This window comes from Aotus nancymaae, unplaced genomic scaffold (assembly GCF_030222135.1).
Source record: "Aotus nancymaae isolate 86718 unplaced genomic scaffold, 86718_ANA_hifiasm-v0.15.2.pri h1tg000067l, whole genome shotgun sequence".
NCBI classification, from domain to species: Eukaryota; Metazoa; Chordata; class Mammalia; order Primates; family Aotidae; genus Aotus; species Aotus nancymaae.
In genome coordinates, this window is record NW_026988482.1 from 23,727,085 (window position 1) to 23,779,827 (window position 52,743).

Genomic DNA, 52,743 nt, shown 5'->3' on the forward strand with positions numbered 1-52,743 from the left:
CCTCCCAAAGTGCTGGGATTACAGGTATAAAACACTGCACCTGGCTTCATTCTTTTAATTTTTTAAAAATTAAAAATTTTGCATAGAGACAGAGTCTTACTATGTTGCCCAGGCTGGTCTTGAACTCCTGGACTCAAGTGATCCTCCTTCCTTGACTTCCCAAAGTGTTGGGATTACAAGTGTGGCATGATCCACTGCGCCCAGCTTTTCTTTTCTTTTTTTTTTTTTTAACAGTTCAAAACTAGAGACAGAGAGATGGTTCTAAAGCCAAAGTCCAAGGGTCTCTGTGCAGCTGCAGTGAGACAGGAAGTGCCAGTGGAACTGTAACTGTGACCACCAAATGGGACAATGTCAGAAAAGCCCAGCTCCAGTAGCTTCAGCAAGCTCTCCTCAACCAGAAAGTAACAGCCTAGCTTATGACTCTCCAACTCCCTCACCTTTTCTGGACACAACTGGATATCATCATTTACCTGATTAGTAAAGTCAAGCTAGCTACCTCAGGTCACACAGCAACTCATGAAAACCCAGGATTGCTTTTGTCCTTTTAGAACAATTGACTCAAAAAAAAAAAAAGAAAGAAAGAAAGAAAAAGAAAAGAAAGACCAACCTGGCCATCATGGTGAAACCCTATCTTTATTAAAAAAATTAATAATAATTAAAAAAAAAGAAAAAGAAAAGAAAATAGAACAATTGACTCTCCATCTGTTAGCTCAGACACCCATGGAGCTCAGGGCAGAGAGGGGAATAAATGAGCAGGTTGGACCTTGGTGGGGCCTGCATGCCAGGCTTGCACTGAGGCCTGTGTGAACAATTACCAATCAAGTCACACCACCCCACCCATCCTCCCTAGAGTAGCTGGAGCTGGGGCAGCCAGAGAAGGCAGAGCCAGCCAAAACTTCCTCCTCCTCCACCTCTTCCTGTTGGATCCCCAGCCTAAGGCTCCCAGGGAAGGATACTGGATCCTTGAAAGCCTCCACCAAGGCCACAGTCTGCCTACTAAACTGTCCTAGAATCAAAAGAAGAAAATATAACACAATGCAAAAATTAGAAACAACATTTATTGTTTCTCATTAAAATAGGGAGCGCTCATGAGAAAAGAGTGTACAAAAAGAGCCTTCCTACACACCGCGCTTTCTCACTTATCCCAGCAGACTGGGACTCTCCTCACTGTGTAGGAGGGAAGTTCTCCACCTGCTCCCAGAAAATTACACTACTCTAGTTTTACTTTTGATTACTTGCATGCGTTAAAAAAAAAATCAAAATCCAACAGTTAACAGTCTATCTCCTCCTAGCCATATATGCCCAGTCCACTTGGACACAGATGTGGGCCTCAAGTCCATATCCACACGTGTAGCCCAGGATTAGATGGCACCCTGGAAATCAAGTGAGTGTTCCTGGCTAGGGACTGAAGATCTCAGCTGGTGAGCTGGTTGAAAACATGCACAGTGCCTCCAGTGAGAACCTGAGATTATCTCTTTAATGAGGAATACTTTGAGTATGGTAGGACCAGCAGAAAACTGGTAACCACCATTCTTGCCACAGGTAGTATCTGGTCCAGAAACTACTTGTTCCATCTCCAAACCCTCTTAAGATCCCTTAAATTGACAAGAATAAATTCAAGTTTCAAAATGGCACACTAAGTTATACAAAGTACAGGACGTCATTAAGGCAACGGTCTCACCAAGTCCAAGCACAGGGCTCTGATCCCACCGTCCCCCTCCCCTTGCCCTCCAAGACTGGTTAGTTCTGCCCACTACTCCTCCTCCTCAGCGACAGCTTCCAGCATTCAGAAGCCTTGAGCAGCCTTCAGTTTCACAAGTTGGGGATGGCCCAATTAAGGAACTTCATAGCAACTTCAAAGCCAAGGAAACAGGCCTGAGAAAGGGTTGGGAGGAAGAAAAAAGCCAGCAGGAATGACTATTCATAGGCTATTCAAAGCACTATGCTTTGCTGGCCCTGTCAGGACCAGAGCCCCTCCCTAACCCCACATCCATGCCACGTCAAGGATGCAAGCTCTGCTCTCTCATTCCTAAGAGGAGAACAAAATGTATATCCCACAACTCCCCACTTCTTTTTTTTTCTTCTTCTTTTTTTGAGACAGAGTTTTGCTCTTGTCACCAAGGTTGGAGTGCAATGGCACAATCTCGGCTCACTGCAACCTCCACCTCCTGGGTTCAAGCAATTCTCCTGCCTCAGCCTCCTGAGCAGCTGGAATTACAGGAGCCCACCACCATGCCCAGCTAATTTTTGTATTTTTAGTAGAGACAGGGTTTCCCCGTGTTGGCCAGGCTGGTGTCGAACTCCTGACCTCAGGTGATCCACCCATCTCAGTCTCCTGAAGTGCTGGGATTACAGGCGTGAGCCACCGAGCCTGGCCTCACAACTGCCCACTTCTAATGGCCAGGTCAGGAAATCAAAGCCCCACCTCAGAGATCCCCAAAGGCAAATCCTCCTGACAGCTTCAGGAAAGGGAGTAAATAAGGAATGCTCTGGCTAAAGATAGGGCTTTGGGAAAACTGAGTCCCTAGTCCTATCCCAGGAACAAGCAAAAGTCAGCCCACATGCACCCTGCTCTGAGACCCCAAGGGAAAGCACAGCCCTGACAGCTACTCACCGCATTGGCTGGGAAGGCTCGGATCATCACTGCATTGAACCCTTTGTACAAGGATGTGACTCCTTCATCCCGGATCAGCTCCCGCAGCACATCTCTGAAACCATTAGGATATTTCCCAGGAGGTGCTGTGGGGCAGAACCCAATTTCCAAGTCTTCAGGAAGTTTTCTGATTTGACTATGACAATCCACATGAGGAGAAACTAGTAGTTAAGTCTTCCTGAAGGGTCAGGACTAGCACAGGGGAAAGCACACCTTGCAGGTCATCTGGGACCCGTCCATAGACAATAGTTCACCTTGGGACAAATGCACAAGTGCCTGAATTACTTCTGCCAAAGGAGTAGAAAAGAGGGAAGAAGAATGAAACAACCCTCCTGTTCATGTTGGGGAGGGAGAGTGGACTTCACATCTTACCACACTTACCTTGTGTTTAGGCTGTCATGAAAATTAGTCTAGGGCTCCTAGAATGCAAATAACTGTGAGGTGGAATGTTGGTCAGGCAGGTGCTGGGTACTGCCATGGAGAGTGAGTTTCCTAGGGCCTTATGAACTTTGTACCCCAGGATTAGCCAGTGCTGGGACCCACTCTGCCCCCATCCACCCCACTACCTTCCACTCACCAGTCTGGAATCGAGACTTGAGCACATCTGGGGGGATTGCCACAGCCCAATTGAAGATCCCTGCAATGCCCCCAGCCACCAAGATCCGAGGAGCACTGAGCTCACTGACCCTGTATAACACCAACCACAGCCCTAGTTAGACAAAGGCTGTGAGAGTGGCACTCAGACTATCCTTCCTGTGGCAGACAGGGCAGTTACAGAGAGGCAGAAACTGGATGACGGAGAAGAGGTACGAGGCCAGTGCTGCTGGCACTCCTTGGAGGAGGTTTCATGCACCTGTTTCAAATATTTGCTCCACTGGCTGAGGCACAGAGTAAGAAGAGCTAGCTGGACCTCAGCAGCCACAAGAGGAAAGCAGACATGAAGCCAAGAACATGTCCTACTTCTGCTTTCAGACTCACCCACGGGAGAGGGCAACACATCCATGACTGGGGAAAGTGGCTTCCAAGTTCTGTTCTCCTCACCTCTTTCCCTCTGGAGTGAAGATATTTTTCAGCCATTCATATGTCATGAAATACATTCCACTAGCTGGGACATCTGTTAGTGGCAAGAAAGAAGTGAATTAAAGTACATAAACTCTTCGCCAGGCATGGTGGCTGACACTGGTAATCTCAGCACTTTAGGAGGCTGAGGCAGGAGGACTGCTTAAGGCCAGGAGGTCCATGGCCAGCCTGAATTATTAGTAAAATTGTTTTTTAATTGGGTGACCATATTTGGCTCAATTTATTTGCTTTTTAAACATTAGCCTATGGTAGTAATTTATGTGACTAAAAAAGTATCAGAAAGAAAAACAATGCCAGACGTGGTGGCTCATGCCTGTAATTCCAACACTTTGGGAGGCTGAGGCAGGTAGATCACCTGAGGCCAGGAATTTGAGACCAGCCTGGCCAATATGGCAAAAGCAACATCTCTACTAAAAATACAAAAATTAGCCAGGCCTGGTGGCACATGCCTGTAATCCCAGCTACTCAGGATGCTGAAGCACAGGAATCGCTTGAACCCATCACTGTGGAGGTTGCAGTGAGCCAAGATTGCACCACTGCACTCTTGCCTGGGCAACAAAGCAAGACTCTGTCTCAAAAAAAAGAAAAAAGGAAAAAAATCCCTGCAGATGTTTTTTCTTTTAAAAATAGGATTATTCTTATTTTAATAGAGACAGGGTATCACTATTTTGCCCAGGCTGGTCTCAAACTCCTGGGCTTAAGTGATCCTCTCACCTCAGCCTCCCAAAGTGCTGGGATTACAAGTATGAGCCACCACACCTGGCCCCCACAGATTTCTTGAATGCAGAAAAGTGAAGCTTGGCACTAGACCCTTCAGGGATTCCTGAGAAGTTCCTCAGCAGCCACATCCTATTTGCAATAATCACTTTGCAGCTATGAGATGCTGCTTTGGGCCAAGCACTGGTGTGAGTATAAACACACATGATTTGTTCTCTATGCAGTAAAAAGAAAAAAAAAACACACACACATGATATAATTTCATTAACGTTCTCTTGGCTGGGCTTGGTGGCTCATGCCTGTAATCCCAACACTTTGGGAGGCCAAGGCAGGTGGATCACCTGAGGTCAGAAGTTTGAGAACAGCCTGGCCAACATGGTGAAACCTCATCTCTACTAAAAGCACAAAAATTAGGCAGGCATGGTGGTATGCACCTGTAACCCCAGCTATTCAAGAGGCTGAGGCAGGAGAGTCACTTGAACACAGGAAGTGGAGGTTGCAGTGAGCCAAGATTGTGCCACTGCACTCCAGCCTGGGTGACAGAGCAAGATTGTCTCAAATAATAATAATAATAATGAGGCTGGGCATGGTGGCTCACACATGTAATTCCAGCACTTTGGGAGGTTGAGGTGGGTGGATCACCTAAGGTCAGGAGTTTGAGACCACCCTGGCCAATATGGTGAAACCCTGTCTCTACCAAAAATACAAAAATTAGCTGGGCATGGTGGTATGTGCCTGTAATCCCAGCTACTTGGGAGGCTGACACAGAAGAATTGCTTGAAACTGGCAGGCAGAGGTTGCATTGAGCAAAAATCACACCATTGCACTCCAGCCTGGGCAACAAGAGTGAAACTTTGTCTCAAAAAATAAAATAGGCCAGGCGTGGTGGCTCACGCCTATTATCCCAGCACTTTGGGAGGCCAAGGCGTACGGATCACCTGAGGTCAGGAGTTCGAGACCAGCCTGGTCAATATGGTAAAACCTCGTCTCTACTAAAAATATAAAAAATTAGCTGGGTGTGGTGGCACACGCCTGTAGTCCCAGCTACTTGGGAAGCTGAGGCAGAAGAATTGCTTGAACCTGGGAGGCAGAGGTTGCAGTAAGCCGAGATCACACCACTGCACTCCAGCCTGGGTGACAGTGAGACTCTGTCTCAAAAAAAAAAAAAAAAATAGACAGGCATAGTGGTGCACGCCTGTAGTCCCAGCTACTCGGGAGGCTGAGGCAGAAGAATTGCTTGAAACCAGGAGGCAGAGGCTGTAGTGAGCTGAGATTTTGCCACTGACTCTAGCCTGGGTGACAGAGGGAGACTCCATCTCAAAAAATAAAATAAAAATAAGTAAATAAATAAATAAGGTTCTCTCTCACAGTTATAACCACAGTTAGTATATCTGGCCTTCCTCTAACCTGCCATCTCAGGACAAGAGGGAGACTGTCTCTGCCTTTCCTACTGCCACTAAAACAGGACATATCCCTCAAAACCAGAGAGATCCCCACTGTCTCCAAGTCACTCTTTCTTCCCACTCCTCCCTCCAGCGATGATTTCTATCTACCTGCCACTCCCCTCCAACCGTAAGTGCCATCACTTCTACCCCTGCAGACACTTGGGAAGGTTGGAAGGTCCACTCATCCTAATCTCTGTCCATGCTGACCAGAGTGAGACTGCCTAAAACCAGGATGCTCACTGCCAGTATTGTCAGAGAAGTGACATGCACGGTACCGAGGCTAATCTGGCAATCTGGGCAAGACCCTCTGTAGCAGACCCACCTCAGGTAACCTCCCCAGGTAACCTCAAGTGGAGGCCTCAAAGGTTACCTCGCATAAGGGTAAGCACAGTCCCTTTGTAGATGCCTCGAATCCCAAACTCCTGGTACAGCTTCTTTGCACAGTCCAAGGTACCAGTGTACTTGGTTTCCCCTGAAGAAGCCTGAATCTGGGAGGGAGGAGAGGATCATCAAGTCAGAAGAAACATCAGAGTCACAGACCCAGCAGGTTACAGGAGACTACAAAGTACCTGTGGCCATTACGTGTTAGAGCAATGAAAAACTTCACTGTCAAATTGATAAATATCTGGAATGTGTGATCTTGGGGCAGGCACTATGAAATAAGGGTAGGTGAAAATATCAGAAAATATTCACATGTTGACTAGAAATAAAACCAACAGAAAACTTGAAAAATAAGTTGAGGAGGCCAGGTGTGGCAGCTTATGCCTGTAATCCCAGCACTTTGGGAGGCCCAGGCAGGTGGATCACCTGAGGTCAGGAGTTCAAAACCAGCCTGGCTAACATGGTGAAAACCCTTCTCTACTAAAAACACAAAATTTATCTCAGCATGGTGGTGGGCACCTGTAGTCCCAGCTGCTCAGGAGGCTGAGGCAGGAGAATCGCCTGAACTTGGGAGGCAGAGGTTGCAGTTAGCCAACATTGTACCACTGCACTCCGGCCTAAGCAACAGAGTGAGACTCTGTCTCAAAATTAAAAATAAAATAAAATAAAATAAAAAATAAGTTGAGGAAATCTGTCAAACACAATAAAGCTATTTGGTAGGGGTAAAAGGGAAGTGAAAAATACTTTAGTCATTCATTTATTCCTTCAACAAATATCCCTTAAAGACCAACTGCATCCCAGGCCTACCTGGTCATGAGGCTTGGTTAAGAAAAGGTGAATAGAAAAGTTCACTCAGAGCTCTAAGTGCCCAAACAGGGGTCCCGTACAGACAGGGATCCTATGCAAAGCTGGAGGAGGGCCAAGGAGAGGATCCTACTCTGCCCCTGAGAGCCAAGAGTCTGAGGGTAGGCAGGGGTGATCCCAGGAAAGATCTGAAATAGCTCCATGCAGGATCCATACAGGAATCCCGCTTGTTCAGGGCCAAGAGGAGTCAGAACACACAAGAGCATCAACCAAACAATAATTAAAGCTGGAAGGAGAGTTCAGCTTTAACAATTCCAAAGAGAAACACTTACAAAGTAAATACATGAGCCAAACACCTTTCTTACATACCAGGATTAATTAGTTAAAAAATAATGGAAAAGGCCAGGCGCGGTGGCGCACGCCTGTAATCCCAGCACTTTGAGAGGCTGAGGCGGGTGGATCACAAGGTCAGGAATTCAAGACCAGCCTGACCAACATGGTAAAACCCTGTCTCTATTCAAAATATAAAAATTAGCTGGGTGTGGTGGCATGTGCCTATAATCCCAGCTACCCAGGAAGCTAAGGCAAAAGAATCACTTGAACCCAGGAGGCGGAGGTTGCAATGAGTCGAGATTGTGCCACTGCACTCCAGCTGGGCAAGAGACTCCATCTCAATAAATAAATAAATAAACAAATGAAAAGGATCCCATTCAAAATAGCAATAAGGGCCAGGCACAGTGGCTCACGCCTGTAATCCCAGAAATTTGGGAGGCAAAGGCAGGCGGATCACCTGAGGCCAGGACTTTGAGACCAGCCTGGCTAATATGGTGAGACCCCTGTCTCTACTAAAAATACAAAATTTAGTGCGGCCGGGCGCGGTGGCTCAAGCCTGTAATCCCAGCACTTTGGGAGGCCGAGGCGGGTGGATCACGAGGTCGAGAGATCGAGACCATCCTGGTCAACATTGTGAAACCCCGTCTCTACTAATACAAAAAAATTAGCTGGGCATGGTGGTGCGTGCCTGTAATCCCAGCTACTCAGGAGGCTGAGGCAGGAGAATTGCCTGAACCCAGGAGGCGGAGGTTGCGGTGAGCCGAGATCGCGCCATTGCACTCCAGCCTGGGTAACAAGAGCGAGACTCTGTCTCAAAAAAAAAAAAAAAAAAAAAAAAAAAAAAAATACAAAATTTAGCCGGGTGTGGTGGCAGGCACCTGTAATCCCAGCTACTCGGGAGGCTGAGGCAGGAAAATCACCTGAACCTGGAAGGCGGAGGCTGTAGTGAGCTGAGATCGTACCATTGTACTCCAGTCTGGGTAACAGAGTCAGACTCTATCTCAAAAAAAAAACAAAAAAAAAAACAGTAAAATATATGTGAATTAAGCAATAGACCTTGCATAAATAAAACTCTAAAATATCTAAGGATCATAAAGGAAGAAGTCAATAAAGAGTCCTAGCCGGGCGCGGTGGCTCACGCCTGTAATCCCAGCACTTTGGGAGGCCGAGGCGGATGGATCACGAGGTCAAGAGATCGAGACCATCCTGGTCAACATGGTAAAACCCCATCTCTACTAAAAAAAAATACAAAAAATTAGCTGGGCATGGTGGCGCGTGCCTGTAATCCCAGCTACTCAGGAGGCTGAGGCAGGAGAATTGCCTGAACCCGGGAGGCTGAGGCAGGAGAATTGCCTGAACCCAGGAGGCAGAGGTTGCGGTGAGCTGAGATCGCGCCATTGCACTCCAGCCTGGGTAACAAGAGCGAAACTCTGTCTCAGAAAAAAAAAAAAAAAGAAAGAGTCCTAATTCTAGTTGGGAAAAGTTTTCAATCAGAAAGATGTCCATTTTTCTAAAAATAACAAATTTAAGATAATGTCAATTGAGTATCAGTGGATTTTTTGGTATAACTTCCCCAAAGGATCTGGGCATGTGTGAACCTGGTATGTCTCAGAAACAGAAGGAAGGTCATGTGATCAGAGAATGCTAGAGCTGATTCACAGTGACCTGGGGGGCCTTGGAGGATTGAGTGTGGGAATAACATATTTACAGAATCCTATCATTGTTATATATATACAGACTGCAAAAAGGGAAACAAGTAAGGAGGCCCTCACAGTCATCCAGGACAGTGATGAAGGTGACCTAAAGCAGTATGACCGCAATGGAGATGGTGAGAAGCGGTGGATTTGGGATAATGTTGAAAGTCAGCATAACTGCTCAACAGATGGCATCTAAACACTGGGAAAAAAAAGAGGAATTTAGGAGGACTCCTGGGCTTTAAGCCTGAATAACTAGAAGGATACTACTGTCACCAACTGAGCCGGAAAATGCTGAGAGGTGGAAAATGCTGAGAGGAGGTACTAGGGAAGGAGTTCAGTTTTGTACATTGAGGCACCTATTAGCATCCACATAGAAACATTGCATAAACTAATGTAAAGTTTAGAAAAAGTCTGAGTTGAAGATATAAATTTTTTTGAGACAGAGTCTTGCTCTGTCACCAGACTGGAGTGCAGTAGCACAATCTCAGCTCACTGCAACCTCCACCTCCCAGATTCAAGCAATTCTCCTGCCTCCGCCTCCCAAGTAGCTGGGACTATAGGCACACGCCACCATGCCCAGCTAATTTTTATATTTTTAGTAGTGACGGGGTTTCACTATGTTGGCCAGGATGGTCTTGATCTCTGGACCTTGTGGTCCGCCTGCCTCGGCCTCCCAAAGTGCTGGGATTACAGGTGTGAACCACTGCACCCAGCCTGAGAAATAAATTTGAGTCATCAGCATATAAATGGTGTTTAAAAGTCATGAGACAAGGCTGGGTACAGTGGCTTACTCCCGTAATCTCAGCATTTTAGGAGGCTGAAGTGGGCAGATCACTTGATGCCAGAAGTTCCAGACCAGCCTGGTCAACTTGGCAAAACTCTGTTTCTAAAACAAAAAACAAAAAACAAACAAATTAGCTGGGTGTGGTGGTGTGTGCCTGTAGTCCCAGCTACTTGGGAGTCTGAGACACAAAAATCGCTTGAACCCAGGAGGCCTGGGTTACAGTGAGCTGAGATCGTGCCACTGCACTCCAGGCTGGGAGACAAAGCGAAACTCTGTCTCAAAAAAAAAAAAAAAGAAAAGAAAAAAAGAAAGAAAGAAAGAAAAGAAAGGTAACTATTAAGAACTGACCACTGAAGTATAAAAGTCACTAGTGACCTTGATAAAGCCACTTTCTTTGCAGTTGTGAGGCAAAAGCCAGATTGAAGCAGGTTTAACAATTAGAGAAAAGGAACTGGAAATGATGAGTAGTAAAAAACAGAAAACAGGCTGGATGTGGTGGCTCATGCCTGTAATCCCAGAATTTTGGGAGGCCAAGCTGGGTGGATCACCTAAGGTCAGGAGTTCAAGAACAGCCTGGCCAACAAGGCGAAACCTCATCTTTACTAAAAGTACAAATATTAACATGGCATGGTGACGCACACCTGTGTTCCCAGCTACTCGGGAGGCTGAGGCAGGAGAATCACTGGAACTCAGGAAGCAGAGGCTGCAGTGAGCCGAGATCATGCCACTGCATTCCAGCCTCAGTGACAGAGCAAGATTCCATCTCAAAAAAAAAAAAAGAAAAAGAAACAACTTTTTCAAAGAGTTATCATGTAAGAGGGAGGAAAGTCATGAAGCATAGAAATGTGTGTGGAAAAGACTAACATTTGTTTGATACAGGGTCCCACTCTGTTGCTCAGGCTGGAGTACAGTGGCATGATCTCTGTTCACTGCAGCATCCACCTCCCGTGGTCAAGCAATCCTCCCACCTCAGACTCCTGAGTAGCTGGGACTACAGGTGCACACCACCACACCTGGCTGGTTTTGTTTTTTTGAGACGGAGTTTCACTCTTTATGCCCAGGCTGGAGTGCAATAGCACAATCTCGACTCACCGCAACCTCCGCCTCCCGGGTTCAAGTGATTCTCCTGCCTCAGACTCCCAAGTAGCTCAGATTACAGGTGCCCGCCACTACACCCAGCTAATTTTTTGTATTTTTAGTAGAGATGGAGTTTCACCATGTTGGCCAGGCTGGTCTTAAATGCCTGACCTTAGATCATCCACCTGCTTCTGCCTCCCAAAGTTCTGGGATTACAGGTGTAATCCCACCACACCCGGCCCATATCTGGCTGTTTGTATTTTTTTGTAGAGATGGGGGTTTCACCATGCTGCCCAGGCTGGTCTCGAACTCCTGGACTCAGGTGATCTGTACACTTCAGCTTCTAAAAGTGCTGAGATGATAGGCGTGAGCCATCAGACGAAGTCTGTATTTTTAAGATGAAAAATGCAAGCATGTTTATGCCTTTATTCCCAACAAGAATGATCGAGTAGAGGGCAAAAAACTGATGTAGCCATGTCTGTGGCTAGGCAAGAGGGGATGGGATCCAGTGCATAAAGAGGCCTGGGGTCAAGCAGAAGCATGGGCCATTCTTGGTAGAAGCAAGCAGGATGCCTACGGATGCAGCAGCAGGTAGGTATGTGGAGGCAGCAGAAGGCATCTGGTGAAGTCCTCTTCTGATGGTTTCTGTTTTCTCAGTGAAGTCAGAAACCAGATCATCTACTGAGAAGGTGGGGGTTTGAGAAGAGGTGAGGTATGAAGTAGTTACACAGCAGAGTAGGGGGGTGCAAGAGAAGAGCAGGGATAGGCAAATGTCTGATGTAGGAGTAGAAAAGGACTTCAGACAAAATGGAAGAAGTCATAAGGGAAAAGAGTGATGGACAAAGCTATTGAACACAAACATTTCCTAGGTCGAAATCAATAGACAGACTTCTACTTCTGGGAATATGGAGTAGATGTACTTTTCCTTATTTCTGCAGCTAAGTACAACAACAACAACAAAAAAAACTTAAGATGTTATACTTAGAATAAACATATGAAGAGTCCGAAAATTTGGACAGAAGGCAGCAGAGAAACCTTGGAACTTGAGGAGTGAGATAGTGATGAGTTCCTTGGGTTTTCCTTTTACCCAGTATATGTCAGCTGAAGAAGCTGACAATCCAAAAATATCAAACAGTACAAACCAAAAAGAAGGCCCAACAAAAGCATGCATTCTCTACAAAATGGACCAGGAAAGGGACAGCCATAGAAAGAAAACTTTTAGACACTAAACACTCTACTCCAGCCAAACACCACTTAAAAAGCTGCGACCCACCCACACCAGCAAAGACCAAGTAGGAAGCCTAGACTTTCATCTTCATGGGATTGTAATGAAGTACCCAACATGTTACCAGCATGGAGTCAGAGAAAGCCAAGTAAGAAATCAGGGTAAGGGCCATAGCTAAGGCCTTGTGCGGCCCTGTACCCTTCTCTGAAAAAATAAATTAAGGGCGGGTGCAGTGGTTCATGCCTGTAATCCCAGCACTTTGGGAGGCCAAGGTGGGCAGATCATGAGGTCAAGAGATCGAGACCATCCTGGCCAACATGCTGAAACCCAGCCTCTACTAAAAATACAAAAATTAGCTGGGCATGATGGTGTGTGCCTGTAGTCCCAACTACTCCGGAGGCTGAGGCAGGAAGAATCGCTTGAACCTGGGAGGCAGAGGTTGCAGTGAGCCGAGATCACACCACTGCACTCCACCCTGGCGACAGAGCGAGACTCTGTCTCAAAATTTAAAAATTAATTAATTATTTTAAAAAAGGAATTCGAACTTGCATCCCTGACAGCTTGTGCCAGCACCCTGCCACGCTAGAGTGCTAGTGGAGACACTGGAACTCCCACACTTACCCAGCAATAAAAAGGAGCACCCATTGTCAGGTGTCAACAGAGGCCAAGTAGGAACCTTGATTTCTACCTCCACCTAGCAGTAAAGGGACTGCATCCTTCCCTTCCCTGCTGGAGTAGTATCAGAGAAACCCCCACTCAATATCTAACTATCCAGGTTGCAACTGAAAAATCACTTGTCATATTCAAAACAAGGAGGACCTCAAACTGAAAGAAAAAAGACTAGCAATATTTGCCAATACCAAGATACCAGAGATGTTAGAATTATCTGACAAAGATTTTAAAGCAGGCATGATAAAAATCCTTCAATGAACATGCTTAAAATTTTTATTTATTTAATTTATTAATTTATTTATTTTTGAGATGGAGTTTCGCTCTCGTTGCCCAGGCTGGAGTGCAATGGCACCATCTTGGCTCACCGCAACCTCCAACTCCCGAGTTCAAGCAATTCTCCTGCCTCAACCTCCTGAGTAGCTGGGATTACAGGCATGTACCACCACACCCAGCTAATTTTGTGTTTTTAGTAGAGACAGGGTTTCTCCATGTTGGTCAGGCTGATCTCAAACTCCCAATCTCAGGTGATCCGCCCACCTCGGCCTCCCAAAGTGCTGGGATTACAGGCATGAGCCACCGTGCCCAGCCGAAAAAAAATTTTTTAATAGGCCAGGTACAGTGGCTAATGGCTATAAATCCTAGCATTCCGGGAGGTTGAGGTGAGAGGATCATTTGATCCCAAGAGTTGGAAACAAGACAGGGCAATAAAGCGAGGTCCCGTTTCTACAAAAAAAAAAAGGTAGGCATGCCTGGTGATAACCTGTAGTCTCAGGTAATAAGGAGTCTGAGGCAGGAAGATCATTTGAGCCCAACAGTTTGAGGATTCAGTGAGCCATTTTCAAACCACTACACTCCAGCCTAGGCAACAGGGTGAGATCCTATCTCTAGAAAATGGAGAAAGAAGAAAAGAAGCCAGGCATGGTGGCTCATATCTGTAATTCCAGCACTTGGGGAGGCCAAGGTGGGCAGATTGCTTGGTCCCAGGAGTTTGAGACCAGCCTGGGTAACATAGGAAGACCCTATCTCTACAAAACACTAAAAAATTAGCCAGGTATGGTGATACATGTCTGTAGTACCAGCTACTCAGAGGCTAGGTGAAAGGATCTCTTGAGCCTGAAAGGTCAAGGCTACAGAAGCTGTGATCATGCCACTGCACTTCAGCCTGGGCATTGTCGCAAAAAAAAGGAAAAAGGCCAGGTGTGGTGGCTCACGCCTGTAATCCCAGCACTTTGGGAGACCAAGGAGGGAGGATCACCTGAGGTTGGGAGGTTGAGACCAGCCTGGTCAACATGGTGAAACCCAGTATCTACCAAAAAATACAAAAATTAGCCAGGGGTGATGGCATGCACCTGTAGTCCCAGGTACTTGGGAGGCTGAAGCAGGAGAATCTCTTGAACCCAGGAGACGGAGGTTGCAGTGAGCCAAGATCGCATGGCTGCACTCCAGCCTGAGCAACAGAGTAGACCCTATCTCAAATTTAAAAAAAAATTTTTTTAAATAAAACTGTCCTATTTGCAAACAATATGATTGTCTATGTGGGATATCCCAAGGAATCTTTAAAAAGAAAATCACAGAACAAATAAGGAAGTTCAGGAAGGTTGTAGGATACAAGATTATGTAAAAATCAATCATGTTTCCTAAACTAGCAATGAACATGTGGACAACCAAACAAAATTATAATATCATTTATAAGACCATTTTTTTTATTTTTAATTTTTTTTTTTACTATAATACCATTTTATAAGGCAAACAGAAAAAGAAACACTTAGGTGTAAATCACTTAGGTGTAAATGTAAGAAAACCTGTACAGGGCTTATGTGCTGAAAACTACACAATGTTGATAAAACAAATCAGATTTCTTTTTTCTTTTTTTTGAGACAGTATCTCAACTTTGTCACCCCCTGGGTTCAAGCAATCTTCCTGCCTCAGCCCATCAAGTAGCTGGGACTACAGGCATGCATCATTATGCCCAGCTCTTTTTTTTTTTTTTCTTTTTGAGACAGAGTCTCAGTCTGTTGCCCAGGCTGGCACGTAGTGGCATGATCTTGGCTCACTGCAACCTCTGCTTCCCAGGTTCAAGCAAATCTCCTGCTCAGCCTCCCCAATAGATGGGACTACAGGCGCATGCCACCACACCCGACGAACTTTTTGTATTTTTAGTAGAGATGGAGTTTCACCATGTTAGACAGGATGGTCTTTATCTCCTGACCTCACGATAGGCCCACCTTGGCCTCCCAAAGTGCTGGGATTACAAGGCATGAGCCACCACATCTGGTAACTTTTTTTTTTTTTTTAAGATGTGGTTTTGCTGTATTGTCCAGGCTGATCTCAAACACCTGAGCTCAAGCAATCCTCCTGCCTTGGCCTCCCAAAGTGCTAGGATGATAGGTCAACAAGCTTGGCTAGAAATCGTATTCTTTTTTTTTTTTTTTGAGATGGGATATCACTCTACTATCACCCAGGCTGTAGTGCAGTGGCACAATCTCGGCTCTCAGCTCACTGCAACCTCTGCCCACAGGTTCAAGTGATTCTCGTGCCTCAGCCACCAGAGTAGCTGGGATTACAGACCTGTGCCACCACGTGTGGCTAATTTGTGTATTTTTATTAGAGACAAGGTTTTGCCATGTTGGCCAGGCTGGTCTCGAACTCATGGCCTCATACGATCCACCTGCCTCAGTTTCCCAAAATGCTGGGATTACAGGCGTGAGCCACCATGCCCGGCCAGAAATCAGAATTTTAAATAAATGGAATAAATCTGATTTTAAAATCAGATTTTTAAATAAATAAATTCTCCATTCTTCCTGGATTGGAGGATTCAAAATAATAAAGGTGTCAATTCTGCCCAAATTGATCTATACATTTAACATAATTCCTATCAAAATCTCAGCAAGATTTTTAAATTATCCTACAATGTATGTGGAAAGACAAGGGAGTAGAAAATTGTTCCAGGAGGCTAGAACAATTTTTCTTTCTTTCTTTCTTTTTTTTTTAATAGAGATGGGATTTCACCATGTTGGCCAGGATGGTCTCGATCTCTTGACCTCGTGATCCGCCCGCCTCGGCTTCCCAAAGTGCTGGGATTACAAGCATGAGCCACCGCGATCGGCTCAACAATTTTTTTTCAAGAGTCAAGTGGGAGGAATAAGTCTGTTGAATTTCAAGGTTTATTATATATGGCTATAGTAATCAAGACTGTGTGGTATTGGTGAAGAGATAGACATATAGATCAATGGAGTAGAATAGAGAAACAAGGCCAGGCGCAGTGGCTCACGCCTGTAATCCCAGCACTTTGGAAGGCCAACGCAGGCAGATCGCCAGAGGTTGGGAGTTCGAGACCAGCCTGACCAACATGGAGAAACCCCATCTCTACTAAAAATACAAAATTAGCCAGGCGTGGTGGTGCATGTCTATAATCCCAGCTATTTGGGAGGCTGAGGCAGGAGAATCACTTGAACCTGGGAGGCAGAGGTTGCAGTAAGTCAAGATCACACCATTGCACTCCAGCCTGGGCAACAAGAGTGAAACTCTGTCTCAAAAAAAAAAGAGAGAGAAACAGATCACACAAAAAGGCCCAATTGATTTGTTGTGTTTTTTTCCATCATCCAGGCTTTAGTGCAATAGCGCAATCACGGCTCACTGCAGCCTCAACTTCCCAGGCTGAACCTCACTCTTCAGGGCCCTCAAGTAGCTGGGACACAGGTGCATACCAGCATGCCAAGCTAATATTTTTTATTTATTTTTATTATTTTTATTTTTTTGAGATGGAGTCTCACTCTGTTGCCCAGGCTGCAGTGGCGCGATCTCAGCTCACTGCAATCTTCACTTCCCGGGTTCAAGCAATTCTCCCGCCTCAACCTCCCGAGTAGCTGGGACTGCAGGCATGTGCCACCATGCCTGGCTAATTTTTTGTATGTTTAGCAGAGACAGGGTTTCATCATGTTGGCCAGGATGGTCTCAATCTCTTGACCTCATGATCCGCCCACCTCAGTCTCCCAAAGTGCTGGGATTACAGGTGTGAGCCACCATGCCCAGCCTGTTTTTTATTATTTTTTTTTAAGAGATGGGATTTTGCCATGCTGCGCAAGCTGGTCTCAAACTCCTGGGCTCAAGCAGTCCACCACCTTCGATTTTGAAAAGTACTGGGATTACAGGTGTGAGCCACTATGCCTGGCCTGCCCAATAATTTTTATTTTTATTTTTTTGAGACAGAGTACTACGCTGTCACCCAGGCTGGAGTGCACTGGCACAGTCTTGGCTGACTTTCGTATTTTGGGCTAATTTTGTATTTTTAGTAGAGATAGGGTTTCACCACGTTGGCCAGGATAGTCTCAAATTCCTGACCTCAAGTGATCCACCTGTCTTGGCCTCCCAAAGTGCTGGGATTACAGGTGTGAGCCACTGTGCCCAGCCCCTAGTTGATTTTTTAAAAGGTACAAACACAATTCAGTAGAATGACGACAATTTTTTCAACAAATGATACAAGTGGACATCAAAGGTAAAAGAAAAAAAAAGAATTATGTTCTAATTCTCATATATTATACAAAAATTGGCCAGGCATGGTGGCTCACACTTGTAATCCCAGCACTTTGGAAGGCCAAGACAAGAAGACTGCTTGAGCCAAGGAGTTCACCATTAGTCTGAGCAACATGGCAAGACCTCATCTTTACAAAAAAATGTGTTTAATTAGCTGTTTGTAGTAGCACATACCTGTAGTCCCAGCTACTTAGGAGACTGAGGCAGAAGGACTATTTGAGCCCAGATGCTGAGGCTGCAGAGAGCCATGATTTTACCACCACACTTCAGCCTGGGCAATAGAGTAAGACTTTGTCTCAAAAACAAACAAAAAAATTAACTCAAATGGGGTCACAGACTTGAATGTAAAACATAAAATGATAAATAAAACCCATAGAAGGCTGGATGCGGTGGCTCATGTCTGCAATCCCAGCACTCTGGGAGGCTGAGACAGGCGGGTCACCTGAGGTCAGGGATTGGAGACCAGCCTGACCAACATGGTGAAACCCCATCTCTACTAAAAATAAAAAAACTAGCTGGGCTTGGTGATGTGTGCCTGTAATCCCAGCTACTCAGGAGGCTGAGGCAAGAGAATCACTTGAATCTGGGAGGCAGAGGTTGCAGTGGGCCAAGATCACACCACTGCCCTCCAGCCTGGGCAAGAGATCAAGACTCCGTCTCAAAAAAAAAATAAAATAGGCCAGGCATGGTGGCTAATGCCTGTAGTCCTAGCATTTTGGGAGGCCGAGGCAGGTGGATCGCTTGAGGCCAGGAATTGAAGACCAGCCTGGCCAACGTGGAGAAATCAAGTCTCTACTGAAAAAAACAAAAATCAGCTGGGCATGGTGGTGTGTGCCTGTAATCCCAGCTACTCGGGTGCCTGAAGCAGCAGAACCGCATGAACCCAGGAGGCGGAGGCTACAGTGAGCAGAGATCATGCCACTGTACTTCAGCCTGGGTGAAGAAGTGAGGCAATGCCTCAAATAAATAAATAAAATAAAATAAAATTTGTAGGGAAAAAAAAGAAAATCTTCAGGATCTAGGATTAAGTAAAGAATTCTTAGACTTAGGGCAGGTGCAGTGGCTCACGCCTGTAATCCCAGCACCTTGGGAGGCCGAGGTGGGTGGATCACCTGAGGTCAGGAGTTCGAGACCAGCCTGGCCAACATGGTGAAACCTTGTCTCTATCAAAAATACAAAAATTAGGCCGGGCATGGTGGCTCACACCTGTAATCCAAGCACTTTGGAGGCCAAGGCGGGCGGATCACCTGAGGTCGGGAGTTCAAGACCAGCCTGACCAACATAGTGAAACCCCGTCTTAAAAAAAAAAAAAATACAAAAATTAGCCAGGCATGGTAGCGCATGCCTGTAATCCCAGCTACTTGGGAAGCTGAGGCAGGAGAATCAGTTTAATCCGGGAGGGGGAGGTTTTGGTGAGCTAAGATCATGCCACTGCACTCCAGGCCTGGGTGAAAGAGCAAGACTCTGTCTCAAAATAAACAAATAAGTAAATAAAAATAAAAATTAACTCAGCATGAAGGAACACACCTATAGTCTCAGCTCCTTGGGAGGCTGAGGCAGGAGGATCCCTTGAGCCCAGATCGAGGTTGCATTATGCTATGATCACGCCACTGCACTCCAGTCTAGGCAACAGAGTGAGACCTCGTCTCAAAAACAAAAAACAAAAAAACCGAAACTAGAGAGACAGCTACAATAACACCCAACAATTGCATTCCTAGGCATTTTTCCCAGAGAAATGGAGAAATGAGACTTATTTTCTGACAAAAACCTCTGTGTACAAATATTTATAGCATCTTTATTCCTAATAAGCTCAAACTAGAAACAACACAGATGCTGTGAGGTGGAGGAATAAATTATGATAATCCATACCATGACTACTATCTAGTAATAAAAATGAATGCACTATTAATGTATGTGATAATCCAAATGGATCACTAGAAAATTATGCTGAAGGCCAGGCATGGTGGTGGCTCACGCCTGTAATCCCAGCACTTTGAGAGGCCAAGACAGGTGGATCACCTAAGGTCAGGAGTTCGAGACCAAGGTGGCCAACATGGTGAGACTCTCTCCCCGAGTCTCTACTAAAAGTACAAAAAGTAGCCAGGCTTGGTAGTGCACGCCTGTAATCTCAGTTATTTGGGAGACTGAGGAGGGAGGATCGCTTGAACCTGGGAGGCAGAGGCTGCAGTGAATTGAGATCGTGCCACTGCACTCCAGCCTCGGTGACAGAATGAGACTCCATCTCAAAAAACAAAAAAAATTCTCAGTTTGTTTATTTATTTATTTATTTAAATTTATTTTATGAGACAGAGTCTTGCTTTGTCGCCCAGGCTGGAGTACAATGACGCAATCTTGGCTCACTGCAACCTCTGTCTCCTGGGTTCGAGCAATTCTCGCGCCTCAGCCTCCTGAGTAGCTGGGATTACAGGCGTGCACCACCACACCCTGCGAATTTTTGTACTTTTAGTAGAGACAGGGTTTCTCCATGTTGGCCAAGCAGATCTCGAACTCCTGACCTCAGGTGATCTGCCCACCTCAGCCTCCCAAAGTGCTGGGATTACAGGTGTGAGCCACCATGCCGGGCCAATGCTGAGCTTAAAATCCAATCGATGCTGGGCATGATGGCTCATACTTGTAATCCCAGCACTTTGGGAGGCCAAGGCAGGCAGATTGCTTAAGCTCAGAAGTTTCAAGACCAGCCTGGGCAACAAGGTCAAACCCCATCTCTAAAAAAATAAACAAAACTAGCAGGGCATGGTGATGCACACCTGTAGTACCAAATACTCAGGAGCCTGAGGTAGGACGGCTTCAGCATGGGAGGCGGAGGTTCCAGTGCACTGAGTCCAGCCACTGCACTACAAAGACTGGGTGACAGAGAGCCAGACCCTGTCTCAAAAATAAAGAAAGAAATAAAAAAATTTAAAAAGCCAATCCAGGCCAGGGACAGTGGCTCATGCCTGGAATCCCACCACTCTGGGAGGCTGAGGCAGGCAGATCACCTGAGGTCAGGAGTTCGAGACCAGTCTGGTCAACACGATGAAACTCCATCTCTTCTAAAAATACAAAAATTAGTTGAGTATGGTGGGAGGCACTGTAATCCCAGCTACTCGGGAGGCTGAGGCAGGAGAATTGCTTGAACCTGGGAGGCGGAGGTTGGAGTGAACCAAGATTGTGCCATTGCACTCCAGCCTGGGCAACAAGAGCAAGACTCCATCTCAAAAAAAATAAAAAGCCAATCCAAAGAGTTTACATACTCTTACATACGTGAGCCACCGCACCCAGTTTCATATAACATTTTTTTAATTAAAAAGTATAGAAATTATTACACTCTAAGGGCTCTGAGATTCTGGACAAATGATAGAAACACACAGCCAGGCGTGGTGGCTCACACCTGTAATCCCAACACTTTGGGAGGCCAAGGTGGCAGATCACTTGAGGTCAGGAGTTCAATACCAGCCTGACTAACATGGCGAAATCCTGTCTCTACTAAAAATACAAAAATTAGCCAGACATGGTGGTAGGCACCTATAGTCCCAGCTACTCGGGAGGCTGAGGCAGGAGAATCTCTTGAACCCAGGAGGCAGAGGTTGCAGTGATCCAAAATCACACGACTGCACTTTAGTCTGGGCAACAGAGCGAGACCCTGTCTCAAAAAACTAGAAAAGAGACTGGGCGCAGTGTCTCACACCTGTAATCCCAACACTTTGGGAGGCTGAGGCAGGTGGATCACCTGAGGTTGGGTGTTTGAGACCAGCCTGACCAACATGGAGAAACCCTGTCTCTACTAAAAATACAAAATTAGCTGGGAATGGTGGCCCATGCCTGTAATCCCATCTATTCAGGAAGCTGAGGCAGGAGAATTGCTTGAACCCATAAGGTGGAGGTGGCAGTGAGCCAAGATCATAGCATTGCACTCCAGCCTGGGCAACAAGAGTGAAACTCCATCTCCAAAGGAACAAAAATAGAAAGAAAGAAAAAGAAAGATGAAGGGAGGGAGGAAAGGAGGGAAGAAAAGAAAGAGAAAAAAGAGAGAAGGAGGGAGAGAGGGAAGGAAAAAAGAAGGGAGGGAGGGAAGGATGGAAAAAAAGAAAGAGAAAAAGGAGGGAGAGAGGGTAGGAAAAAAGAAGGAAGGAAGGAAGGGACAGAGGGAGGGAGGGAGGGAAAAGGAAAGGAAGACTGACATGACATCATCTTGGGCAGAAGCAGCCTCCCTTCTACCTTTAAGGAGACATGACTCACCTTTCAGTGTTCCTGAAATGGCTGCTAATAAGGGTGGGTAGGACCAGGCTAACACATCACAGGTGTGACATTTTGGCTGGATTGTTATAATGGCCTGGTTCTTGATTCTACTACAATTACTTCTGTGTTTCCGAAAACCTTGAAGTTGTTTTGTACACCAAATGTGAGGACTTTATTTTTACTTGAGACAGGGTCTCACTTTGTCACACAGACTGAAGGGCAGTGGCACAATCATGGCTTAGTGCAGCCTCAACAACCCGGGTTCAAGTGATCCTCTCACCTTAGCCTCTGGAGTAGCTGGGATAACAGGTACACACACAGGAGTAGTTGGGTACACAGGTACACAAGCCCAGCTAATTTTTTTTAAAAATTTTGTGCTGGGAGCGGTGGCTCACGCCTGTAATCCCAGCACTTTGGGAGGCTGAGGCGGGTGGATTACTTGAGGTCAGGAGTTCGAGACCAGTCTGATCAACATGGCAAAACCCTGTCTCTACTAAAAATATAAAAATTAGCCAGGCTTGGTGGCAGGCACCTGTAATTCCAGCTACTCAGGAGGCTGAGGCAGGAGAATTGCTTGAATCCAGGAGGCGGAGGTTGCAGTGAGTCAAGATCACGCCATTGCACTCCAGCCTACACGACAAAGCAAGACTCTGTCTCAAAAAAAAAAAAATTTTTTTTTTGTAAAGATGGGATCCCACTATGTTGCCCAGGCTAGTGTTTTGTTTTCTTTTGTTTTGTTTTGTTTTGTCTGAGACAGAGTCTTGCGCTTATGCCCAAGCTGGAGTGCAGTGGCGTGATTCCACTCACTGTAACCTCTGCTTCCAGGGTTCAAGCGATTCTCCTGCCTCAGTCTCCGAAGTAGCTGGGATTACAGGTGCCCACCACCACGTCTGGCTAATTTTTGTATTTTTAGTAGAGACGGGGTTTTACCATGTTGGCCAGGCTGATCTCAAACTCCTGACCTCAAGTGATTCATCCGCCTCAGCTCCCAAAATGCTGGGATTACAGGCATGAGCCACTGCACCTGGCACCCAGGCTGGTCTTTAACTCGTGGCCTCAGGCAATTCTCACACTGTGGCCTCCCAAAGTGCTAGAATTACAGGTGTGAGCCACTGCGCCCAGCCCTGAAGCCTTTATAAACAGTTAAAGGACATAAAACATGCACACGAAATTATAAATGGAAAGGAAAAACCTAGCTATGTCCCCTCCGATCACAACCTTACCTGTAACAAGCACTTGATCCGTTCTCCAGGGGTCATGATTCCTGTGGTAAATACACCAGATAACATCCCAGCCGCAAACAGCTGGGGATAGCTGCATTGAAAACAAAAACGAGAAGCAAGCACCTGTGACTAAACCGAGGAGAGAGGCCAATCCCAGCAAAGAGGACAGTCCTTTAAGAAAAAAATAAGTTCTTGGACTGGGCAGAAGCTAGCCACAAACAAATCAGATTTTGCACAAAAACTCAATTCTAGGTATATTTTAATGTCAAATTTCCCAGAGCAAGGGTCTCAGTGCCAAAAGCAATGGGTGTCTGGTCACAAGGCCCACCCCATGCGGTGCACACTCTGAATCTCTCACCTGTAAGAGAAGTTTTACAGTAATACTTGGCTCCCATCCACGCACCTACCAGGCACAGTGACTATGGACAAGTTTCCAGGCCTGTCTGAGCCTCCATTCCCCATATTTAAAGTGCTGAGGTTTTTAGGGGGGAAGGTCTCCAACCCAAAATCTGGACTTTAATCTCCACCGGTAGTTCCCCTTAAGTCTCACTTTCCCTGGAGCACCAAGGGCCTGGGAACACTCTAAGCCAAGACTCAACCAGGACAGCATCAAGGCCAAGCAGGATGGCTGTGGGCACCTCCACAGGCTGAGGGATTGCCAAGGTAACTGCAAGTAATGTGCTGTAAGTTGCTAAGAAAGGACCAGACAGGGATGATACCCAGGCAGGCATGACGGTCCTGTGGTCCCTGCACAGGGAAACAGTTTCCCAGTGGCAAGAGGTATGGGTCTTCACTACGCCCCCCCACAGAATGAACAACCCTGAGTATAAAGAGCAGCCTGAGGCTCCTACCATCTATTACCCACAGCTGTCTGTGCCACCTTTGGCATCTCCTTTTCTTTTTTCTTCCTTTTTTTTTTTTTTTTGTGTGTGTGTTTGTTTTGAGACACAGTCTTGCTCTGTCCCCAGGCTGGAATGCAGTGAAGTGATCTCGGCCCAGGTTCAAATGATTCTCCTGCCTCGGTCTCCTGAGTAGCTGGGATTACAGGAACCCGCCACCACACTCAGTTAATTTTTGTGTTTTTAGTAGAGATGGGGTTTCACCATGTTGACTAGGCTGGTCTCGAACTCCTGACCCCAAGCAATCTGCCCACCTCGGCCTCCCAGAGTGCTGGAGTTACAGCAAGAGTCACTGCGCTTGGCCTTTTTTTTTTTGAAACAGGGTGGCACAATCTCAGCTCACTGCAACCTCCACCTCCTGGGCTCAAGTGACCCTCCCACCTCAACCTCTTGAATAGCTGGGACTACAGGCATGCCTGGCTACTTTTTGCATTTTTGTAGAGACAGGATTTTGCCATGTTGCCCAGGTCGGTCTCAAACTCCCGGGCTCAAGTGATACTCCTCCCTTGGCCTCCCAAAGTTCTGGGATTATAGGCATGAGCCACTGTGCCTGGTTGCCTCCTTTTCTTTCTGGGATTAGCAATACAAGCATGGTCTGGAGACAATGGGGCACAAAGTTACATTCAGCATTTCAACAGAGTCCCATAACTTAGCAAATGCTACTGAAAATCTTCACATACTGTCCTGAGCTTTAGTGCACTCTTGACCCCAAGCCTCCAACAACTGAGCCTTCAGGCCACTCCCACCCAACAAGGAGCTTATGCAGTGAAGAACAGATGTCAAATGGAGGTAGAGGGACATCCACTGTAAACAGTTCCCTCCAGGCAGGGCGCCAGTTTCAACAGCCCTATTTTTCCCTGTATTCACCCCAGGCAGGGCTCATGCATCTACCTCAGGCACACAGCCAAGCTGACTGTTGAACAGTCAAGAGACTTGTTTTCCAACATGGCCATCTTCACAGACCCAGTTCACACGACTGTCCCTGAGGAGTCCCCTCAGCAACTAAATTCTCCCTATGAGACCAACATGCTCCGTTTTCCCCACAATACCCAACCTTAGGCTTGGCACACCTCATCTCTTAGGACTGCAGACTGTCTCTGAACAGGGTCTCTGTGTGTGCACAGGGCATCATGTGGACACTCAATAGCTGCCTGGCATATTCTCCCACTCCCCACCCCCATCTCCATCCCAGGGAGGCACCTTTCAGAGCTGAACCCTCCTGGACTTCTACCCTAATCTGGTAACACTCCTTTCCATACCATCCCCAAACACCATTGCAGGGAGGTGAACACAGCAGGGCTAACAAGATTGTGGGAGTGGGGTCCTGAGTGTCTCAACTTTGTTCAGTCAGGAAGAGTGTTTCTCTGAGTGCTGATATGACTGTACAGGAATACAGCCCATAGCCCAAAGTACCAAAAGTGACCCCACTGGGGTCATGCATGGCCCTGATACATCTGTGATGTGGCACACACACTAAAAGACCAGATGCTCAGAGAGAACATGTGTTCGTGGGACACAAGGCCTACCAATGGTCAAATGCAGCTTCAAAACAAGCCCACCCACATTTCAGGCCACTTGCGGCTGTTTATAGAATCCAGGGACATTCAGAGCATCACAAGGATCCCAAAAATAGAGTTTCACTCTACAAGCACCTCCACCTACATCCTAGACCCTCACTGAGCCTGCTGTGGCCTGAAGTGGTGACAGAATACAACCACATGGCGCCCTGGGCTTCCTCCCTTGAGCTCCTAGATCTGAGGGCAGGCCAGCCTCTGTGGCTCCTATACTGCCTACAGCCCCTCCCAGGGGTTGGCACCCTGCACAGCTCAGACTTGTGGATACCTTTTTACACAATATTTCCACTCAGAATTCCCCTGCATTCTCAGGATACCCTGCATCCTTAGAAGTCTCTGTTTTCACTAACCACTTTATAAATTCTGAACAATAATTCTGTCTCAGGTGCCTCTTCATGCCCAAATAAAACCTTAAGTTTATTAAAGAAAAACACATTAACTTACTCCATTTTTTCTTTTTTGAGATGGAGTTTCACCCTTGTTGCCCAGGCTGGAGTGCAACGGTGCTAGCTCAGCTCACCGCAACCTCCACCTCCTGGGTTCAAGTGATTCTCTTGCCTCAGCCTCCCAAGTAGCTGGGATAACAAGCATGCGCCACCACCTTTGACTAATTTTGTATTTTTACTAGAGACAAGTTTCTCCATGTTGGTCAGGCTGGTCTCTAACTCCTGACCTCAGATGATCTGTCCACCTCGGCCTCCCAAAGTGCTGGGATTACAGGTGTGAGCCACCACTGTTATTCCACTTTAACAGAAAAATCAATATCTGAAGTCATTTTGGTCATATTAGCATGTTATAAAAATGAAGCACAACAAAAGTTGGAACCTTCTCTTCTCTCAATCAAGTGATAGAAAGCAAGGCTGCTCTTGTCTTTAGGGCAGTACCTACTGCCTATGACACGTTACACACATTTAAGGATTCAGACCTTTCAACAGCCTCGTGGGGACGGTATTACAAATCTCTCTAGTAATTGATACTACCTTATAAAAGAAATATGAAAACCTCGTTAGGCATGGTGGTTCATGCCTGTAATCCTAGTACTTTGGGAGGCCAAGAGAATAGAGAAACCCCGTCTCTACTAAAAATACAAAATTAGCCAGGCTTGGTGGCACATGCCTGTAGTCCCAGCTACTCAGGAGGCTGAGGCAGGAGAATCACTTGAACCTGGGAGGCAGAGGTTGCTGTGAGCCAAGATCGCACCATTGCACTCCAGCCTAGGCAGGAGTTCAAGACCAGTCTAGGCAACATAATGAGACACCCATCTCTGCAAAAAATTTAAAAATTAGCCCAGAATGGTGGTGTATGCCTGTAATCCCAGCTATTCAGGAGGCCAAGGCAGAAGAATCACTTGAGCCCAGGCTCAAAGCTGCAGTGAGTCATGATTGCACCACTGCATTCCAGTCTGAGTGACAAAGTAAGACCCCATCTCAAAAAACTCAAGTACTCCTTCATGTAAAACTCCCAAGAGTCAGGCTTAAGGGCACAGGAGGACAGCCATTGCCTGACAACCAAGGTTCTTTTTTTTTTTTTTTTTTTGAGATGGAGTCTTGCTATGTTGCTCAGGTTGGAGTGCAGTGGTGCAATCTCAGCTCACTGTAACCTCCACCTCCTGGGTTCAAGCGATTCTCCTGTCTCAGCCTCCCAAGTAGCTGAGACTACAGGCGCCCACCACCACTCCTGGCTAATTTGTTTGTATTTTTAGTAGAGACAGGGTTTCGCCATGTTGGCCAGGCTGGTCTCGAACTTCTGACCTCAGGTGAACCAGCCGCCTCAGCCTCCCAAAGTGCTGGGATTACAGGCATGGGCCACCGTGCCCTACCCAAGGTTCTTTCCTTTAACTCATGTCACACTACCAGGCAGAACAGCAAGTGCTCCTGACTTGTAAGTACTCACCTGAGCACATCTTCTGGGTGTTTCTGTTGTAGTCTCTTCCCCAAACCAAATCCAAAGAAGCACACAGCAAACATGGGGGTGACTCCGATGATAGGAGCAGCCATTCCCCGATATAGTCCTGTGATGCCCTGTAAGGAATCACAGAAACAGAAGCTGTTTACAGACACCACCACTTTTTAAATAACTGAAAGAGGAAAGCAGTGTGTCCTCTAACCTGTGGATTCCTTTACCTCTTCTTGAAGCAAGGAGCACTTTAAAAGGAGAAAACTGCCGGATGCAGTGGCTCATGCCTGTAATCCCAGCCAGCCTGACCAACATGGTGAAACCTCGTTGCTACTAAAAATGCAAAAAATTAGCTGGGCATGGTGGCACACATCTGTACTTGGGAGGCTGAGGGAGAATTGCTTGAACCCGGGAGGCAGAGGTTGCAGTGAGCTGAGATTGTGCCACTGCACTCCAGCCTGGGTGACAAAGCGAGTCTCCATCTCAAAAAAAAGGAGGGGGGGCCAAAAGAAAAAAAAATTTTTAAAAAGGAAGAAAATTCCCCACATTTCTCAGAAATAATTGTCCTCTTATGCACTGCTAGAGAAATTGAAGGCAGTTTCCATTCTCAAAGGCAATCTGTTTTTTTTCGTTTTGTTTTTTCAGACGGGGCCTCACTCTGTCACCCAGGCTGGGGTGCAGTGGTGCGATCACAACTCTTCGAAGCCTCAACCCCCTGGGCTCAGGTGATCCTCCCACCTCAGCCTCCTGAGTAGTTGGGACGACAGGCACGTGCCACCATGTGTGGCTAATTTTTGTATTTTTTGTAAAGACGGGTTTTGCCATGTTGCCCAGGCTGGTCTCGAACTCCTGGGCTCAAGTGATCCACCTGCCTTGGCCTCTTAAAATGCTGGGATTACAGGTGTAAGCCACAGTGTCTGGCCTGCAATCTGCCAATATGTAGCATATCCTTTTACCTGGATATTTTTTGTATGGAAAATCTACTGCAAGGAATTTATTCTAGGGAAATACTCGGAGGTATAAAAAGAATAACCTCAGACGTTTACAAGGTACCAAAATTTTGGGGAAAAAAACAAAAGCTGCCAAATAGGAGATAAATTATAAACTCCATAAATGGAGTCGCATGGCTATGAAATCACATTATAACATGAGAAGAGATTACTAAGTGAAGAAAAAAAATACAGGCTACAAAGCAAGATATACATGTAACAGCTGGGGCTGCAAAAAAAAAAAAAAAGAAAGAAAGAAAAAAAGAAGAAAGAAAACAGGATATACAATGTGATCTACCTTCTTTAGGGTAAGATTACAAGTGATTAAGAAAATGTTTTGGGCCGGGTGCGGTGGCTCACGCCTGTAATCCCAGCACTTTGGGAGGCCGAGGCGGGTGGATCACGAGGTCAAGAGATAGAGACCATCCTGGTCAACATGGTGAAACCCTGTCTCTACTAATACAAAAAATTAGCTGGGCATGGTGGTGCGCGCCTGTAATCCCAGCTACTCAGGAGGCTGAGGCAGGAGAATTGCCTGAACCCATGAGGTGGAGGTTGCGGTGAGCCGAGATCACGCCATTGCACTCCAGCCTGGGTGACAAGAGCGAAACTCTGTCTCAAAAAAAAAAAGAAAATGTTTTATATTTTCCAGGTATTAAGATGAGATTTCTGTTAGGACTGCAGAACAATTTTCACCAGTACAGTCTGGTAATGAAAGGGACGATGAGCCTGGGTAGCATAGTAAGACTCTGTCTCCACAAAAACAAATAAAAAACAAAAGATAGTCGAACATGGTGGCGTGTGCCTGTAGTCCCAGCTAGTCAGGAGGCTGAGTTGGGAGGATAACTTGAGCCAAGGAGTTCAAGGCTGCAGTGAGCTATGATCTTGCCACTATACTCCAGCCTGGGAGACACAGTAAGATCCCAACTCTAGAAAAAAAACAGATTGCTTATACCCATTACTGGGGGGGGGAAAAAAAGAAAGAAAGTGAATATGGAGTAACCAATAAATAATTAGACAGACAAATATATAAATACCCAACCAAACAAGTTAGTAAACAAGGAGGTAGATTCAGGACCTGGAAGACCAGGGGGCCAGTCCAAGAGAGATGCAGTGGGTTTCTAGGATGGCACTGGGTGCAGTGGACCTGGGAAGCAGTCAGTCCACAGGGAAGTAGAGGACTTCAAAAGTGATGTTTCCAAGGAAAATAGAACAAAGCCAGGTGCAGTGGCTTATGCCTGTAATCCCAGCACTTTTGGAGGCCAAGGCAAGCAGATCACAAGATCAGGAGATCAAGACCATACTGGCTAACATCGTGAAACCCCGTCTCTACTAAAAATATAAAAATTAGCTGGGTATGGTGGCACATGCCTATAATCCCAGCTACTCTGGAGGCTGAGGCACAAGAATTGCTTGAATCCAGGAGGTGGAGGTTGCAGTGAGCTGAGACAGCGCCACTGCACTGCAGCCTGGCAACAGAGCGAGACTCCTACTCAAAAAAACAAACAAACAAACAAACAAACAAAAAACAGAACAAAACAACACACACTGGCTGGAAGAACAGAAAATAACTCTCTAACCAGTGTGCAAACCAAACAGAAAGGTATACTACAGACATTTAGGGTATAGAATGACAGAGACAGTCATTCAAAGAAAAACAAACAAAAGATTTAACACAATTATTAATCCAATCCCAAAGGAAACAAAAAGTTACACAAGGAATGGAATGCACATCATAGCACATACTTAATTAAGAGAAAAATATACATAAAGTTGCAATCATGAAAATAGTGAATTGGATTAAACCATAAAGGGTGATAAAATCGTGAAAGGGCAGGGCAGAAGGAGGGGATAGGGAGTGTAAATATAAATTAGGTATAAATATAAATATAAATAGGGAGTGTAAAATATAAAATAATCCACCACAAATAGGTAGCTAAAAATATATAAACATGTATAAAATATAACAGTAAATGTATATTATATAGATAGGTGGAAACAGCATAAACAACTGAAAAAAATTGAAAGTAGTTGCCTCTGGAGAATGAAGGAAAGAGATAAATATCACTCTGTGGCCGGGCGCGGTGGCTCACGCCTATAATCCCAGCACTTTGCAGGGCCGAGGTGGGTGGATCACGAGGTCAAGAGATCGAGACCATCCTGGTCAACATGGTGAAACCCCGTCTCTACTAAACTTACAAAAAATTAGCTGAGCATGGTGGTGCGCACCTGTAGTCCCAGATACTCAGGAGGCTGAGGCAGGAGAATTGCTTGAACCCAGGTGGCAGAGGTTGCAGTGAGCCAAGATCGCGCCATTGCACTCCAGCCTGGGTAACAAGAGCGAAACTCTGTCTCAAAAAAAAAAAAAAAAAAATCACTTTGTTACTTTGTTATTAGCTTCTCAGTAACAAAAGAAGTGCCTGTATCAGGGCCTGTAATCCCAGGTACTCAGGAGGCTGTGGTGGGAAGATCACTTAAGCCTAGGAGTTCAAGACCAGCCTGGGTAAAATAACAAGGCTCCATCTCAAAACCATTTGTTTTAAACAAATACAAAAAAATTTTAAAGTTGCTCCTTATAGACAGTAGCAGGAGAATCAGGGTGAGGCTGCACACTGGGAGGGCTCCACAGACCCAGGCTGAACAACCTGCCTCACTGCAGACCCTGGGTATCCAAACTTTCTTTTCAGGATCAAAGGGGTACAGCTGTACCTGTCAGCATTCCTCCTAATTCCTGCAAAGGTCTAAACTGCTAGAGGCTGCAGGTAGACTCCAAGCATAAAGTATAGAGGCAGTAAACGGGAAAACGACAGAGATCTAAGGAGGATCTACAAAAGCAGCATATGACAAACTCCGTTCAAAGCCATTCCCACAGCTCTCCATATGAGCTAAAAGGTTTACCAAAGTCCTGAGAGGCTAAGTCTATTCCTCCTGAACAACCTGTCTAGTCTTCCTTCCATTAGAATGGCTCACCCAGTTCCATGTAGCACAACATACAGACCCCTGCCTAGCAGCTTCAGAAAGCAGAAAGCTCAAAGCTGGCACAGCAAAAATCAGGACATGCACAAATATGGACTAAGGAAGCCTATTCAATTCTTCAAGGAGTTGGGTTTCTACAAGACATTCTCAGCAGGCCTCCAGAACCCAGCACATGGCCCACCCCAGGCAGGTGCTCAATATCATCTAATAACCAAGGGGTAGATAAGCCTATTTCAGTAAGGGTAAAGGATTTTGAGTGGACCTGAAGCCTAGAGCCTCCATCAGACATTGATCAGACTCCACCCTGGCACCAGAGATGTAAGGAGGAGAGGCTTAAAAAAGAAACGGCAAGGCCAAGCAAGGTGGCTGACACCTGTAATCCCAGCACTTTGCGAGGCCGAGGCGGGTGGATCACAAGGTCAGGAGTTCAAGACCACCCTGGCCAACATAGTGAAACCCCATCTCTACTAAAAATACAAAAATTAGCTGGGTGTAGTAGTGGGCACCTGTAATCCCAGCTACTTGGGGGGCTGAGGCAGGAGAATCACTTGAACCCAGGAGGCAGAGATTGCAGTGAGCTGAGATCGCACTACTGCGCTCCAGCCTGGGCAACAAGCCAGACTCCATCTCAAAATAAATAAGTAAATAAAAATTTAAAAAAGATCATCCTTCTACAGCCAAGTCCTACAGGAATCCTGGGAACAACTTCTCCAAGGCTGAGTCCATTACTTATTATCAACCCCCTCTTTTATCTGGATGACAACTACTTAGTTTTTGTATATTTAATCAAGTCTATAAATTTGGAGAGTATAATAGTTTTATACGAAAGTTATATTTTAGGAAGCAAAGGAAAAGACCTCAACAAGGTCTTTAAGGCATGTGTTAATGAAGTTATTTGTTATTATTATTATTATTTTTGAAACAAGAGTTTCGCTCTTGTTGCCCAGGCTGGAGTGCAATGGCGTGATCTCAGCTCACTCCAATCTCTGCCTCCCAAGTTCAACTGATTCTGCTCATCTCAGTCTCCCAAGTACCTGGGATTACAGGCATGTGCCACCATGCCCGGCTAATTTCTTGTATTTTTAGTAGAGACAGGGTTTCACCATGTTGGCCAAGCTGATCTCAAACTCCTGACCTCATGTGATCCACTTCCCTCGGCCACCCAAAGTGCTGGGATTACAGGCACGAGCCACTTCGGCCAGCTGAAGTTATTTATTAATGATAATAAATATAATTAGTACTTAATACTTTTAAAAAATCATGTTTTTGCCACATATATATGTATATTATGTATATATAACATATGTATAATATATATATACACACACACACACACACACATATACATATACATATATATAAAATAATTGTAACTCCAAAGCAATTTAATGTCTCTGTCTAGGGAAACTGCTGACTCTGATGACTTCTCTCACTGTTTTTAGGATGGGCTAACTTTTCCTTTAGACTTCATTCACATGCACTTCTGACATGGATCCCTATCAAACTGACTAAGCCAGATGCAGACGTGTATTTTCTTTTTTCTTTTTCTTTTTTTTTTTTTGAGACAGAGTTTCACTCTTGTTGCCCAGACTGGAGTGCGATGGCACAGCCTTGGCTCACTGCAACCTCCGTCACCTGGGCTCAAGTGATTCTCATGCCTCAGCCTCCCAAGTAGCTGGGACTACAGGCGCACACCACCACGCCCAGCTAATTTTTGTATTTTTAGTAGAAGTGGGGTTTCACCATGTTGGCCAGGCTGGTCTTGAACTCCTGAGCTCGGGCAATGCACCCACCTCAGCCTCCCAAAGAGCTGGGATTACAGGTGTATGCCATTGTGCCTGGCCTTTTTTTTTTTGAGGCAGGGTCTCACTTTGTCACTCAGGTTGGAGTACAGAGTGGCAATCTCAGCTCACTGCCACCTCCAATTCCTGGCTCAAGTGATCCTCCCGCCTCAATCTCCCGAGTAGCTAGAACTACAGATACACATGTGCCACCATACCCATCTAATTTTTGCATTTTTTGTAGAGATGGCACTCTCTACATGTTGCCCAGGCTGGTCTCCAACTCCTGGGCTCAAGTGATCTACCTGCCTTAGCCTCCCAAAGTGCTGGGATTAGAGGCGTGAGCCACCATGCCCAGTCCAGATGTACATTTTCTTGTTTTTTAATATATATATTTTTAAAAAGAGACGGGGTCTCACTATGTTGCCCAGGCTGGAGTGCAGTGGCTATTCACAGGTGCAATACCACTACTGATCAGCACGGGAGTTTTGACCTGCTCCGTTTCCGACCTGGGCTGGTTCACCCCTCCTTAGGCAGCCTGGTGGTCCCCCACTCTCAGGAGGTCATCATATTGATGCCAAACTTAGTGCAGATACCAGATTGGCATAGCGCACTACAGTCCAGAACTCCTGGACTCAAGAGATTCTCCAGCGTCAGCCTCCCGAGTAGCTGGGACTACAGGCATGTGCCACCGCGCCCAGCCAGATGTACATTTTCTTCCATTTCACATCTCAATTATTGCTCGCTAGTTCTCTGTGATCTAAATTCCATCTTCCAAAAGAGGGAATCATTTTAATAGCTTTAGTCATCTGTATGAAACAGTCGCTAGAACTACCTGAGACTTCAAAACAGGTGACAATGGGGGGCACAGAGTGGCTTGGTGAGGGAGTGGCAGCTGTGAGCTAGCTGTCCAGCAGAACCACACAGTTACCCTACTCTTCTTGGGGGTAACAAACCAACTCCATGAATGTGTTCCTCCAAGTAAGAGGAATGCCCAGCATTAGATACCAACCTCTCTAATAAGAGTCTTCCGGAAACAGTCAAAGGTCCCAGAGTACATGGGAGGCTGTCCAGGCAAACTCGGTGGCTGTGTCTGCAGTCGGACCTGAAACCAGAAGTTAAAATGCAGTCACCTACCAGAATGAGAACCGCCTGTCAGCAGCAATGGTCCAACTGTCTGCCAAACTAAACAGCGAAGCACCAGTGTACATGTCTTTAGCATTCACTTATCCTGATGAATTCAAACTTCTCTTTCATTTCATTAGTACTTCATTCCTTTCATTGGCAAATAATATCCCATTGTATGAATAAATCACATCTTGCATGTCTGCCTACTCATCAGTTGATAGACATTTGTGTTTTTCCTACTTTTTGATTATTATGAATAATGCTGCTATAAACATTTCTGTACAAGTTTTTTGTATGGATATATGTTCTCAATTCTCTTGGGTGTTGTATTGGTCAGAATTCTTCAGAGAAACAGAACCAACAGGAGATATATATCAAGAGATTTATTATAAGGAAATGGCTCATAGAATTATGAAGGCTGAGAAGTCCCAAGATCTGGAGTTGGCAAGTTTGAGACCCAAAAAGAACCAGTGTTTCAGTTCAAGTCTGAAAGCAGGGAAAGACTAATGTCCCAGCTCAAGTATTCAGACAGGAGTTCCCTCTTAGTTGCAGGGAAGTGTCAGTCAGCCTTTTGTTCTATTCAGGCCTTCAACTAACTGGATGAGGTCCATTCACATTAGGAAGGACAAGTAGCTTTAATCAGTTTACAAATTCAAATGTTAATATCCAAAACTACCCTCACTGGCACACTCAGAATAATGTGTGACCAAATATCTGGGTACTCTGTAGCCTAGTCAAGTTGACACATAAAATTAACCATCACAGGTATTTATCCACTGGCATAATTTCTAAGTTACATGTTAACTCTGTTTAAACCTTTTGAAGAACTGCCAGACTGTTTTCTAAAGTGGCTTCACCATTTTATATTCCCACAAGCAGTGAAAGAGGGTTCCAAATTCTCCACATCTTCAATACTTACGTGTGTGTGTGTGTGTATTATCTATCTATCTATCTATCTATCTATGTATATATATATATATATATATATTTTTTTTTTTTTTTTTTCCGAGACAAGGTTTCACTCTGTCACTCAGGCTGGAGTGCAATGGTGTGATCAATAGCCCACTACAACCTCAACCTCCTGGGCTCATGCAATTCTCCCACCTCAGCCTCCCAAGTAGCTGGGACTACAAGTGCACACCACAACACAAGCTAATTTTTATTGTTTTTGTAGAGACAGAATCTCACTATATTGCTCAGGTTATATCCTTTTTTTTTTTTTTGAGACGAGTTTCACTCTTGTTACCCAGGCTGGAGTGCAATGGCACGATCTCGGCTCACCGCAACCTCCTCCTCCTAGGTTCAGGCAATTCTCCTGCCTCAGCCTCCTGAGTAGCTGGGATTACAGGCACGTGCCACCATGCCCAGCTAATTTTTTGTATTGTTAGTATAGAGACGGGGTTTCACCATGTTGACCAGGATGGTCTCGATCTCTTGACCTCGTGATCCACCCGCCTCGGCCTCCCAAAGTGCTGGGATTACAGGCGTGAGCCACCGCGCCCGGCCCCTTTTTTTTTTTTTAATAGCCATCATAGTGAGTATGAGGTGGTATTGCATTGTGATTTTGATTTGCATTTCCATGATGGATAATGGCATTGAACATCTTTTCACATGCTTATTGGCCCATCTTTTTTGAAGAAATGTCTATTTAGGTCCATGGCTGGGTGTGGTGGCTCACATCTGTAATCTAAGCACTTTCGGGAAGCAGGGGAGGATCACTTGAGGCCAGGAGTTCCAGATTACAGTGAACTATGATGGTGCCACTATACTCCAGCTCGGTAACAGAGAAAGACTTATCTCTTTATTTTTTGAGGCAGGTTCTCTCTTGCCCATACTGAAGTGCAGTGATACGATCTTGGCTCACTGCAACTTCTGCCTTCCAGGCTCAGGTGATCCTCCCACTCAGCCTCCCAAGTAGCTGAGACCTGAGGTGCATGCCACCATGCTTGGCGTGTGTGTGTGTGTGTGTGTGTGTGTGTGTAGAGACGGGGTTTCACCATGTTGCCCAGACTGGTCTGGAACTCCTGGACTCATGCAATCTGCCTGCCTCAGCCTCCCAAAGTGCTAGGATTATAGATATGAGTCACCATGGCCAGGCAAGACCCAGTCTCTTTAAAAAAAAAAAAAATGCTGGGCACAACGGCTCACACCTATAATCCCAGCACTTTGGGAGGCCAAGGCAGGTGGATCATGAGGTCAGAAGTTTGAGACCAGCCTGGCCAACATGGTGAAACCCCGTCTCCACTAAAACACAAAAAAATCAGCCAGGCATGTGGCAGGCTCCTGAAATCCCATCTATTCAGGAGGCTGAGGCAGGAGAATTGCTTGAACCTGGGAGGCAGAGGTTACAGTGGGCTGATACCACACCACTGCACTTCAGTCTGGGCGACAGAGTGAGACTCCTCAAAAGAAAAAAAGAAAGATCTTTTGCCCTTTTTTCTCTTTCTTTCTCTCTCTCTCTCTCTTTAAGAGACAGTCTTACACTGTCACTCAGGCTAGAGTCTTTGACCATTTTTAATTGAATTATTTGTCTCTTTTTTTCTTTTTTGAGACTGAGTCTTGCTCTGTCACCCAGGCTGGAGTGTAGTGGCATGATCTTGGTTCACTGCAACCTCTGTCTCCTGGGTTCAAGCAATTCTCCTGTCTCAGCCTCCCACCTAGCTGGGATCACAGGTGAGTGCCACCATACCTGGCTAATTTTTGTATTTTTTTCCTTTTTAGCGGAGACAGGGTTTCGCAATGTAGGCCAGGCTGGTCTCGAACTCCTGACCTCCAGTGAACCACCTGCCTCGGTCTCCCAAAGTGCTGGAATTATAGGCATGAGCCACCGAGCCTGGCCGTGATAAATGTTTATTGTTGTTTTAAGCCACTAAGTTTTGGGGTAAGTTGGTTTTCTTTTGGGGGTTTTGAGACAGGGTCTTGCTCTGTCACCCAAGCTGGCATGCAGTGGTGCCATCTTGGCTAACTGCAGCCTTGAACTCCTGAGCTCAAGTGATCCTCCAGCCTCATTGGGGTAAACTATTAAACTGCAATAGATAACTAAAATATCCAGTTACTTCTGCAGTCTTTTTCCTGGATGTTGTTGCTGTTTGGTTTTTGAGACAGAGTTTCACTCTTGTTGCTCAGGCTGGAGTGCAATGGCACAATCTCGGTTCACCGCAACCTCTGCCTCCCAGGTTCAAGGGATTCTCCTGCCTCAGCCTCCCGAGTAGCTGAGATTACAGGCAATGTGCCACTATAGCCGGCTAATTTTGTGTTTTTAGTAGAGACGGGGTTTCTTCATGTTAGTCAGGCTGGTCTCGAACTCCTGACCTCAGGTGATCTGCCCACCTTGGCCTCCCAAAGTGCTGGGATTACATGCATGAACCACCACACCTGGCCTTTCCTGGATGTTTTTCCTACTCATTGTTGGGCTTCCAAATCCTTCTCAAGGTTGCTGTCATACTAACCTTTCTAAAACATCATTTTTACCATGTTGTTTATTTCTGTAGAATCTTTTAGTCTTGTATTTGTTAGGGCCTTTCACATCACACCAAGGAAGTCCCTCTCTGGGCAACAGAGATGACATGCAAGTCTGAGGGGTTTATGGGACACAACAATAGAAATGGCCAGAGGCCACCACACCTTTACACCCCAAATCCCTCATATTGTCCTTCAGATCTTCATAGTCAGACACAACCACTCCTAGTCAGTAGAGAGAGAGAAATGGATCAAAGCTTCTGACTAGGCCAAGCATGGTGGCTCATGCCTATAATCCCAGCACTTTGTGAGGCCAAGGCCTCCTAAAAATACAAAAAATTAGTTGGGCATGGTGGTGGGCAGCTGTAATCCCAGCTACTCAGGAGGCTGAGGCAAGGGAAGCACTTGAACTCAGGAGGTGGAGGTTGCAGTGAGACGAGATCCTGCCACTGTACTCCAGCCTAGGTGACAGAAAGAGACTCTTGTCTCAAAAAAAAAAAAAAGCCACTCACAGTGGCTCACGCCTATAATCCCAGCACTTTGGGAGGACAAGGTGGGTGGATCACGAGGTCAGGAGACCATTCTGGCTACACAGTGAAACCCTATCTCTACTAGAAACACAAAAAATTAGCCTGGTATGGTGGTATACTCCTGTAATCCCAGCTACTCAGGAAGCTGAGGCAGGAAAAATGCTTGAACTTGGGAGGCGGAAGTTGCAGTCAGCTGAGATCGAGCCACTATACTCCAGCCTGGGTGACAGAGCGAGATTACATCTCAAAAAAAAAAAAAAAAATTCTGACTAATGCCTTTTTGTGAATTTTTTTTCTTTTGAGACAGTGTCTTACTCTGTTGCCCAGACTGGAATGCAATGACTCACTGCAGCTTCAAACTCCTAGGTTCAACCAATCCACCAGCCTCACCCTCCTGAGTAGCTGAGATTACAGGTATTTACCACCATGCCCAGCTGGTGGTAAATACCTGTAATTTTTGTACTTTGTATAGACATGAGGTCTTGCCATGTTGCCAAGGCTGCTTTTTGTTATTTTATATACACTTCATACCTGTCTCATCAGGACATCAGCCATCCAAACCAGCAAGAACATTAAAGTCCTTTTTTTTTTTTTTTTTTTTGAGAAGGAGTCTAACTCTGTTGCCCAGGCTGGAGTGCAATGGTGTGATCTTGGCTCACTGCAACCTCCATGCCCCCCTCCCCGACACCCAGCCTCACAAGTAGTTGGGATTATAGGCACCTGCCACCACACCCAGCTAATTCTTTTTTTTTTTTTTTGAAACGGAGTTTCGCTCTTGATACTCAGGCTGGAGCGCAATGGCGCGATCTCGGCTCACCGCAATCTCCGCCTCCTGGGTTCAGGCAATTCTCCTGCCTCAGCCTCCTGAGTAGCTGGGATTACAGGCACGCGCCACCGTGCCCAGCTAATTTTTTGTATTAGTAGAGACGGGGTTTCACCATGTTGACCAAGATGGTCTCGATCTCTTGACCTCGTGATCCACCCGCCTCGGCCTCCCAAAGTGCTGGGTTTACAGGCTTGAGCCACCGCGCCCGGCCTAATTCTTTTTGTATTTTTAGTAGAGATGAGGTTTCACCATGTTGGCCAGGCTGGTTTTGAACTCGTGACCTCAGGTGATCCACACGCCTCGGCCTCCCAAAATGCTGGGATTACAGGTATGAGCCATCACGCCTTGCCTAGGTGGTCTTATTTTATAATATGATCCCCACTTGCAAGCCATACCCACCTTCACTCCTGCCCTCCCCATACCAAATTGTCTAGGTCTCCCAACTCCTTCAGTCAAAACTCAGCACTTAAATGCCTGTTCTAACACCACCTTCCATAGAGCCTTTTCATGCTCCACTCTGAAGCGTTGTAGCTTTTGGCTTGTCAGGACACATGGACCACAGCTCAGTTATGTTACCTTTGACTTTTTTTCTTTTTCTTATTCTTTTCTTTTTTGTTTTTTGTTTGTTTGTTTTTGTTTTTACCTTGGACCTCAGAAAGTATCTCGAGGTCAGGCTTTGAATGGAGCTCACTCACTAAGGCCAAAAACACAGCAGTCAGCAATTTGTGGTTTTGGTTTAAGCTAAAAAGAGGCTTTCTGGTTGTTAAATATGCCAGTGAGCATTTCGGTTATTTGCACTTCAGTGCAGAGGTCATCCAGTCTATCTTGGAAGTGACATCAAGGACAAAGATGATATGCAGGTGGGAGCAATATTTGCATATTGTTTTTCTTTAAAAAGTGGCCCCAAAAGTCTAGAACGAATAAGATATCCGCCTATATGGACCAAGAGCAGGAAGAAAGGCCAGACAATTGTCCCTCGGTAGACAGTGCCACTTGGAATGACCACTGTCTGGGAAATACTAACACACGGCATTTACCATCAGCTAAATAAACATTTGATTTCATGTTGCACAATGACCTAGCGAGTCCAGCTACTTTAATCCTGATCTTCCTATAGAACGACCCCAGTACGAGCTGTACCTCAGGGCAATTTCTCTCTTGGATGAAAGGCAGCAAAGACCTTACTGCCCAAGACTGCCAAGAGGAAGTGCCCACAAAACAATTTCGTTGTGGAGGAAATCTGATCCAACATCCTAACAAGCCCCTTATGTGGGCTTCCAATCCTTTAAAACTCACGTCTGCTCTCCACAGGCCCACTCTGGCAATGACTTGTCAATTTCCTTCAAGTCTATGTCCAGAAAATAAAATGAGAAAACTTAGATGCAGCTTCGACTGCTAAGCCATGGGGCATGGACTTTGGTCCCCCAGTAAAGCATTAATGAAGGTATTGCAAGGGGAATAGTTGAGATACGATGTGAGGAAGACCAGAGAACAATCCCTGATGAATGTCATCCCTCCCAAGCCTCAGTTTGACCATAGCTTCCTCATCTGGAAGTTGTGAGAATGAACCTGGCCTTGTGTAAAGCTGATCACCTTGCTTTCCGTGGAAGGGACTCAGTCACTGAGGTCATCATTGCTTCTCACAGGATGCTTCTGCCCAGGAAGCTGAGCAGGCCACCGCGGGGTGACAGGCTGAAGAGCGTCAAATATCTCCCCGGGGCCGGAAAGTTGCAAAAAATATGGGTACTCTTGCCCCAGCAGAATGTATCAAAGGACACCTCCAGAACAACCGTACCTCTCTGTCTTTAGTTGTCTTCCTGGGGCGGGCTTTACAGGGGACCTGTTTCAACCTTAATGATAATGTTAGGGTTGGCTGAAACCAGAGCTATGGAGAGATGGTTTTTCTTTCTCATACCTAAAGAAGTGGTGCAGGGTCAGCGACACTGCGGAACAGGGAACTTTACATCAGAGCTCTTGACAGGCAGTCAGAAACTGCTCAGTTTGCGCCGCCGCCTGGCTCTTTGGGGCGAAGGGTACAGCTTCCGGCCCACCCCTGAAAAATTCCCTAGACTTCCCACGGAAGCTCACACAGGCCCCACTTCTGCCCAGCGGCCGCGCCTCGCGCGTGACCATGCTTTCCGTGCCCCGCTCAGGCCTCCTCCCCAAAGCCTGCGCCCCAGCCTCCCGCACCTTGACCGTGTCCAGAGGATGACCCACGAACACCAGGCACACGCCGCCAAAGCCGCCGGCCAGCAGATTCTTGAGCGGGCTGATGGGTTTCGGCTGGTCGGCCATGGTCGGGCTGATGGGTTTCGTCTGTCACTCAGTCTGTCAGTTCTCAAGCCGTCTGGCACAGCTGCCCCAGCTGCAGTGCCAGCACCGCCGACCTTTCACCCACTTTCGGGTGGGCGGGGCAAGAGCCCGCGGCAGGTCGGGAGGACACAGTTGGTACTGTCGGGCTTCCGCCCGAGGCTGCTTCCGGCCTCGGCCCCGCCTCAATGGGCGTGGCGTGGCGCAAAGCCACATGGGGTTTGGGGGTGTCGGCCGGCGGGCCTATTCCTCCAGGAAGTCTTCCCAGACTTCAGTGTTTCCTCCTCTGAGTTCCCATTCATCCGCTCACTCCAGAGAGATAGATCAATTGCGCCTTGCCATATGCCAGGCGTCCTTCTAGGTTCTTGAGGCACCCCCGGTAGGTCCCTGTGCTCGTGGAATTTACAGACCATAACAAAGATAAATAACTGAAAAATGCGTAGTATATCAAGTAGTAAGAAGTACTACGGAGACAAATCCAGGAAGAGAGTTAGAGGGTGTGTGGGACAAATGATTTGCAATTTTAATTAGTTGAATAAGGGAGGTTTTCACTGAAAAGGTGACAGTATTCAAGACCTGAGAAGATGAGAGAGGGAATTCTGTTAATACAAAACGGGGTAAAAGGAGCCGGGCTGGGTGGCTCAGGCCTGTAATCCTAGCACTTTGGGAGGCTGAGGCGGGCGGATCACGAGGTCGGAAGTTCCAGACCAACCTAGCCAACATAATGAAACCCCGTCTCTACTAAAAATACAAAAATTAGCCAGGCATGGTGGCACGTGCCTGTAGTCCCAGCTACTCTGGAGGCTTGAGGCAGGAGAATCGTTTGAACCCGGAAGGCGGAGGTTGTTGTGGCAAGCTGAGATTACGCCACTGCACTCCAACCTGGGAAACAGAGTAAGACTTGGCCATAAAATAAAAAATATCAGGGTAAAGGGTGAGGAACCTGCCAGGCAGAAGGAAAAGAAAATGCAAAAGCTTTGAGATGGTCTGTGCCTGACCTGTTTGAGAAACCACAGGAAGAGGGAGGGGAGTAGCTGATGAGGTGGCAGAGGTTTTGGAGGCACATGAAGAGAAGTTTGGGGCCTAGTGTTATGGCTCATGTCTATAATCCTAGCTGTTTGGGAAGCCAAGGCGAAAGGATCACTTGAGCCCAGGAGTTTGAGACCAGCCTGGCTAATACAGTGAGACTCTTGTCTCTTAAAAAAAAAAAAAAGGCCGGGCGCGGTGGCTCAAGCCTGTAATCCCAGCACTTTGGGAGGCCGAGGCGGGTGGATCACGAGGTCAAGAGATCCTGGTCAACATGGTGAAACCCCGTCTCTACTAATACAAAAAAAAAAACTAGCTGGGCATGGTGGCGCGTGCCTGTAATCCCAGCTACTCAGGAGGCTGAGGCAGGAGAATTGCCTGAACCCAGGAGGCGGAGGTTGCGGTGAGCCGAGATCGCGCCATTGCACTCCAGCCTGGGTAACGAGAGCAAAACTCCGTCTCAAAAAAAAAGTTAAAGGCCAGGCGAGGTGGCTCATGCCTGTAATCCTAGCACTTTGAAAGGCCGAAGTGGTTGGATGACCTGAGGTCAGGAGTTCAAGATCAGCCTGGCCAACATGGCGAAACCCATCTCTACTAAAAATACAAAAATTAGCCTGGCGTGCTGATGGACTCCTGTAATCCCAGCTACTTGGGAGGTTGAGGCAGGAGAATTGCTTGAACCCTCGAGGTGGAGGTTGTAGTGAGCTGAGATGGTGCCATTGCACTCTAGCCTGGGCAACAAGAGCAAGACACCTTCTTAAAAAAAAAAAATACAAAAATTAGCTGATCGTGGTGGTGCCTGCCTGTAATCTCAGCCACTCAGGAGGCTGAGGCAGGAGAAGGCAAAAACCAGACTAGGGCAAGTTCAACAGAGAATAGGCAGAGAAAAACTGGAGAAAATGAATAAATATAGACAACTCTTTTAAGGAGTTTTCATATAAAGGAAAGGAGGGAAATTAGAGCTGGTACCTGCTCTACAATCTCTCTCTCTCTCTTTTTTTTTTAAGTAAAACCTTTTGAAATAGAGATGAGGTCTCACTATGTTGCCCAGGCTGATCTCAAATTCCTGGCCTCAAGCGATCCTCCCACAATTGACCTCTCAATGTGCTGGGATTACAGCTGTGAGCCACTGCAGCTGGCCAAAAAGATGCTGTTGTTGAGTGAGCTGCAAAGTGGATTCCTATCCTCAAAGGGCTTCAGTATGGCTAAGGAGAAAAATCTAAGAGAGTGGAACAAGGAAGTGCTATCAGGATAGCCAGGCATGGTGGCCAGCCGCTTGGGAGGCTAAGGAGGGAGAGGACCCTTTGAGCTCAGGAGTTTGAGGCTGCAGTGAGCTTTGATCACACCACTGCACTCCAGTCTGGGCAACAGAGTGAGACCCTATCTCTAAAAAAATTTTTTTTTGGTTGGGCGTGGTGGCTCACATCTGTAATCCTAGCACTTTGGGAGACTGAAGCAGGCTGATCACCTGAGGTTGGAAGTTCGAGACCAGCCTGACCAACATGGAGAAACCTTGTCTCTACTAAAAATACAAAATTGTCCGGGCGTGGTGGCACATGCCTGTAATCCCAGCTACTCAGGAGACTGAGGCAGGAGAATTGCTTGAACCTGGGAGGCGGAGTTTGCAGTGAGCCAAGATCGTAGTATTGTACTCCAGCCTGGGCAACAAGAGGGAAATGTCATCTCAAAAAAAAAAAATTTTTTTTTAAAGAAAAGTTTGTCGACCGGGTGCGGTGGCTCACGCCTCTAATCCTAGCACGTTGGGAGGCCGAGGTGGGTGCATCACCTGAGGTCAGGAGTTCAAGACCAGCCTGGCCATCATGATGAAACCCCATCTTTATAAAAAAAAATAAAAATTAAAAAAAAAATAAAATAAAAGGTTGTCAAGAGAACCCAGGAATCAGAGGTGACAGTGAGCCAAGATCACGCCACTGCACTCAGCCTGGTGACAGAGAGTGAGACTTCATCTCAAAAAAAAAAAAAAAAAAAAATCAGGGCCAGGCACGGTGGCTCATACCTATAATCCCAACAATTTGGGAGGTCAAGATGGGCAGATCATTTGAGGTCAGGAGTTCAAGACCAGCCATGACCAACATGGTGAAACCCCATCTCTACTAAAAATACAAAAAAAAAAATTAGCCCCTGTGGTGGCAGGTGCCTATAATCTCAGCTACCTGGGAGGCTGAGGCAGGCGAATTGATTGAACCCAGGAGGCGAAGGTTTTAGTGAGTAGAGATCACAACACTGCACTCCAGCCTGGGTGACAGAGTGAGACTCTGTCTCAAAAAGAAAAAAAAAGAATCAGAACACATTCTATATATATCTATATTTATATCTATATATATAGAGAGATAGATATATATTTTTTTCTGAGACAGAGTCTCACTCTGTGGCCCAGGCTGGAATGCAGTGGCATGATATTGGCTCACTGCAGCCTTTGCCTCCTGGGTTCAAGTGATTCTCCTGCCTCAGCCTCCTGAGTATTTTTGTATTTTTGGTAGAGACGGGGTTTCACCATGTTGTCCAGGCTGGTCTCAAACTCCTGACCTCAGGTGATCCACCTGCCTCGGCCTCCCAAAGTGCTAGGATTATAGGTGTGAGCCACCTCGCCCAGCCAGAACGTATCATATTTTTTATTTGCTTATGCTTACTGTAAGATGACAACAGAAATTAACTTCCAACTTCTGAACTAAAATAATTTTGGGTGGGCACGGTGGCTCACCCCTGTAATCCCAGCACTTTGGGAGGTGAGGTAGGTGGATCATTTGAAGTCATGAGTTTGGGACCAGCCTGGCCAACATGGTGAAACCCCATCTCTACTAAAAAAATACAAAACTAAGCCAAGCACGGATGAGGATTGGGTTTGCCAACTCCTAATAATGTATGTTAATAACAAAAGTCCTGTCTCACAGGAAGAAATAGACTATACCCTATGCTGGTGGCAGGGGCCTGTTCTTTAACTTTTAAAAACAGATGAGAGCCGGCGCGGTGGCTCACGCTTGTAAACCCAGCACTTTGGGAGGCTGAGGTGGGTGGATCACGAGGTCAAGAGATCGAGACCATCCTGGTCAACATGGTGAAACCCCGTCTCTACTAAAAATACAAAAAATTAGCTGGGCATGGTGGCGCATGCCTGTAATCCCAGCTACTCAGGAGGCTGAGGCAGGAGAATTGCTTGAACCCAGGAGGCGGAGGTTGCAGTGAGCCAAGATCGCGCCATTGCACTCCAGCCTGGGCAACAAGAGTGAAACTCCATCTCAGAAAAAAAAAAAACAGATGAGAAGGAACTAGAGAGTAGGAAGGAGTTAGACACTATCCCATCCGAAAAGAAGAAAAATCTCTACTTCTAAGACATCCATGAGCAAATGGGATCCTCTAGACTACCTTCCCCTGTTCCTCAATCTTAACCCATCTCCTCCCTCTCTTCAGGCAGCTGTTGCCACTCTGGACCCAGTTCTGGACCCAATCCTGGGCCCAGTTCCGGACCCTCCTATCCATGTTATCCCCCCTCCATACAACCCAGACTCTTGGGAGCTATCACCCAAGGAGTCTGGGCATTGCCAGCCTGAGGATCCTTCTTTTTATTTTTATTTTTTTTTAAAGATGGGGTTTCACCATGATGGCCAGACTGGTCTTGAACTCCTGACCTCAGGTGATCTACCCACCTCAGCCTCCCAAAGTGCTGGGATTACAGATGTGAGCCACCGCGCCCAGCCTGAGTATCCTTCTTTAAAGAAAGGACTCCAGTGGGAAATAGGACAATATAAGAAAGATATCTTGAGTTTTCCTTTCCCCTCTACATGAGCCACTGCACCCAGCCTCCACTTTCTTATTTGAAAAAAATACTAATTTTTAAAAAACAAAAAGAATAAAATAATATGTCACCGCCCTCCAGCCTGGATGGCAGAGTGAGATCCTGTCTCTACAAATATAAAAAATAACTTAAAAAAAGAAACATGGCCAGCTGTGGTGGCTGATGCCTGTAATACCAGCATTTGGAAAGCCAAGGCAAGAGGATAGCCTGAGCCTAGTAGTTCGAGACCAGCATAGACAACATAGTGAGACCTCATCGCTACAAAACAAACAAACAAACAAAAAAAAAAACTGGCCAGGAGCAGTGGCTCATGCCTGTAATACCAGCACTTTGGGAGGCTAAGGTGGGTGGCGGATCACCTGAGGTCAGGAGTTCGAGACAAGCCTGGCTAACTTTGGGAAACCTCATCTCTACTAGAAATACAAAAATTAGCTATGCATGGTGGTGGGGGCTTATAATCCCAGCTACTCAGGAGGCTGAGGTGGGAGAATCATTTGAACACAGGAAGCAGAGGTTGCAGTGAGCCAAGATTGCACCATTGCACTCCAGCCTGAGAGACAAGATTGAAACTCTGTCTCAAAAAAATAAAAATTAATCTGGCATGGTTGTGCATGTCTGTGGTCCCAGCTACTCAGGAGGCTGAGGTGGGAGGATCCCTTGAGCCCAGGAGGTTGAGGCTGTAGTGAGTCATGATTATGCCACTGCACTTTAGCCTGGGCAACAGAGCAAGACTCCATTGCCAAAACAAAATACAAAAAAACCACATCGGCTGGGCGCAGTGACTCACGCCTGTAATCCCAGCACTTTGGGAGGCTGAGGTGGGCGGATCACAAGGTCAAGAGATCAAGACCATCCTGGCCAACATAGTGAAACTCTGTCTCTACTAAAATACAAAAATTAGCTGGGTGTGGTGGCGTGTGCCTGTAGTCCCAGCTACTTGGGAGGCTGAGGCAAGAGAATTGCTTGAACCCAGGAGGCGGAGGTTGCAGCGAGCCGAGATTGTGCCACTGCACTCCAGCCTGGCGCCTGGCAACAGAGCGAGATTCTGTCTCAAAAAAAAATCCAAAAAAAACCCCATGTCTACCTGAATCTAAGGTTTGCACAAACAAAAACTGTATGAGATTATCTAAGAAATTTTTTAAAAAGATCAGGCCAGACGCGGTGCCTCATGCCTGTACCAGCATTTTGGGAGGCCAAGGTGGGCAGATCACGAGATCAGGAGATGGAGACCATCCTGGCCAACATGGTGAAACCCTGTCTCTACTAAAATACAAAAAATTAGCCGGGTATGGTGGCGCCCACCTGTAGACCCAGCTACTTGGGAGGCTGAGGCAGAAGAATCGCTTTAACCCAGGAGGCGGAGGTTGCAGTGAGCCTAGATTGTGCCATTGCACTCCAGCCTGGCAACAGAGTGAGACTCCGTCTCAAAAAAATGAAAAAATTAGCCGAGAATTAGCTAGGCATGGTGCACACACCTGTATTCCCAGCTACTTGGGAGGCTGAGGCAGGAGAATTGCTTCAACCCAGGGGGCAGAGGTTGCGGTGAGCCAAAATCGCGACATTGCACTCCAGCCTAGGTGAGAAAGTGAGACTCTGTCTCAAAAATAATAATAATAATAATAAACCATGAAGCTGCAATTAAAACATTATAGTATTGGATCAGGAATAGGCAAACAGACCTTCAGAACAGAATGATGAGCCCAGATAACAAACCCATGTATATGAGGGAATTTAGCTACGATAAAGGTGCTTTTCTAAATAGTGAATAAAGAATGACCCATTCAGGCCAGGTGCAGTGGCTCATGCCTGTAATCCCAGCCCTTTAAGAGGCCAATGAGGACAAATCATTCGAGGTCAGGAGTTCGAGACCAGCCTGGCCAATATGGTGAAACCCCATCTCTACTAAAACTACAAAAATTAGCCAGGTGTGGTGTCATGTGCCTGTAATCCCAGCTACTTGGGAGGCTAAGGCATGAGAATCCCTTGAGCTCGAGGGGCAGAGGTTGCAGTGAGCTGATATCAAGCCACTGCACCACCACAGCCTGGGCAACAGATTGAGACTCTGTCTCAAACACACACACACACACACACACACACACACACACACGAATGACCTGTTTAATATATGGTGTTGGGATAAAAAATTATCAAATTAGGCCAAGCACTCAGGCTGATGCCTGTAACTCCAGCACTTTGTGAGGCAGATGCAGGTGGATTACCTGAGGTCAGGAGTTCGAGACCAGCTTGGCCAACGTGGGGGAAACTCCATCTCTACTAAAAATATGAAAATTAGTTGGGCATGGTGGTGCACACTTGTAATCCCAGGTGCTTAGGAGGCCAAGGCGGGAGAACTGCTTCAACTCAGGAGGCAGAGGTTTCAGTGAGCCGGGATGGCACCATTGCACTCTAGTCTGGGCTACAAGAGTGAAACTTTGTCTTAAAAAAAAAATTGGTCCGGCACGGTGGCTCACACCTGTAATCCCAGTACTTTAGGAGGCCAAGGCGAGCAGATTCCCAGGTCAGGAGTTTAAGACCAACATGGTGAAACTAAAAATACAAAAATTAGCTGGGCATGGTGGAGAATGCCTGTAATCCCAGCTATGCAGGAGGCTGAGGCAGGAGACTCACTTGAACCTGGGAGGCGGAGGTTGCAGTAAGCCAGATTGTGCCACTGCACTCCAGACTGGGCAAAGGTGTGAGACTCTGTCTCAAAACAAAGCAAACAAACAAAAATTATCAAATTAGAAAAAATAGAACTAAATTCTATCTCCTACCAAACACATATTCTGGATAGATTAAAGAACACAACTTGAAAAAACAGGAATATAAAGTATTAGCATTTTGGCTGGTGCAGTGATTCATGTCTGTCATCCCAGCATGTTGGGAGACCAAAGCGAGAGGATTGCTTGAGCCCAGAAGTTTGAGAACAGCCTGGGCAACATGGCAAAACCCAACTCTATAAAAAAGATAAAAATTTGCCGGGCGCAGTGGCTCATGCCTGTAATCCTAGCACTTTGGGAGGCTGAGGTGGGTGGATCACCTGAGGTCAGGAGTTCAAGACCAGCCTGGCCATCATGGTGAAACCCCATCTTTAAAAAAAAAAAAAAAAGTATTAATTAAAAAAAAAAATTAGCTGGGCGAGGTGACTCACACCTGTAGTCCCAGCTACTCAGGACTGAGGCAGGATTGCTTTTTTTTTTTTTTTTGAGAAGGAGTCTCACTCTCTCCCCGATGCTGGAGTGCAGTGGCAGGATATTGGCTCACTGTAACCTCCGCCTACTGGGTTCAAGTGATTCTCCTGTCTCAGCCCGCTAAGTAGCCAGGACCACGAGCACGTGCCACTACACCCAGCTTTTTGGTAGAGATGGGGTTTTATCACGTTGGCCAGGCTGGTCTTGAACTCCTGACCTCATGTGATCTTCCTGCCTTAGCCTCCCAAAGTGCTGGGATTACAGGCATGAGCCACTGCGCCCGGCTGAGGCAGTATTGCTTTAACCCAGTAGGCGGAGGTTGCAGTGAGCCAAGATAGCAACATCGCACTCCAGTCTAGGTGACAGAGGAAGATCCTGCCTCAGAAAAAAATTAAATCATTAAACAAAATACTAGCATTTTGTACATGTCCTCTATGGTCCTTTCAATGAGTTTATTCACACATTTATATCTACACACCCACACACACACAAACCATTTTCATTGATAAAAGTTTGTATTGGAAATACCAGTTTGCTTTTTTCACTCAGTAGAGGCTGCAATTATTCTCTTAATTTCACAAATGAGCAAATTAAGTCACAGAGAGGTAAGTTTCCCTGCTCAAGGTCACATAGATAGGAAGATGTGGAGTTGGGATTCTCTTTAAAGTATTATTTTAATTTGTTTTGAGAAAGGGTCTTGCTCTGTCACCTAGGCTGGAGTGCAGTGGTGCAGTCTTGGGTCACCACAACCTCCACTTCCTGGACTCTCAACCTCTACTAGCTGGGACTACCAGTGCACACCACCATGCCTGGTTAATTTTTTTTTTTTTTTGAGATGGCATTTCGCTCTTGTTGCCCAGGCTGGAGTGCAGTGGCGTGATCTCAGCTCACTGCAACCTCTGCCTCCTGGGCTCAAGTGATTCTCCTGCCTCAGCCACCCAAGTAGCTGGGATTGCAAGTACCCACCACCACGTCATCTAATTTTTGTACTTTTAATAGAGATGAGGTTTTGCCATGTTGGCCAGGCTTGTCTCGAATGCCTCATTTCTGGTGATCCACCTGCCTTGGCCTCCCAAAGTGCTAGGATTACAGGTGTGAACCACTGTGCCCGGCCAAGGTTAATTTTTATGGCTTTTTGTAGAGATGTAGTTTCCCTATGTTGCCAAGGCTAATCTTTAACTCCTGAGCTCAAGTGATCCTCCTGTCTTGGCCTCCCAAAGTGCTGGGATTATAGGAGTGACCCACTCTGCACAGCTTCAATTTTAATTCATTAATTAATTATTTTTGAGATGTAATCTCCCTATGTTGCCCAGGGTGATCTCAAACTCCTGGCTTCAAGTAATCCTCCCACCTCAGCCTCCTAAAGGGCTGGGATTACAGGTGTGAGCCACTGTACCTGGTCAAGGGATTCTAATTCTAGATCCCTAGCTCTAGACTACCCTTTGTTGGTCCGTAAGACCAAAGTCTGTTATAGAAAGCTTTAGACGATGTTGAAAATAAAAATGACATGTTTTGTGCTTTAAAAAGATTTTTCTAGACAATGTAGAGAGCAGATGCAGTAGAACAAGAGTGGCAATACTGCTGCCTCTAAAAAAAAGGAAAAATTCCCACCTTCTATCTTGAAAAAAAAAAAATTTTTTTTCTTTTAAAGAAAAAGAATAGTCCGGGTGTAGTGGCTCACGCCTGTAATCCCAGCACTTTGAGAGGCCAAGGCAGGCTGCTCACAAGGTCGGGAGATCGAGACCATCGTGCCCAACATGGTGAAATCCCATCTCAAAAAAAAAAAAAAAGAAAGAAAGAAAAAGAAAAAGAATAAAAATAAAAATAAAATGTACTGGGCCAGGTGAGGTGGTTCACGCCTGTAATCCCAGCACTTTGGGAGGTTGAGGTAGGCAAATCACCTGAGGTCAGGAGTTTGAGACCAGCCTGGCCCACATAGTGAAACCCTGTCTCTACTGAAAATACAAAAAATTAGCCAGGCATGGTGGTACATGCCTATAGTCCCAGCTACTCAAGAGGCTGAGGCAGCAGATTCGCCTGAACCCAGGAGGTAGAGGTTGCAGTGAGCCGAGATCCACCATTGCACTCCAGCCTGGCCGAGAAGAGTGGAACTTCGTCTCAAAAAATATAAATAAATAAATGGGCCGGGTGTGGTGGCTCATACCTGTAATCCCAGCACTTTGGGAGGTCGAGGCGGGAAATCATGAGGTCAGGAGATCGATACCATCCTGGCCATGGTGAAACCCTGTCTCTACTAAAGTACAAAAAATTAGCCAGGCATGGTGGCACGCATCTGTAGTCACAGCTACTCAGGAGGCTGAGGCAGGGTAATTACTTGAATCTGGGAGACGGTTGCAGTGAGCTGAGGTCGTGCCACTGCACTCCAGCCTGGTGAAAGAGCAAGACTCTGTCTCAAAATAAATAAATAAATACATAAAAATAAAATGTAGGCCGGGCGCAGTGGCTCACGCCTGTAATCCCAGCACTTTGGGAGGCTGAGGCGGATGGATCATGAGGTCAAGAGATCGAGACCATCCTGGTCAACATGGTGAAACCCCGTCTCTACTAAAAATACAAAAAATTAGCTGGGCATGGTGGTGCGTGCCTGTAATCCCAGCTACTCAGGAGGCTGAGGCAGAAGAACTGCCTGAACCCAGGAGGCGGAGGTTGCGGTGAGCCGAGATCGCGCCATTGCGCTCCAGCCTGGGTAACAAGAGCGAAACTCCGTCTCAAAAATAAATAAATGAATAAATAAATAAATAAATAAAATGTAGTGCATTCCAACATGGGTGACAGAGTGAGATCTTGTCTCTACAAAAATGAAAAATAATTTAAAGCAGGGAGACTAGTTAAGGGACTACTGCTCACATCCAAAGACACGTTGAAGGTGGCTTGGACTAGAGCTACAGGTAGTGGTAAGTGCTAAAGTCAGGACATATCTTGGAGGTATAGTATGTGGGAATTGCTTGTGGACTAAATGTGAAATTTGGAAGAGGAAAAATCATGGAAAACTTGTGATTTGTTTTTTCTTTCTTTCTTTCTTTCTTTTTTTTTTTTTTTGAGATGGAGTCTTGCTCTGTCACCCAGGCTGGAGTGCAGTGGTGCAGTCTTGGCTCACTGCAACCTCCTGGGTTCAAGCAATTCTCCTGTCTCAGCCTCCCAAGTAGCTAGGATTACAGGCACCCACCACCACGCCCAGTTAAGTTTTGTATTTTTAGTAGAGATGCGGTTTTGCTATCTTGGCCAGTCTGGTCTTGAACTCCTGACCTCAGGTGATCTGCCTCCCTCAGCCTCCCAAAGTGCTGGGATTACAGTCGTGAGCTACCATGCCTGGCCAAACTTGTGAATTTTTCACCTGAGTAAATGGTGAGAGATAGTGATATTAATAAGCTGGGAAATACTGAGGGAGTGGCAAGTTTGGAGGTAAATTTGAGAATTTTGTTTAAGCCATGTTAAATTTGAGTGCCAATATGACATCCAA

The 52,743-nt window shown here is 46.2% G+C and overlaps 1 protein-coding gene across 2 annotated transcripts; it reads right to left on the bottom strand.

Moving 5' to 3' along the window:
• Positions 1–1,040: 1,040 nt before the first annotated feature.
• On the bottom strand, positions 1,041–41,370 carry SLC25A20 (solute carrier family 25 member 20). Of its 2 annotated transcripts, none has more exons than XM_012467676.2 (9): positions 41,112–41,370; positions 33,991–34,083; positions 27,230–27,357; positions 22,864–22,954; positions 6,266–6,383; positions 3,695–3,767; positions 3,231–3,340; positions 2,615–2,739; positions 1,041–1,875 (listed from the first exon to the last, which is right to left on the bottom strand). In XM_012467676.2, the coding sequence occupies exons 1-9, from the start codon at positions 41,214–41,216 to the stop codon at positions 1,813–1,815; spliced, it is 906 nt and encodes a 301-aa protein (XP_012323099.1). In that variant the 5' UTR covers positions 41,217–41,370; the 3' UTR covers positions 1,041–1,812. The 2 variants fall into 2 exon arrangements, with proteins under 2 accessions (XP_012323099.1, XP_012323100.1); XM_012467677.3 differs by lacking the exon at positions 41,112–41,370 and adding an exon at positions 40,837–40,859.
• Between the last annotated feature and the right edge of the window lie 11,373 nt (positions 41,371–52,743).

Coding starts and splice junctions, on each gene's coding strand:
- SLC25A20 (XM_012467676.2), bottom strand. CDS start 41,216: ATGGCCGACCAGCCGAAACCCATCAGCCCGCTCAAGAATCTGCTGGCC. Junction 22,955..27,229: donor CACCCAGAAGATGTGCTCAG/GTGAGTACTTAC, acceptor TTTTCAATGCAG/CTATCCCCAGCTGTTTGCGG. Junction 1,876..2,614: donor GAGCCTTCCCAGCCAATGCG/GTGAGTAGCTGT, acceptor ACCCTTTCTCAG/GCCTGTTTCCTTGGCTTTGA.